Source organism: Alosa alosa, chromosome 15 (assembly GCF_017589495.1).
Source record: "Alosa alosa isolate M-15738 ecotype Scorff River chromosome 15, AALO_Geno_1.1, whole genome shotgun sequence".
NCBI lineage: Eukaryota > Metazoa > Chordata > Actinopteri > Clupeiformes > Clupeidae > Alosa > Alosa alosa.
Genome location: NC_063203.1, coordinates 24,587,178 through 24,659,266, shown reverse-complemented (window position 1 = coordinate 24,659,266; position 72,089 = coordinate 24,587,178). Strand labels below are relative to the sequence as shown.

Below are 72,089 nucleotides of genomic sequence, written 5' to 3'. Positions count from 1 at the left end.
GTTAAAATGTCCCAGATTTCAGGAAATTGCATCTAGTCCAAAAAAATGTCCCACCCACTTTCAGAATGCCTCCGACGCCCATATAGGCTAGATCCATTTGATACCAATGTTAATTTAAATCTGGGACCCTGGTCCCAGGGATGGATTACTGCATGGGCCTTCCGGGCCTACTGCAGGGGCCCAAGGGGTCAGGGGGCCCTGAAGCCCAAGCCTTTGCATGAAATCATTGCCTCAATATCAACACATCAGGATGTAGGCTATGAATCTGATTAAATTTAGTATTGGCCATCCCTAAAATGCACAAGAATACAGGAAATCACATCAAACAAATTAAAACATTTCTGAGGGAGGACCCCCAAACCCCCCTTCCACATATGCGACAATTAGTGGGGGGCCCTTAATACATCTGGGCCCGAAAGTTCATAATCCGCCCATGCTCTCACATACGCAGAAGCTTCAGTGGGGAAGCCACTTCAGATCAGGGAAAGACACGGTTCAAGTGTGCAGATGTGGGGCTTTCTACTTTCGACCTAAAAGGCCACGCACTAAAGTACCTCAGGGATTTTTCGTTTCCTTTCTTGGCCACTCACCAATAGCTTTTCATCTGCCTTTTTACTCCCTGCAATACCAAAAGCTATTCGATTTTTCTTTGTGTGTGTGTGTTTGTTTTGTTTGCTGTTCAGAAAGTTCCCCACATGTGCACGATAGAAAGCTTCCAGTTCCTGTTCTATCCACCACGATCACTTGTGACTAGTATCATGTATCTATGACTAATATAATGTGCTACACTCTAGATGCAGTTAATCTGTGCATATGAACCCCCTGACCCCCGTAGATCTGAAGACTTTATTATTTTGTCAATTTCCCATAGTCTGGAGGGAGACTATCGTAGATTTAATGCGAGAGTGATAGACCTAATGTCTGTACTTAATCCAATGCATTATAATGTGTATGCTGTGTGTGTGTGTGTGTGTGTGTATGAAAGAAGAAAGTGAATATATACACACAATAGACACACAAAATGCTGTCAATGTTCTAATTGTCATGCTGTTTTAATTTTGCTTTGGCAACACTGTACCTACAGTCATGCTAATAAAGCAACCTTGAATTGAGAGAGAGAAAGTGACTAGACAGTGGGTGCAGATCATTCTCTGTTTGTCCATCCTCTCTTCTCCCCTTCCCTCTTTCCTCCTGTCCTACACTGCATGAAAAGTGTGATTTTTGTCAGTATGAGGCACTGTAGATTGTCATGGAAGTTCAGGTTAATGGCTCTTTATGGCAATTTGCAGGCAACGCCAAAAAACTGCCATGAATTGTCAGAAATTGACGTGGGCCCCCTATTACCCCCCTCCTCCTAATTCTAGTGGAGGCTTTATCCCAATCAGTGAATTAGTGAAACACACTCAGCACACAGTGAACACACAGTGAGGTGATCCCGGCGCAGTGAGCTGCCTGCTACAGTCAGCGGCGCTCGGGACACTGTGAGGGGTTAGATGCCTTGCTCAAGGGCACTTCAGCCGTTCCTACTAGTCGGGGTTCGAACCAGCCACCCTCCGGTTACAAGTCCAAAGTGCTAACCAGTAGGTCACGGCTGGATGGAGGTGGAAGGCCCGATACGCGAGGAAACACAAGAGTGTCCTACGTGAAAGCGTTTTCAGTCAGAATTGTGCGATCATTGGTCCAAGCTGCCAAGGTAAAAAGTTCCCTCCCACGTCTGGCAACTTTTGGTTTTAAACAAGTTCGTAGGGATTTATACGCGACAATAAACTAGTTAGTAGATAGACCAAGAAAAGACCTTTATATGCTGGATTATCATAAACTACCATGCAAACTTTTTTGTTTTTAAAGTTCATGCCTGTTTTGTTCACGCATTGTAAAATAAGTATTCATTCATGTCTCAAACTATCAAACATTACCTCATTATCAGGGTCAGTACTGTAAGTGGGAAGAGTTTTGGTGTAAGTTCATATTCTCTGCAATTTGTGTGTCTGTTTATTCTAGCCTAAGAGGCGCCACATCCTCATTAATTGACATCTCTTGAAAATGATGTGTGAGTGAGCAGGACGTCTCATTTCTCGTTTCTGTCTCCCAGGAATAGAGGAAGGGAGGGAGGAAGGGAGGGAGGAAGGGAGGATAGAGAAAAAGACAAATGATATGAACCCCATGAATGCACCACCGTCATTCTCCCATGTTAATAAATTAAATTCATGTAAATGTTGGCTTTTCCCATTATTTTCCTCTCAAAGTACAGCAGAATGCTTTGTTTATGTGTTAAAATATTTTAATCATAATCATCTTGGTTGGTAGCCTGGCTAGCGCCACCACTTCTCAATGAGACGTGGTCTGGGAACCAAAACGTTCATTTTCTCGTATTTGAAAAAAATGCCCAGATCCGTTTATTGGGTGCCACGGATGTCTATCAAATGCGTCTGTGTATAGCTCATCATCGTCTTGCTTTCCCACCTGTTCTGTGATTGGTTCCCTATCTCAGGCGAAAATTTGCTCCATGGTCTCCAGGCTGCCTTAGCAGCGTGAATCAAATCGCACGCAAGGCAGCATGGGAACACCCAGGCTACTTGGTTGGTGTGTGTGTGGGGGGGGCAGTCCCCCCAGACCCCCCTAATATGTTCTGAGTTTGCAGGTATGTGAGCTGTTCAAGGCGGGGGAGGGGGTCCCCCCAGACCCCCCTAATATGTTCTGAGTTTGCAGGTATGTGAGCTGTTCAAGGCGGGGGAGGGGGGAGCTTTGACACAGGTGGTAACCGCCAAACCACATACAGGCCCCAGTGCCCATGGGAACCAGGGGGTCAAGAGCGTACAGATTAGCTTCGGCATGTTAGCATACGCCATTTTCAATATGGCGCTGCATGGAGCATTTGGAACCAGCTCCATGCACAAAAATCCGTGTTGGGCACGGGCTCTCATGCGCGTTCATGTTGGTGGGCGGGTACCTATCCGGCTACAGCAAACGTTATTCAGTGCGTAATTGAGGAGCTTATGAGAAGACATATATTATGTTTATGCATGACAAATAAAGGGAATTGTATTGATCTTGTTTCATTGTTGTTTGTCCCGAACAAAAATAGCCTAAATATGATTAAAGACAATAAATTACACAATAGCGGCATAAAGCCCTTAATTGTCTCGTTATAGCCTACACCATGGGTCTCCAACAAGTTTACCCATCATAGCAGCCCCCTTTTGAGCTAGCCAGAGGCTGAAGCAGTAGGCCTATGCTACTCATTTAAACACAATTGTTGCCGTGAGGCATTCCAGCCTACGAATTTAATAACAAGTAGGCCTACATCATGCATAATTAAAAAATAACTCAACTTAGGCTACACAATAAGGTTTACATTACAGCACAGCGCACATTCAATGAATGGGTGAAAGCGGATTCCTTGTCTCGCAATAAACAGCTGGAAATTCCGACACTTTTTCAACTACATGAAACCTCACAGTGAGCCATCAAATACCCCCTATATTTAAGTGCCTATCAGTCTCAACATTTAGATATATAATAAAACAGTCCTAAAGTAAATTAAATCCAAAGCCAAACTGAAAATCGTCTGCTTTTGATAGCCTGGTATGCCACTCCAAACGAAACACACATCTCACAATAAAACGCACAATGTAAAAAATACCAGCCTAAGCCTAAGTAAATAGCAGACCCCGGACATAATTTGAGGATTTACAGAAAGTGTGCAATCATACATGGACGCCTGGCGATGCTCTGGCCGTCCCTCTTGACTCTGCTGCCTCATTTGGATGGTAACTCGACAGGTGAGCGCGAAGTGGATGCGTAAACTGTTTTTTGCAGAGTCCGCTTTAAGGGTTACTTTATCTTCTGCGGTGTACAACCCACAGTATTTCCAGACACCACATTTTAAATGAATTGGGTTACGTAATTGTCCGCTCAGGCTGGCCGCTCTGTGCGTTATCTTCCATTTTCGAAACAGGGTGAGTTACCTGACTCTCGCCAGATGAATTTCGTTTTCTGGCTCCAGTCATTATGGCTAGGCTACTGGCTATAATTGGCTTGATTTGGTCATGGGCCAACGCTAGAATACGTTTAGAGCACCCGCTATGAGATGGCAAATAATAAAATAAAAAACAAACTAATCATAGACTGTAAAAATGTGCTACACATGGCACTAAAAACCGAATAGTTTATTTATAGTTCGACTACAGGTATTTCACATCATGTTCGAATGCATTTGCAGCAGCAGGCAGACTGCTCTTCGTTAAAGCCGCTGTTATCCAATGAAATTAAGTTGCGCTCCAGTGCGACTCGACACACGTTCCCGAGCAACTTTTTCTTCTTCTTGTTACGTGGCAAGCAATGTACAGTATGTGCATTATCGCCACTCTGGAGGACGACTCTCTTTTTACAGAATATCCAATAAAAATCGACGTTGGTCCATGCGTCATTTCCAGCTTTGGAACTTGGCGCATGGTCAGAGCCGACTGGCGCTGGATCCGAGCCCCAGTGTTCAATATGGTGTTGAATTGGCCGGATTTACTAGCCTAGCCTCCACCATTCATTTGTATGGAGGGCGGGACTCCAGTTATATATAATACCTCCATGATGGGAACCCTGGTTATAGCAGCTGCCAGTCATTTGCCCATTCCACCCTATCTCTCTCTCTCTCACTCTCTCTTCCTCTCTCACACTTTTTCTCTCTCACTCTCTCTTTCTGTCTTTCTCTCACCCATTTCTCTCTCTCTCTCTCTATTGATTAATTGATTTATCTGGAAGTGTCCATTGCATGCCATAACTCTAAGTACTGCTGCACAGCACACATCTGTCTCCACTGTGGTTATATCAGTCACACACACACACACCATCCCACTCTTGTGTGTGAGATGGCAGCATTCACACCACAACCATCCCCTTTTGGTTCAAGGCTGACTCAGTCTTTTTTTTTTGTAAATGTGTGATCCCGTCCAGTTCCGTTTTCTTCTTCCACTGTTTGATTTCAAAGAAGGCAGCAGCGCCAAGTTCTGTGAAAGATAGCAATAAGAGGAAGAATTAAAATGCAAATATAGGCCAGACAGGGGACGCGTTGGATTTGTGAGGCTGTGGTCAGTTCCTTTTTCTCACAACAAGGTTATATGCACGTTTATATTACGAAATACTGTACATCTCATGATGAGTAGTTATTCACCATCATTTGCAAATTGGTAATGACGGTTAAAAGTGATTAGGGGAGAGGCGAGAGACACGTATGGAACATAGTGCGTCTTCAGCTGTGCTCCATGTCACGAGATATAAGCAACTCCTCTGCAGGATAAATGTTGTTTTATTCAGTCATTTGAGCAGTATTAGGATAAGGGTTGCTTTTTTCCAGCTTATGTTTTCGATGGTAACCCATTGTCAGTCAATAGTGAAAGTAACTGCATATAACTGTCTTCGTTGACTGACACCTTGGTGAAGTTAGTTTCACTTTAATGAGTTCAAATAATAGACGAAGTGCAAATCATTGAAGGCTATGCTAGGTTTTACTAAAGCATGGTTTAAGAATGACTATTCCATACTGACTCGCCAAGCAGCCTCCTTCAAATCGCTCGTTGAATGTCAAAATACCGATGCATTTATTTGACATATCGCGCTTTTCGCCGTTAAAGGAATGACAGATGTCATTCTCATTGGTTTAAAATGATGTTACCCCCCAAACACACCCATATGACTGATTAAAAAACCTAGGAACACCTTGTTTAGCCATGCATCCCACGTTTGATAACGAAACCCCTCCCAATGTGAACTGGACATCCTACTAAATTTGAATAGACTTTTGACGAGTGACGATGCACTTTAGAATGTCATGATAGGGCCCTTACATTCTATGCTTTACTGAGACTTGGCTAACTGAACCTAACATACCGGACTGGGCCATCACTCCGGTGGAGTTTTTCTCTGCTGCTCGCTCTGACAGGACTGAGGAATTTGGAAAATCGAAAGGTGGCGGTATTTGCATCATAATGAACAGCAAGTGGTGTGATCCTAGAAATGTCACCGTTCTCTCAAAGTCCTGGGGCCTGTACTACGAAGCGGGGTTACTGGCTTATCTGGGTAACTTCGAGAGTAACTTGATCACGTGTGGTGTAAATTCTCGATTAACCCGTAGCCTACTACGAAAGGTGGATAGGTATGCTGCCATGGCAATTTACGCTGCATCTCAAACCTGCTCCGAGCAGGTTATGTTCTTGGTTAACCCGAGGTTTCCGTTAACCACACCCTTTATAAGTACCAGCCCTCCACTAACAATTCGAGACTATGTCGGCGTACCTGGATGATCCATACGACATCGGAGCGCAAATCGTGAGGTGCTCTCTTCGAGGGGTTTTAGAGACCGCCATATATATACACCCAGACAGCACACATACATCTGCCTGATGTCGTTTTCAGATCAGCATGGAATCCTCCCATATAATAATGTCGCAGGGGTATCGGCCTGAAGCACCCGCTTCGAACATTATCACTCGTTGAATGGCGTTATCACTCGTAATCAGCCTCATAGTTATGGGTTAGAAGGGGCCATCTACACCTTCTAGCAGGTTCAGAAGGCTGTTATCATCTATTCGCATGGTTGATACTCCGATACGAACACATTAGGATCCCAGAATCTATCACGTGACACACGCAACCACAAGAAAGCGGAAACGCTGCATAGAGCAACGACGTCAATTTTGTAAATAGCCTAATAATTGTTTTTAGTTGTTTCGAACAAAATATAGGCCTACTTATCTGACCAACACTCCTTCATAGTGTACAAAGCCTAGAATCGCGCGATAGTGCAATTTCTCAGTACAATTCAGAGGCTTGTAAGTAAAAGTCGTGGACAAATACGTGATTAGGTAAATAAATCATTGTTGACACGTTATGGTTAAATTATCGAAATGAGTACGATTGTGATAATGACCGATCGAGTGATAACGTTCAAAGCGGGTTCCTGAAGTCGCTTCCATGTATGTTGGCTTTTGATCGTTCCTACTATCCAAAGCAGATCCCGCTATCTGTTTTTTTTACCCTAGCTTCCATGTATGTTGGCTTTTGATCGTTCCTACTACCCAACGCAGATCCTGCTCTATCTGTTCTTTTTTTGCGTGTGTAGCAGGCAGCCAGGCAAGTCAGATCAGCCTCCTGGAGCAGGATATATATATATATATATATATTGTCAGCCGAGGGAATTCGTTATCTTTGTCAGATGATCTAGGCAGAAGTCTCTAATGTCACCCGTCATAGCAATGCCCTTACGTGGACATGTTTTCCATCTAATCGGTGATGCTGAAAAAACATCTGAGCAAGAATACTGTATGTCCGAAAATAAATCGGACATAGGCCTAGCCTAGCCTACAGTATGCTGAACATCTAAGCAAGAATAGGCTAAAATAAATCGGACATAGCCTAGGCCTAATAAATTAAATCACCATTTTAACAAACTTGTTGAATTGAATGTCACATACTGTACCCTTCACATAAAGGCTACACATTTCCACAGCACCAGAATCCGACCGAATGCCCCCCTCAACCCCTTCCACAATCAGCCTTTATTTGCGATGGCCAACTCCTCTGCTACTGTAAAACACTCCTTACAGTAGATCTACTCGAGTTCAAAGACACCTTTTTCTTGTTAGCTGTAAAACAGAGGCCAAGTGAAGGCTATAAGCATACTAGGCCTACATGTTTTCATAATTAAGAAATATTAATGCAAGCTATAACTATATAAACCTACTATTCTGAATAATGTGTTTGTGTTTAATTTTCACCTGTTGCCATGTGCGTTTGGCAATGGTGTTGCATCTGAAATGTTCACAGGATTAGGCATACACTAAATCAGTCAATGGGGGCTACTTAAACATTCAATTATCCTATTACTGTAATCTATATGCCCACTTCTAAATTGTGTTGCATCTGTAGGCATTTCTATGAACTCAAAATAGGCAATTTAATTATTTCAACTCATTTCAGACATTCCGCAAGCTATTAATCCTCCGTAACACATATTTGAAGAACATGTGGAAATAAAACTTTACTTTTAGGCATTTAGGCTACCCGATCTGCAATACGTTGCCAACAGTATTGCCTTGCTTTGTTCACTGCCGACGTATTTGATTGGTTTTAATTCCTCATAACTTGGCATAATAATTGTGCATTCCTCATTCATAAAATAAGGTGATCGCGTCATCATTGAAAGTGGTGACTTGCGCTGCAACCCGCCCCTTTTATGTGAACGCGCACAAACTCCAATTAGGTTAACCCCGGCTCAAGAAATCAACTGCATAATCAGCGTCATAGTACCGATTAACACCACTTAAGATAACCAGGTTTTGTAACCCCGGTTTAACAAAGTAACCCTGGGTTACATCTGGGTAGGTTAAGCTCCCTTCGTAGTACAGGCCCCTGCTCGCCTCATCTAGAACATCTAGCGATCGTCTGTCAACCCTTCTACCTGCCCCGTGAGTTTACTTCGGTAATATTCAACGCTGTCTACATTTCTCCACAAGCCAACACAGATGCTGCGGTTTCAGAATTGCAGAATTGTGTTAAATAGACAACAACATACGCACCCTGAAGCTGCGCTTATTGTGGCCAGTGATTTCAATAAAGTACATCTGAACCGGTCCATGCCTGAATTTATTCAACACATTCACTTCCCTACACGTGGTGACTAGTGATGTAGTACTCGAGTCCGGTCTCGAGACCAATTTCTGCTTTCTCGGTCTCGTCTCGGACTCGTTCCTTCAAAGACTCGGTCTTGACTCGGTCTCGGACCACAGTGGGAGGAGAAGGACTCGTAATTTCAGACCGAGTCCTCGAGACCAACGCATTTTTTATGTTCATATAAAAAAACAGACAACACATAACAACAATAATAATAAAATGCAATGTTGACAGGCATTATTTGAAAACGACATCCCATGGTGCAATGCAAAGATACTGCCGTCAGAGCCGTTTATTTATCTCTATGGCTCTGCTGCCAGTGAGTGTCTGTAGGTCAGCATAGTCCATATTAAGACGTTAAGACTGCTCCTCTAAACAATTCCCAATCTAGCTTAGTCTGTAGGCCTAACTGTTGATTATTAACTGGGGTGATATTAAATTATGAATATTAAAACTGACATTTTTTTATGGTCTTGGTCTCGACTCGGTCTCGACTCGGACTTGCTTCCTCAAAGACTCGGTCTTGACTCGGACTCGACTGTATTTGAAAACCAACAGACTCGGTCTCGACCCTTCAAAGACTCGGTCTTGACTCGGACTCGGCATAGGCGGTCTCGTCCCCATCACTAGTGGTGACAACACACTGGATCACTGCTACACACAGTTCAAGAACAGTTACAAAGCTAAGTCTCTACCAGCTTTCGGAAAATCAGGTCAGACGGACCCCCCAGTGACGAAGGAGGTCAAGCGCTGGACTGACCAATCGGAAGCCAGGCTACAGGACGCCCTTAGCAGCGTTGACTGGGAGATGTTCAAGACGAACTCTGCTGACATAAATGAGTTTACGGAAGTATCATTGAGTTACATCAATATCCTAACTGATTCCATCATCCCAACTGTAAAGATCCGAAGCTTCCCTAACCAGAAGCCATGGGTGGATAGAGAAGTGAGAATGGCATTAAAGACACGCACCATGACTTATAATTATTTCAGGGGATATGACGGATTACAAAACAGCATCTTATAGTTTACGTAGAGCTATTAAAGATGCTAAGCGGCGCTATAGACACAAAGTTGAAGCTGATTTCTTGGAGGGTGATCCAGCATGAGTGTGGAAAGGACTCCGAACCATCACTGGCTTTGAAAGAAAGTCCCCTCCTATGATGAATGTGAGTAAAGCCCTCCCTGATGAACTTAATGCTTTTTATGCTCGCTTTGACATGAAAAACACAGACTATCTTGCACTAGCTGCAGCATGTGAAGCAAATGAGGATGCACCTTTCTGTGTCTCTGAGGTCGATGTGAGCAATGCCTTTAGGAGGGTTAATTGTAGAAAAGCTGCTGGACCGGATGGAATTTCTAACAGGGTTTTGAAATCCTGCGCTGCTCAGTTAGCTCCTGTGTTCACTTATATCTTTAACACATCATTGGCTCAAGAGACAGTTCCTACTTGCCTCAAGCAGTCTGTTATTGTTCCAGTACCGAAAATCAAAAGTCCATCATGTCTGAATGACTACCGCCCAGTAGGCCTGACGTCTACAGTGATTGTTTTGAAGTGTTGAAGTGTTTTGAGAAGCTTGTGAAAAACATTATCTGCTCATCCCTCCCTGCCTCCTTCGACCCCCTCCAATTTGCTTACAGAGCCAACAGGTCTACAGAGGATGCCATCTCAAACCTCATGCACACCACCTTAACTCACCTGGAGGAGGGGAATGGGAATTATGTGAGGATGCTGTTCATTGACTTTAGTTCAGCATTCAACACGATAGTACCTCTCACCTTGGTCACAAAGATGAAGGCCTTAGGACTGAACACCACCCTGTGTCACTGGATATTTGACTTCCTCACCAACCGTTCACAAGTGGTTAGAGTGGGGGGTCTGACCTCTGACTCATTAACCATCAGCACTGGTGCTCCCCTAAGGCAGTGTTTTGAGTCCACTGCTGTACAACATCTACACACATGACTGCAAAGCCAACAGTAGTCATACCTCCATCATCAAGTTTGCAGATGACACAGTGATCTTGGGCCTGATTAGTAACAACAATGAACAGCTCTACTTGGATCAGGTTGATGAGGTGGCACAGTGGTGTCAATCTAACAGCTTGACACTGAATATCAATAAAACCAAGGAAATGGTAGTGGATTACAGAAGGAAGCAGCAGAACTACAGTTACACCCCCACTAATGATCAGCGGGCAACCTGTAGAGAGAGTCACAAGTTTTAAATACCTTGGTGTCCACATTACTGAAGACCTAACATGGACTGTTAACACTCAATATGTTCTGAAGAAGTCCAGACAACGACTCTACTTCCTTCGTCAGCTAAGGAAATTCAAAGTTTCTACATCCATCATGAAGGCCTTCTACACTTCAGCGGTTGAGAGTGTTCTAACTGGTTGCATCATCACCTGGTATGGGAACTCCACAGTTAGACATTGTAGTACTCTGTAGAGAGTAGTGCACTCAGCTGAATGTACTATAAGAACTCAACTCCCTGCTCTACAAGATATCTATTCCAGAAGAGTACTCCTAAGAGCCCAGAAGATTCTGAAGGACTCTTCTCATCCTAACAATGGATTATTCCTACCGCTGAAATCAAGAAGACGCCTATGTAGTCACAAAGCCAGAACTGAGACTCAGGAGAAGTTTTATCCCCAGGCCATCCCTAACTCTGAACTCACACTATACTGACTTTGCACACATTCACTCCTCAGCACTCTCAAACATTTCCCAACTCTGAATTCACACTATACTGAATTTGCACTCATTCACTCCTCAGCACTCATGACCCCCACACACACACACACACACACACCTACATGACTTTTAGCACTTTTACATCCCTCTCCCTATGCTACAGACCTTTTATGTATTTTCTTATTTCATCACACGTCAAAACACACACACACACATATCTGACTTTCTCCAACTTTTGCACATCTCCATAGAACTTTTTATTTATTATTTTTGACCACCCCCATCCCCAACACACACACACAGAACACACACACTTACATCATCACTGTCATCACCTCACATACATACCAGGGTTTCCCCCGCAGGAAATGTGTTAGTCAAGATGGTAGGTCGTAGGTCCCGGGGGGGTGGGGGTCTGGTATCGGTTGTCATCTGAGCGGGGGGGTTCTTGTATCGGTTGCCGTCGGTTGGGGGGGGGGGGGGGGGGGGGGGGTTTGGGTGTTGGCGTCTTGTTTGTGCGACACACTACAGACTCTTAACAATTATTTATTAAACACTACATTATAAATAAATAACCAGCTTCTCAAAATAACAGTTAACAAAGAACAAAGTAACCACACCAAACAAACTATACAACAGTATACAAATATTTCTAAATATTTGTGCAATTTTAACAAAGACTATTACAAACTATAGAACAAATGCAAAACAACAAAATGTGCAAATGTGATCAGTCACTACTTATGGCAGAGCTGACAACTACCATTGTTACAAGCCATCCTCCTTGGCTTTAAAAAGATCATTTCAAGGGCCCTTTGGTAATTGCATTGTTTTATTATTGGACCATTAATGCTTATCTTCATGCAGGCTGTCAGACTGTTGACCTGCAGCCTGTTCCGCAAGTCTGTCCTGATCCATACACCGAGAGTGAATGAAGTTTAGATCATTTTATAGTTTTGTGTAATATGGATGGAATTTGAGCGCGGAGCGCTTTTTAATTTAGAGGCCGGAGTGGCCGCTCTGTTCCGCTCCCATACCGCTCACACCACGAGTCTGAGGCATGCCCACTAATAAAACCAACTTAGCCCGGGGTCAGTGGCGCAAAAAGTGGGTATGCGCTATATGCGGCGCATGGGGCGCAGCTCCATGGGGGCGCCAAAGCGATGGTAAAAAAAATACCAAAAAAAAGAGGGTATTTTCTATATGTAGCTACTGCTGTCCGTTTCTAAATCCTTTCAACATTTTCTCAATGTTCTATAACATTTTAGAGCACTAACAGGCTAGAGTAGGCGCCCTATCTCATAAGATTCCATCATATAATTTTGACATAGAAGAGGGAGTGGGGGCGCCGTGAGCACTGGGTGAGCAGTAGGCCTACGAGTAGTGAGTTGCCGTCTATGGAAAAAGATGGATACAGCAAAAAAAGCTGTTGACGACTAAAAATAGAAAAAGAAAGAGGGAAAAGGAGATGGCATGTCAAGGGATGCAACAGCAGTTAAATAAGTGGACGGTGAAAGGCAACAGGTAGGATTTAAAGTGATTACGTCTGTACTTGGAGGCTTGCAAATATGAATGTTAACAGACTAACTAGCGTTTGTTAAGCATAATGCCGATTGAAACATAGCCTATTCCATTCAGATAGCTAGGTGGCTACCATGCTCATATTGCACTTTTAATGGCCAACTGCAAACAGAAATGTCATGCTAGCAGCAACTCATTACATGTTTCCATATCCTAACAATGAAGGCTCCTTGTAATAACTTAATATTGTGTTGCCAATGTGGTGCAATTCATTTAAAACATATTCAATAGACACTAATGCACTATTAACAGTAATAGTGTAAATTATTGGCCTTTTGTTTTGCTTTAGTTGTTTTTTTTTTTTGGGAGTAGCTGGCTTGATGGGCCGCTTCACTTTTGGGCCGGTCGAGGAAAAAAAAATTGACATTTGTCACGTTAATCTATCTTCTCTTAATGTAGGCTATACACGTTCCGCATTCTGTGCCTGACACCGTTTCCCTCTGTATGGGTTGTAGCCTTCCATGTGAGGGAGTTCTCCCCTCCCAAGAAGAGTTGGTTGGGTCCATATCGCCCGTCTTTTCCAAAATGTTTTCTCAAATAGCCTACGGATAGCCGGGCCGGCCCTACAGTAGCCATAAGCGTCAGGAAGGATGGATGTAGAAAGAGGCCAGGATGGATGAAACGGCCAGGTAGAATGCTGCTAAATGTGCCAAGCTTCCAGATTACAGACAAAAGTGGCAACTGGTAAAGAGAGATAGCCTATAGGCAATGATTAGCCTATTGACAATGTAATTATTGGACTAATATTGTGATTTTGTAGCGTTGTCAAGCTATTCGCAAGCAACATATTAAATGACTTAAAATATGTGCCTTTTGTATCCGATTCATAGACTTTGCAGTATGCAAATATTGATAACAACACTGAAGCATGATCTGTGTAGGCCTAGGCTATGCCATAAAAATTGTAGCCTCTGAGCAGCAGATCAACCAGTCGACCACTGAAAATGATGAGCCCGAAATTAGTGATGAGGAGGCCATGACTACAGGGACAAGTAGAGAGGATAATTTATAGTTATTTAATGTAAGAAAGAGCAATTATGCTACATGATAAACATATATGCCTTGTTTGCTCAGAAGAGGGTGTAGTAAAGGAGTAGGCTAAATCACCAAACAACATTATAGCCTACCCGTGCAAAAACATAGCCTAAACATTAGTTCAATATGCCTCTTTGTGGAAGCGTGGGATAGGCTACATTTCAAAGGCTTTCTTTCTTTCTTTCTTTCTTTCTTCTGTTTTTGTTAACTTGTGGAATATTTTTGTTAACTTCTCAGTTGAAGTGAATTATAACCTTAACACATTTGTTGAACCATGGTACTAATAAAAACTACAGGATAGAAGAAGCTGAAATGTTGCTTCATTTATCCAATTTCCACCACTATGGAAAACATGTGGCCGGTCTTGGGCCTGAGACTCCCGGGCTGAAAAGTGGCCCCACTCCGGCCCTGACCAAGACCGTTAAATTTCAAAGATATTGGCCATATAGCCTTAGTTCGTTGATGGGGATGGAGTTAGCTAAATAATTTAGAAAGCATAATGCGCGTAGGCACGGATGGGCCTGGGCGGGCCTAGGCCTGTCTATTGTCAGTCTTGGCGTCCGATTAGGCGGCGCAAGTCAACACTGTGCTGAGAGCAGGTGGCTGTTTACTTTCGGCGCTTCTCCGGTCAAATTAAGCGTCAGGTCAATTTAGCTCCCCGGTCCCAAAGAACTAAGAGCAACGGCAATATATTTCACTCAGAACATTTATTTTAAAAGACTGCAACACTGATAGTGCAACAACAAACAAGCTTGGCAACGTTAACTAAAGGGATCAGTCGGGATTAATTGCCAAAAGAACGAAAATTACGCAGTCGACTAGCCTAAATATTTTAAACTTGCGCCAAACGGATGAACCCTAGCCTAGAAATCTAGACGCGCCCCTAGCGATTACATTTGCTGCCAGGGCTAGTCTAGCAACTCTCCGTTGGCTTGTGAGCTCCAGAAATCGAAACTTAATCAGGCCTTTGAAATCATGTATACAGTCGTTTGGTGGGCTTAACATAATGATTGATGGCAGAGTTGCAACGGTTTGGCTTGAATTCCCTGCTACTTGAAAACAAATATCCTATTGCATCGGTGCAATCGGTTCAATTAAAACACAAATTGAAGCAACAACTTGATCATTGGACAACCCTACCACTAAACATATCCATAGGCCTGTAACGTTTATGACATAAAAAGTGGAATATGAACGCATTTCATCACACCTGACAATTAAACGGAGCTGTGGCTGTTCGCGATTTGAATGATTCTTGAGAACGAGGAGCGAGATATTTGCACCGCTCAGCTCCGCTCACTAGCTCTGATTCGGAGGCATATCACATATGTAAAGATTATAAAATCTAATTATTTTTTGATTCATGACACGTTGACATGACATGACACGGAATGAAAGGGAGAAAACAGGACAAAGTAACACGTTTTTTTTGACGACATAGTTAAGGCGGCAGGCTTGTTTTGCCAAGGCGGCCGCCTTGACTGCAAAGTGCTGCGGGAAACCCTGCATACAGCACACTGCTTGCTACAGTATGCCTCCTCTACATACTTGCTGCACACTGCCCCCCCCCTCCCTACATACACAGCACATTGTCTTCAGGATCTTCTCCAACACACATCCTCTACATACTTACAGCACACTGCCCCCACCTACCCACACACACACACACACAGTCACTGCTCCACTCCTCTCCCGCCCACACACACACATCTTCACTGTCATCACTCACATATATCATACATACAGTACTCTGCTTGCAATAGTAAGTCCCTTCACCATACTTGCAGTACACTGCCCCCCCCCCCCCTACCTACACAGCACATTATTTCATCAGGAAGCTTCTCCAACACACATCCCCAACATACTTACAGCACACTGCCCCCCCCCCCCCAATACACAGCACATTGTCTCATGAGGAAGCTTCTCCAACACACATATTGCACACTGCCCTCTCCCCACATACACAGCACACTATCCCATCTCCTGTCATCCCCCAACACACACACCAAGACCCCTGGCAGTTGGGTTAGCCCCCTGAGCCGTGGATCTGCCCAAGGTTTCTTCCTTGGTAAGGGAGTTTTTCCTTGCCCTGTTGCTCATGGGTGCTCCTTGTTGGTGCCCCCCAATCCCAATCCTCCCCCCACCTTTCTTATGCAGCCCTTGCCACTTAATCTACTAAACCCCTCTTCTACTGCACTTTTTTACCCCCCCATCCTTGTAAACATACATGGACGTATATATCCAGGCCGACACTCAGACACACACACACACACAGACACTCAAACACATACTCACACACACACATTCACAAACACACACACACAATCACACATACACACACAAACACACACACATTCACACACACAGTCACACAGACACAGACAATCTGTTGCTATGCACCCTCATCCAGTAGTTGTTTAGAGCTGCTCTGGCTGTAGAGGTATCAGCATACTGTTACCTGGTCTCCTCGGCTCTACGTATCCCTCTGCTGGCTGCTCTGAGAACACAAATCCAGGAGGGCAGAGAACCTGAGGCCTTTCCAACTCATATACAGACATACTGGTATGCACAGATACAGTACATATGTGCAATGCCCTTCATATAATATATCCAAGGATTTTGTGTCTTCCCCATCTTATGTCTCCACAAATTGATTAGTACATTTAGATGTGGTGTCTCAGACTTCAACCCTTATATTTGCAACAAGGTTGACTGGCCAGACCTAATAAATAAATCATATGTAAATCATTTTCCCTGTAACCACTTGATTTTCATGGGTTGTGATGCATAGCATTCTAATGATGCAAGTTAATGTCATGTTTGTTTGTTTTTTCAACAATCATCATGTCTTATCATGTTTTAATCCCTTTCTTACATATGTTGTCCCATAAGTTTTCCAACAAAGTAATAGAGACACATTTCCTTTCTACACATTAACACAGTTGCTTGGGGGAGATTTTAGCTGGAAGAACAGTTGGTTCCCATATATTAAGTCGGCCTAAACGCTTCGATAACTTAACTGCCTGGGTAGAATGTGTCTTATTAACCTTAGAATGTGTCTTATTAACCTCATTACCAATCAAACAAGCAGAACAAGTATTACCAATTGATCAGACATTGTCCCTGACTGCCTCCAAAACTATCCTCAGTTTTTTTTATTTTATTATTATTATTTTCTGTTGTCGGCTACGAACGTGGTTATTCAGAATCCATTTTGCCAGATGTGACCCACATCAGGGCCATGCTGGGACTGCAGCAGTGACCTGTGTCTGTGCTCCTGCTTCCTCTTGCGCTGGGGTCATTTGGGTGTCTAGATAGAGCTGCACCGTGAGACCCTTTGTGATTGTGATGTAAATGATTCACTTTCTGTCTGACTCAGTGGAAGTGAGACATCTTCAGCTTGTTTGTGCTCAGAGAAAAGGGAAGAAGTGTTCTTTTTTTAGGGGAATTCAGGCCTACGCAGTCCCTTGATGCACTGAAACACAGGTAAGTATAAAGTGAATCAAGGTGAACTATTAGTTAATTCTTGTTGATGTTATTTTATCTGTGGGTGAACAAACCTTCCCCAACACACACAGACACACACACAGAGAGAGAGAGAGAGAGATGCTAATTATCTTCAGCTTGCTTTGGTAAGGTAGGAACAAGTGGAAGTATGCATACAATGAAGAATGAATCAGTATACAGGAACACGACTACGGCCAAAGGCATTTGGAATTTATCATCAAACTCTGAAGGTATTGGGATTTATGACTCATGCATGGTTTCACTGCACATGTTTGTTGTGTCCTCGGCCGTTGCACATGGCTCAACATACAAATTTTCCATCATGATTCAGTACAATCTACTATCAGAGTGAGGATAAGAAAAGCAATACAATTAAATCAAATTTAAACTGGTGAAATGGCCCCAAAGTTGCAGTGACTCAAGTAAAATCCAATGACACCCAAAGTAGTTATTACTAATAAAACTGGATCAATAAATCAATAAATCCTGGTTTGCTGACTTAAAGGAGAACTCAAACTCATTGTAGCACATTTTTTCAGACCGATCTCTGTTTCTGTTTTTGAGTACTGTCAATACAGAAAAAAAAGAAAAGGATAAAATTGGTGCTACCTACTACCTAGCTCGAAAGAAACCAGCCTGAGTCCCTTTGTCTGATCAGAACACAGGCCAAGCTAGTGCCTCAGACGTGAACATATTCAGAATTCACTGACTGCTGCTATTGCCAAACTGGTTCAACTGGTTTGGAACAGAAACACCAGCTGCCAATCCTCTGCCGAGAATAAGAAGGAGGGAGAGGAAGACACAGGACTGAAAGAAAGAAGTAAAAAGAAAGAGAGTGAGAGAGAAGAAAAGGTGCTAGGGTTCTAAAGTGTTAGGGTCGAGGATAGACGCCGAGCGGAGCACATCAGTGGTGTTGAATAGAGAGGGGTCAGTTTACTGAGTCGCTCCAGGGCAGAAGAAGGAGTGAGGTGAAGGACCCTCCCACACATCTCACCCAGCTCTCAGCTCATCTCTACCTCTCCCCTGCCCCCTCGACACTCTCCCCCTGGACTCCGATGGCAAAGCATGATCCGGTAAGCATGGCTGCCTACACCTCACTGGTTCAAATAGGCCACAGCTGAAATCTAGCCATAAGTTTGATTGCCGAGCACCTGTTTGTCCTTTATGGCAGGACAGAGCTTTGGGAGACGATTGCTTTAGGACATAGCTTTAGGAGACAATTGCTGACATCTAAACATGACATATACTGTGTATTTGCTAAATGTTTGTGTGTGTGTGCCGCTAAACAGGCCGGACCATGGTGAGGGACATGGGGCTCTCAGATACTAAAACTTTGCCTTGAGTAAGATGTGTTCACATGTGGAAGACACCAACATGTTCCCTTCACCTAGGTGGTGTGTAGGAGCATATACGAGACCTTTTTGGATGCTCGTCCACAGAAATAGGCCAACATCAGCCAGCCAGAGACATCTTTTGTAAGCCAAACTTTTAGTGTTTGGAAATCAGATTTGGTGATTGCTTAGGCAAACGTTAGTGTTTGGAAATCGGTGACCCATTCTATCCTGCCGGGGGTTGCAAGACAGGTGTGACCTGTTGAATGGGTTGAAACTGGGGTTTTAACATCTCTAAGGAGTCCCAGTGATCTGCATCAGTTTTGATGAGAAGTCGAAACTCCCTCAGAGACCTGACCCAGTTGATTGATAAGACGCACACTATAGAAACAACGGTACCTACAACCTAAATACTAATGTACTTGTTAAGCTGCATATGTCTGTAAATGATATATGAAACATGTTCTAAGGTGATGTTCTGTATATAATTTACAGTTCCATTTGCATGTATTAATTCAGCTTACACTTTTATCGAGCAAATGGACTGATGTTTAATCTCCAGGAGTAACACTAAACACAATATAAAGTAAATACTACATTTCCATTCAATTCAAGATAACCAGAGGGTGACGGTGGAAAAGTTTAAGATACAGTCAGGGAAGTATTTGCAAAGACACCGATCTAGGACACCTGATCTATTTAAATGCTGATGTATTGTATGTGAATAATGTTGAAGGGACCAGTTTGGGTGTTACAAGATGCATGGGAATTTAAGCAAACCTGTTTGTCTGCTTGTGCAGGATGAAGGTGAGGGGTCTGTTTACTCAGGAGTCTATAGTGTGAGCGAAACCTGACTACTGTAGGCATTGAACACATCTCATGAAACATTGTCTTCTTGGTTGTCTCCTATAACAGTATAGGATGAGACAAACTTCGTTGAATTGGATGGTTGTCATTTTATACTAAAATATAAACACTCATACAGACACACACGTGCGCACACACACACACGCTCGTTTCTATATTTTATCTTCTGTAAATTGCTTTTATTTGATTACATTTTAGGCGCACTGCTTATTATAACGAGAAAATAAAACTTCTCTTTTAAGTGATAACAGATTAATAAAGTAGTAAACGTAATTAGGGAAAACCCACACAAGGAAATGACTGTGGCTATGAATGCATTTTCATATTGCAGTCTCAACCATTGCTGAGGTCTTTAATTGATCCATCATATCACAATAACCTCCGACTGGGAGAGTGGTGATGGCAAAGCATGGTAGCTTCGGCTGAGTTTGAGCGAGTTTTCCATGATCCTCCAAAAATCCGCCTGCTGACCATTGTCAGGATTGGACGCTGGATTTTTCGGACACCTGAGGGAGATGGGGCCAATGAGATTAAGCCAGTAAGCAGCCTTTAATCCCCTTGGCAGGTGTCTTCTGTCTGGAGACAAGGCTGGGCTAGGCAGGGCTGGGTCCTTTGTGATAAACCTCCAAACAATGATGGATGGGAATCTGTTGAACAGGTCAGACCATGCTGGTGTCGTCTCCTTCACACACACACACACACACACACACACATACTTCACACCAGAGCGTAGCACAGATAGCATAGCACCTATATGAGCTCAGGTTTGAGCACAGACCCAGAAGATATTCACTGTTAAAAACTGCAGTGTCTGTGTGTGTATAGGTGTTTATGTGTATGTGCATGTGCATCCATCCAAGGTTGTGTGTGTATGTGTGTAATTGCATTGGTTGTGGAGATTTAAATTCTGATTATTCATTCATCTCACACAATGAGAATAGATGCTTGGCTGAGCCTCGTTTCACATGGGGAGTTGCCAGTAGCATTCCAATAGCTTACAACTTGAAAATGGATATTCTAAGGAGGATTTGCACTTGGAATAAAAGACTGCTGGCCATCCCACAGTGTGGGTCATGACACCTGAGCAGGGGTTGAAATTAAAATTTGAAAAAGTCTATATTTACCAGCCACTCACAGATTTTTGTTAAAATTTATTTAATAGCCACTCAATTGAAAATCATAACTTTGTGTCTGAAATATACCTGCCACATTCATATTTTACCAGCCATTGTCTTGTGGCTGGTGATAATATCGACCCCTGCACCTGAGGAATGTAATCCTTTTAAAAGTATGTTTAAGTAGCTGGCAGATTTGATGGGGGAATTGGGAAAAGGATGGAAGATTCCCTAACACTCACCAGCTGTGAGGACTTGGCACGAAAACAAACTGCCTCTCAGCTATGCACACTGTTTCCATTCTGCAATTATACAGTATGTGGCACAACACTGAGAATATATGTGAAATCTTGATTATTTCAGGACAAAACTATACATGTTTGCATTACTTTAGATCAGTGTTTCTCAAAGCTATCCCAAGTGGTCCGCGAGCAGACGTAGGTAAAAAAGGTAACGAGGTAAAAAATAATATAGATGAGTTGTTTGCAATATTGAACCAACTTGTATGTAAATCCAAACAATTCTGCAACACTGCAAGATATGCCAACTTAAATCATATGAATCCTCTGACACAATAAGCAAGGTGCAAAGACAATTAGCAAGCTGGTTAAGTGGTCCTTGGTCTGAAAAAAGTTTGAGAAACACTGCTTTAGATGCTTATAACACTTTAAGTTACTACATTATTTCATGAGAATGGGTTGTCTGTGCAACCAGGAAGAAAGCTGCACATTCCAGTAACACTGTGTAAAAGTTGTTTGTTTTTCTATTCTGGGTCATGAAAATATTATCAGTAAGCCTTTGAAAGGTTACTCTTAAAAAAGAAACCATTGTCATGCTGGCCAGACAAAACAGGTATTAACCTAATAAGGAAACCTACAGTGCAGGTTTGAAACACTTCCTGATGTGTCATGACAATGGTATTGCACTTGACATTAATTAAGATGCTAAGATAAGTTAAACAAATGCATTGCAAATGAACCACTAGAGCAGTGTGACAGTTAATGGTAATCAGTCTCTAATGGAGGTTAGTATCTGGTTAGTATTGCAGCAATAGAGTCGAAGATGCATCAGCCCCAGGTTGGGCGCAGAATCCGCAGATCAGACTCCGTGATCATCTAAGATTTGACTGGTTTTACAGACACGCACAGGCAGTCAGATTTGTTGGCCAGACCTGCCACAGTGTCCGTTTCGCTCTGGACTACATCTCACTGACAACCACTCCATAGGGAAATATGTGCTTTATCTGTTTTCACAAAGTATATCTGGAAAGCTAATCCAAGGACAACCTGTGCCAAATGTGTCCTACAAATGTATCTTAATTATTATGCTTATTTTAAAATATTTTTTATTGACTATCTTTTCGTAATTTTTTTACTTTTTGGTTTAGTTTTTGCCTGATTACCTCTATGTTAAGCATTATATACTCTTGTTTTCTTCTGTTTGTTTGTTCTGATTGTCTCTGTATATTAAGCACAATAAAGGCTCTGTTCGAAACAAAAGACAGCTGCCTGCTGCCTCCTTGCCTAAATAGAGAGCTGTCTCACTAGACATGACTTTGGATTGAATGCATCTTTTAAGAATGAACGTAGCCAGTGTTTCCCATATAATTTAATTCTATTTGTGGTGGTAGGTGACATGGTTATGATGCTAACAGATTTAGTCATGATTTAGCCAGTCGTCTTCTATGCCAACAACAATCCTTGCAGGATTTTTAATGTTTTCTTTAAACATGCATGCAGGTTTGTTGAGGGACAGAGACTCAAGGAGAGGCTGTACAAAGGTGCACATAGATCTACAATGAAAGGATTTCATTCAATTTAATACAACATGGAAAATCATTGTGATAGTGTTGATATTGTGGTGGGCCGCCACAAAAAATCCAATGTATGGGAAACACTGGCGTAGCACTCTAGAATCTTTGGTTAACACTACGGTATGACGTTAGCCAAAACCGGACGATAAACTAAACTAGCTTATGGAAGGTAGTAGGCTAACAGTAGAAATTAGTTTTCGGGAGGCACATATATCAGACCAGACGCTATTAATGGGTACAACAATGGTATAATCAGATAGTAAAGCATTCATTTTCGCTACAAATCCACAAATCTGAGCAAAATAATGTCACACAAACATTTCAACAGATTCAGCAGCCATTATCGATGTCATCCGCCATCTTTATCTACTTTTCACAGCTGTTTAAGATGTTGCCGCAAAGGATTATGGGTAGTACAGAGCATGCAGTGAGCCGCCTGAGTGATGCTACCTTCAAAAAAGACAGTTATTCTGTAATTCTAAGATATCTTAGAGGGCAGCAAAAGGTTTTTTTTTTTTTTTTTTTCGGTTTTGACCCGCACTTGCAAGCAATTTTTACCGTTATGAACAGAGCCATAGTTCTTTTGTTTTGTTTGTTTGTTTTGTTTGGTCTTAAAGTACAGTAGGCCTACTTTCGTCAACTGCCATTATTCTTAAAAGTGTTATAGAAATAATTTGACATTGACATTGACATTGAGTCTGGTTCTGGATAGCCTATCACTTACACACTCACAGGTAATGTGGGTCAGATCTGGGATGGGTGTGACCTGCTGTTGAGTTTGTTTCTGTGTTCGACTTGGCCAGCCCTGTATGGGCGAACTCCGCTGGGTGACACTTGTGAATTGGCTAACGTGACTTAGACAAAGGGGGTGGGAACGCTAACCAAGTGGGCCTGTTGATATCACAGTGGGCCGTTGCCAGGAAACCCAGCACGCATTGTGAGTTCAGGTTCACGTTTCTGAGAGAGCCGTCTGTCTTGTTGCCATGACAAAAGCGTCGGTGTCACTGCCATACTGTTTCACTGGCGAGAGACGGGCTTCAAGGTGCTGTCACTGTTGCCCCAGTTCACCTCCACACTGAATAGCCTTTGTTGAGCATTCAAAGGAGATGGGACATCTTCCAGGGAATCCTTGTCTGTAGGTCTTAGTAAGAGGGCACCGGGAGAATATAACATTTTTATAAGGCGACACACCTGACATTTGTCACCTGTGGGGTTAAATATCTTTTTAATGATGGGGGAGTGATGTAGAGGTAGATGAGCCCAAATGACCTCATCCACTGGACAAAAGGTGTTGAAGTTGAAACTTTGCTTTTGGCAAGAAGGGACAGGCCTCCTTTATTGGATATGACCTTCGGCCCAAGTAGGGGAAGCAACGGTATTGAAATCAGGTCCGTCCGTCTATTTGTCTATCTGTGTGTCCTCTCCTCAAAAGTACTGGTCCAATGAATTCATATTTATACACAAGACAGAGGGTCAACCTGTCTCGGTCTTCCAACATGATCATGGCTCAGAATGTAGATGCTGTAATTTAGCACCAGATCATGACTAGGAAATATTTTAAACCACCATGACTTTAAATAATGAGTGCCTCCTTTGGGAAAAGATGCACTGTTTTTCAAATGTTTTATCCGGCGTTCTCTCTGAGAAACACACACTTGAATGAACTATTGAACTGCTGTGCTGACCAGAGGAGTCGCCATGGTAACATATATATGAAGAAACATCCCTGTGAGTCTCCTCAGGCTTAGTGGAATGATAATGAAGCTGTATGAAAGCAAATATTGAGGCCAGCAGCTGACAACAGTCCAGTCCAATGAAGTTAGCACTAATTAGTACAAATTATAATGGTTTTTTTTATTATTATTTACCAAGGGCTTTCTTTTGTGTCAAAAGCAAAGGTTCAACATCAAAGATCTCCTTGAGATCTTTTCGTCATTTTAACTCACTGTACCTTTTGATTCATTGTTTGTTTATTTGTTATTGTTTGCTGGCTTATTTACCATTTGACCCCCCCCCCCCCAGAACGACCTCCCCCCACCGTACTACTCTGTATCGCTCCACACTCAGCCTCCCCTCAGGCCCTATGAGGAGGTCGTCTATGGCAACGGGTTCGGAGTGCCTACATACCAACATCCACACTACGTCCCCCAGCATCCCCCTGTGATTGCCACGGCTGTGGCACAGCCCAGCCTCCGTAAGTTGTTCCTTTTTTCACTCTCAGTCTTTCTTAGCTATCAGTTTTTATTCACTTTCCATTTATTATTAGTGCTTGCTGGAGCGAAAGGGGAAGAAGAGCAAGAATCAGAAACAAGTACTGTACATAAAGACGTGGTTAGCATATTACACAAGGTTTATTATAAGAACGAAAAATGAAGACACAGTTCCCTCTTCGTCTTGATACTCTTTCTCTCCCTCAGCTCTCTCTGTTCACCCTCCTGCTGTAGTAGTTCAGAGAGACACACACACGGGGCAGCCGTGGCCTACTGGTCACACACACACACACACACACACACACACACACACACACACACACACACACACACACACACACACACACACACACACACACACGGGGTAGCCGTGGCCTACTGGTTAGCGCTTCGGACTTGTAACCGGACCAGTAGGAACGACTGAAGAGCCCTTGAGCAAGGCACCTAACCCCTCACTGCTCCCCGAGCGCCGCTGTTGTTGCAGGAAGCTCACTACGCCGGGATTAGTGAGTGCTTCACCTCACTGTGTGTTCACTGTGTGCTGAGTGTGATTCACTAATTCACGGATTGGGATAAATGCAGAGACCAAATTTCACGGGATCAAAAGAGAATATATACTTATACTTATACACACACACACACACACACACACAGCTACACGGATACACACACTCACACATACACACACGGACACACACACACACACACATGGACACAGCTACACGTACGCACAGATACATACACACACACACAAATCCTACCACTTGCTTTCTATAATTGTGTGCTGTGTTTCTTACCTCTCTAGCGCCCTCCAAGGGTAGAGAGAAGCGGTGCTGTGGCAGGAATGCCCAGTGTTTTGGAGGCTCTGGAGGGACCGTGCTCCTGCTGGTGCTGCTCGGTGTCGCCATCTGGCTGGGGGGTAAGTCTGGTCTCCACACACGCGCACACACACACACACACACACACACACACACACACACACACCATGTATGTCATGACCCTAGTGACCGCTCTGACCCCTTCTCGAGTCCCTGAGAAGGCACATGGGCTCGAGACTTCATTTAAAGGAAGATTCCGGTATTTAGCACTTTGAGTCCCTTTTCTGGTTTGTTTTAGATCATAGGTTCTCAAAGTGCTGCCCGGGGGCCAATGGCGGCCCGCGGAAACATTTCTGGAGGCCCGCTATAACATCTGATAACATCTGTAACACTGTTAAAACTGTACAACTGTACTGTGTGCTTTGAAAAGAATGAATCTCTGTTTAGTGGTGTTTCGTGGCTGTCAGGTTTTCCTGTGGTGCTTTGGTAGCTGGAATTGGCCCTGAATAAGGTCTATGCTGATAAGAAGCAAGGCACACTGAGACTCTAAATAAGTTTGTACTTAAAATGGACTGCAACCAGAACTGTTATATCCCAAATTTGTCTGTTGAGGGTAGAGAACCCCAGGGATTGTGTGTGCATTGCAATTTTTCTTACGATTTTCACAAGTTTTGCCAGGTTTAGCCTCAGTTATGAATTAAAATGTGTTTAATGCAATACATATAAACTGTAGAGATGCAACCTGGTCATTAAAATGATTACAAATGGGATTTTTTCACAGTTTTTTTTTTTTTTTTTTCAGTGGTGTTCCCAAAACAAACCAGAAAAGGGACTCAAAGTGCTAAATACCGGAATTTTCCTTTAAGTAGAAGATGCAACAGGGGGATTCTTCTCTCGTCCTATAAGGAGATGCAACACATGGGTTGATTGTGTTTTATGTAATATACTGAAACTCTGAACATTGCTTATTATTTCATGTTTGGTCATTTTGCATTTTAAACCTTCTCTCGCTTTCATCTTGATGCTTCAAAACGCCATTTCTGTGTCTGTTTCATAATATTTCTGCCTCTCTCTCTCTCCCCCTCCCTCTCTTGCTTGCCTCCTCTCCCTCCCTCTCTCTCTCTCTCTCTCCCTCCATCTCAGTGCACTACGGCACGCGACTGGCGACCGCGGCCATCATCGAGGGCCAAAGTGGCAGTAAGGGCAGCTCGGAGCCCCCCGAGAGCATGACCACACCCGACACCTGCCCCAACACAACCGTCCTGTGTGACGCACAACGCGACTGCCTGCAGGGTAGTGACGAGACCAACTGTGGTGAGAGGGCCCAGCTCAGCCAAACACACGCACACACACACACACACACACACACACACACACACACACACATACACACACACACATGAACACACATGAACACACACACACACACACACACACACACAAACACACACACACACAGTTGCACAAAATACCACAGACACACACACATATAAAATACCTGCACATAATTAAACACCTACCACACAGACAAACACACACACACACATGCACATTCACTGTGACACACACACACACACACACACACACATACACACACACACAGACACACAATCACTTACTCACACACTCATAATACTGTGACTGTAATTTTATCACATTTTTGAAAAATAACTCATCTTATTTCATCTCTCACTTCTTTTTCCCTCCCTCCATTTCTCCCTCCTCTGTCCCCCTGCTCAGTGCGGTTTGCGTCAGATGGTAGTTTGCAGGTGAGGACGGCTCAGGACGGTCGCTTCCTCTCCGTGTGTTACCAGGACTGGGATGCCAGCTTCGCTGACCAGACGTGCGCCCAGCTGGGCTTCAGGCAGTGAGGACCCCTAATAGCAATCTAATATACACATGTCTGTCTTATCTGCCTGCCTGTTTCTCTGTGCTCCACAAACATATACATTTGCTGAAAAAAGAATATGTCTTGCGCTTGCATTGCTGCTACCAAAATAAATAATAAATAATAAACAAATAAAATAATAACGCATAATTCTATAGTAACATGAGTAAAAATGCAGCAATTTAGTTCCCCCACTGCTAGCAATTCATGTTGCTAAATCACTAATTTCTGTTGCCTATTTAGACACGGGTTTTCCACATTCATTTCACTCCTATGTGTGTTACATGGTGTATCTAATTGCATTGTGGGAAATGACCCTGGTAGATAGTGGTCTGTTAGCTGCATGTCTGAAGTGTCTCTGTCCACGTCAATGGCAGGTCTTACCAGCTCAATGCACTGGGCGGACAGCAGTCCATGGGTGTGTCTCTGACGGACAAAGACTCCTCACGTCCCCTCCATGGCCAAGTCAACGTCAGGTAAAGACAGAACACCACTCTAACACTGTTTCAAATAGTGCTAAAGAAATAGAAAAGCGCTATATAAATGTAGCCTAACCTGTTGTTGCTATTATAGTGCTACAAACAGTGCTTCAAGTGGCATTATAAACAATAGGTTTTATAATGGATTTGTCTCAGGTTTAGCATGGATCTATGTCAGATCATTGCCAAATTAAAACTATTCCAGAGTAGCCTAACTACTGAAGTATTATCTTGTGTTATCTGGCTAATGGTGCTCATGCAGCTATATGAAGCTAGCATGTAAAAGCCCTGATTTATTCCTCTGTTCCTCAGCTCTACCTGCCCCAATTTGCAGACTGTTTCCCTCCAGTGTGTGCGTAAGTACTCATTATTTTTAGGTACTTTTGATATACAGCATAATTATGCCATGTTTACTTCATGTTACGCATGGCTACCTGTGACAGAGTCAAAGTCAAAAGTCAGCTTTATTGTCAATTTCTTCACATGTTCCAGACATACAAAAGAGATCGAAATTACGTTTCTCACTATCCCACGGTGAAGACAAGACATATTTTACCAATTTTAAGTCCACAGACAGACATAACATTCAAGTAAACAAAAAGTAAGTAAATAAGTAAATAAGATAGGGCACATACAATAATGAAAAAAATAAGAGCAGCAAAATTTTGTTGAAATTGTGCAGACAGTCAATAAAAAAACTAGTGCAAAGTCAGGCCAATAAGAGGCTTGGGTAGTTCTGGTTTGACCTGAGTAATAAAGAAAGTGGCATAGTGGTGCAAGTTATAACAAGAGCAGCAGAGTGTTGTGTTTTACAGGACAACAACACCAAGTTGGCAAAATTACAAGTGTGCAAGGTGTTCAAGTGTGCAAGTGGAGTAGTGCAAGGCAGCCATTGTGGGTCTAATGTCCAGGATGTTATGTAGCCTGAGGGTGGGAGGGAGAGGAGGGAGAGAGTTCAGCATCCTTACAGCTTGGTGTATGAAGCTGTTGAGGTGAGGTCTGGTAGTCTTGGGGAGCCGCAGGCTTCTGTACCTCTTCCCAGAAGGCAGTAAGATCAAACAGATTGTGGCCCGGGGTGACTTGCATCACTCACAATTTTTGGTGCATGCTCGCGAGGTGAGGTGGGTGGTGTAAATGTCCTTCAGGAGGGGAGTGAAGCACCAATGATCCTTCCAGCTGTGTTCACTATGCGCTGCAGGGCTTTCCTGTTGTATTCAGTGCAGCTTCAGCCCCACACACAGCGATACAGCTGGAGAGGATGCTCTCAATGGTGCCTCGGTAGAAATGTGGTCATGATGGCTGGTGGAGCACTTGCTTTCGCCTGAGTTTCCACAGGAAGTACAGGCGCTGAGCCTCTCACCAGTGATGCAGTGTTGGTGGTCCAGGAGAGGTCTTCACTGATGTGCACCCCAGGAATTTGGTGCTGCTCTTGATTTTGCTGACTGCTATTGATTTGCATTTCCATGCACAAATACACAAGAACTGAGCTCATACAGTACAATACAACTGAGGTCATTATACAATATGCAATACAATACAACTAAGTCATATCAGTAATTGGGAAAACAATAACTACTATATATAGAACAATGACTGTTGATTAACAATCTACTTAATCTTGGTGCAGATATTTAGTAACATTTCTCAATTCAGCAGAGAGCTTCAAGCAACAGACACATATATTTTTATCCTTATGGCTTTATTTCCAATACAGTGTTACACAAGACTTATTGCCCTCTACTCTCTTCTAGAATGTGGCCAGCAGCAGTTGACCTCCAGGATTATAGGGGGCAGTGTTGCCAAAGAGGGCCAGTGGCCATGGCAGGTCAGCCTCCACTTCAAGGGCACCCATGTGTGCGGGGGAACCCTGATCTCTCCAGACTTTGTGGTGACGGCAGCCCACTGCTTCCCCAGGTTAGTGCTGAAGACTCAGTCCAATACAACCAATAGCAGGCAGCTTAGAGGCACAGGTTCAGTCCATAGTCAGGAGCTCACCTCGGTTCTCTTTCACAGCCAGTCAGGAGCGACAATGCATTCAGGAAGTATTTAGTGTTGTATTGCTTTTTCTTACACCAAAGGGTATATAGCCTGCTCTTTGCTTTCGCTATTATTTTCTCACTCATCAATCTACTCTCATTTCCTCATAATGGCAAAGCGAAAATGGGACTTTTGGAAAAGTAAGAATGCGAAAATAGGACTTTTGGAGAAGTAAGAATGCATTTTGTCAGAATGTGAAAAAAAGGGGGGAAGAAAGGCTCTGAATGCACTCCAAATGCAGTGTGTAGCACTGTACGTAATGTATGTAAAGCAGACCCACATCTTGAGGACAATACAACATATGTCATCTTCCTGATGCTTTGTTCAGTGTAATCCTGTGAAGAGAAAATGTATCTCTCTCAACTGAAAGTGTAACACTAGCTAATATAAGCCATAGGCAGGGGCCTATTCCCTGGCCACAAACTACTAATACATCAACAGACTCCTTACAGCTACTCAGCACTTGACAGATACTTTTATCCCAACTATTGTTTATTACTAGTGTATGTATGCATGTGTATGTGCTCAGTTGGAAGACTATCACAGCCCTGACCTTGGTAGTGTGTTAATTGCTTTTTAAAAAAGCCATTTTCCTTTATCAGTCCTTGAGCTTTTTTAAAACATTGCCATAGTGATGGTTCACAAACAAGTTCAAATTTAATTGTGTTCCCTTCCTACACAACTGTTTTGCATTGATAGAGCATTGATATTCCTCCACCACAATGCACTCTCAGAAAAACAACCCAGAGATCAGCAGGGCCAACAGCAGACGGGCCCCATGTGTCTGCCCGTAATTGGCCCGTGTCTGGGCCGGAAGTGGACCAGACCCCCCCCCCCCCCCTCAGGCCCTGTTACGTGGCTCACTGTGCTCAGCAGGCCTTTGATTGGCTGAGAGCGCTGTGATAATAATCGCTGCCACAAATAAATATCCTAAGTGCTTGGAGATGGCTGCTGACGGGGTTGATGACCAGCACGGCCGCTGGCTACTGATGTCAAACTGGTCCCAGTGAGAGAGAGCCGAGAGCATGCCAGGCAGTCTTACATTTCAGCCTTTGACAAGGCCAGCTGCTTTCCCTGTTGTACTGCGCCAATCAGTGAATGGACTTTATGGCCCTGATCAACTCGTTTGACCTCGAACTGGTTCGCAGCCCACGTACTCACAAAGCTGGCAAAGAGGTTGATTTGATCCTCACTCGGAACTGCACCACAGACACCCTCATGGTGACGCCTCTCCATCTTTCCGACCACTTCTTCATCCGGTTCAACGTCAGCCTGACAGAACAGCCTCCGGCTCCTCAGCCGATGGTCACGTTCCGCTGCAACATCCACAACCTGTCTCCAACCTACTTCTCCTCTGTGCTCGTCTCCGGACTACCTCCTCTCTGGAGGGTAATGATGCCACAGACTCGCTCTGCTCCGCACTGAGCTCATGTCTGGACGAACTGTGCCCTTTTACTACAAGACCAGCTCAATCCAAACCCTCTCACCCATGGCTAAATGATACCCTCCGATCGCAGTGCGCCAAACTCAGAGCCGCGGAAAGAAAATGGCACAAATCTAAACTAACTGATGACCTCAAAAACTACCAGACACTCCTATCCTCCTTTTCAGCCAGCATTGCTGCTGCTAAGATAGCGTTCTACAATGGGGCATTTCCGCAGAAAATTGACTTTTTGTCACATCCATAACGCCAGTGAAATGACTTGGCATTTGTATGATGTGAATGATAACATTCATTTTTTGTGCATTTTTTCTCATTTACATTCTTCAGCCAAAAATAGCAAATGCTCAAATGTCATGCAATCATTCACATCATACCATACCATCACATTTTATTGGCGTTTTGGATGTTACAAAAAATTAGATTTTCCATGGAATTGCCCAATGACAAAATCAACAGTATCACAGACACAGAAACTTTTCTCAACCTTCAAATCGCTACTCAACCCTCAGCTGCCTCTTCCTCCGTCCAGCCTTAATGCCGATACCCTTGCCTCATTTTACACAATCAAAGTCTTGGCAATCAGCAGTCAATTCTCTACATGTCCACAGGATGCGACAGAATCAGATATTGCACTCCTACAACCTCTGGCGGTTGCTGGCACATCTTTTTCTGCATACGCGCCTCTCTCCGAGAGTGAGGTATCCAGACTCTTGACATGAAGCCGTCCTACAACATGCTCATTGGACCCTATACCTACGAGCCTACTTCAGTCCATCAGCCCGACCATCACACCAGGTATCACACATGCGAATAATTCTTTCGTAACCTCTGGCACGTTTCCAACAGCATTCAAAATGGCCTGGGTAACACCGTTTCTTAAGAAAACTTCTCTCAACAAGTTGAGAACTACCGTCCTGTCTCACTCCTACCTTTCATATCTAAAGGTATCGAGCAAATAGTCTCCAAACAGGTCTCTGAATTCCTTTCACAGAACAATCTTCTTGATCCAAACCAATCTGGGTGCAAGAGTTGTCAATCGAAACAGCTCTGCAGGGGTTATATGGTTTTAGTCTGTTTAATGTACTGTTTTTTAAGGAACTGTGTGGGGTAAACAGACCAAGCCTGGGTGCCATTCCGAACTTAGTCCCGCCCCACGGGAAGTTCGGTCTGGCATTGCTCCATTGTGGGGCAAGTATGCTCGCCCTAAATCAGGCGGACCAATTAAATCAGGCTTTACGATGATAGACAGGTGAGCAACAGCGCTTGGTCTATCACATCATCTGAGCACGCTTAGATTAGGCTTATATTTGAAACAAAAACACTGTGGCTAGAAGGATACATGGCTTTTAAGACCCCATATGGAAAATTCATATTATTTAATGAGTTTGTATCACTGAAAACGATTATTTCTGAAAACTTTGGCCAAAGTTGAGATGTGCGAAAACTGGTGGTTTCACTTTCATCAAGGGAAAACAGCGCTGTTGCATTGCGACGTTCGTTCCCTCGTTCGTTTGAAATCTCTGATTGACCACCTGTTCGAGGGATTTGCGACAGCCTTTCCCAGCTGTTTAACATGTTTGTAGCATATCACTGTTCAACAGAATTATTTTAAAAACGGAGGGGATATAGGAGCAGAAGGATGGTTTGTGTGTTTTCTTCCTACACCTCACGGTAAGCTATTTTGTTGCTCTGATTGGTTAGGTCTATCCAATTGAGTGCAGAGGCATTCCCCTGTATCGGGTTGAAGCTGCGCCCATAATTACGTCCCAATGGAGCAGTATCAGACTCATATTCTGACTAGAATTTGAGTATGACAACGTCAGGCTATCTGTTAATGGCTTTTTAATGGCTTCTTCCTGGAAGTTTTGCCTCGTCATTGTTGCCACAGTATTTGAATATGAGCTGGGCTCTGTTAATGGCTTCTTCCTGGAAGTTTTGCCTCGTCATTGTTGCCACAGTATTTGAGTATGAGCTGGGCTCTGTTAATGGCTTCTTCCTGGAAGTTTTGCCTCGTCATTGTTGCCACAATATGGGAGGGTACCTATGTTCTCCAGGTCCTATGTTCCCCGGGTCCTATGTTCCCCGGGTCCTATGTTCCCCGCTTTGTATGGGACCGGGGAACATAGGACCCCTTTTTTTAAAAAAAACTAACCCCTAGTGGGGAACATAGGATCCCCTCAATCAACAACCTCAATATTTGCTGTAGTAGGGCGCTCATGCTCGGGGCTCTGTAAAGCTGATGATACTGACCAATGTTCCTGATGCTGAGTATTTTTGCTTGGGCACAGTCCCATTGATATTGGGCACCATTGTTTTTTTCTGTGGAATTTTAGTCATGATGAGAAGGTCAATTGTCATGATCACCCAACCAGAACATGTGGAACCGGTTATGTGGTTGCCCAGCAACATTGTTCAAAATGTTGCCTCATGTGTCATCACCAATTTCAATTGTTATTAGCATGGTATAAATAGTATATAATATAATTGATGAATTGTGCTGTTCTCTTCTTTAGTTCCAACCCATCTTACACGGAAGCTGTGAACTGGCGTGTGTACGGAGGGGTGGTGTCCCAGACAAAACTACCTGCACCCTTCCTGGTGAAGAAGATCATTGCCCACGAAAGCTACAGCCAGCTAACTAATGACTACGACATTGCGCTGCTCAAACTGACAGCACCTGTGGATTTCAACAGTGAGTCTACTCTATGCTACACATGTACACAGCTATTAGCTAGCATACTAAACCTAGCTTACCAACCAACTCAAGTACACAGCACAAGACGTTGTGTGGCATATTGTATTAGATAAGTTCTGATCAACGACAAACCAACATGACTTTGTGACTGAGGCTACATGCATAGAGAAATCTAGTCAATAATTTACTCCAGTAATTCATAAAAACATCCATTTAGTGTCAGTAGTAGGCTATAGCATCCATACATCTCATTTATCTATACACACTGTTTGTGACAGAGGTCACCATAATGCTATAACATTGGTTTGGTGTGTCATCTTGTAAAAAAGAAATGACGCCAGCAATATGCAATATATTGAATAATCTAGTCTTTTGCTGCATAGGCTATTCCATTTCACCTATGTGTGAGCACTTCTACTCTAATACCATATTAGAGCAGTGGAAATAGGCCTACTATTGCAAACATTCAGCCCATCCAACAATGGACAAAATGGTGGGTAGCCCTATCATTTTACCAGCAGCTAAAAATGTGGTGCATAACTGAAAATCACACAAAATTGATGCTAGTTAGTGTGTCACAGAGTCCTACACACACACACACACACACACACACACACACACACACACCCATCATGTCAGCGCTTCCTCTGGAGAATATGACTGATTTGGGGAAAGAATCATGTCATCAGTGGGGATATAGGAGGTGCTGGCCAGGTCAGCTGTGCCAAACGGGAACAGAAGCAGAGACCTCTGAGAGGCTATACTATTGTCCTCCTGCTGATTTGATTTGGTCATCATCAGTGCAGATCTGCATGTGGAATGGAAGACAAAATTGTGTAATGAAATGTGTGTGTGCGTGTGTGTGTGTGTGTGTGTATGTGTATGTGTGTATGTGTGTGTGTGTGTGTGTGTGTGTGTGCGTGTGTGTGTGTGTGTGTGTGTGTGTGTATGTATGTGTGTGTGTGTGTGTGTGTGTGTGTGTGTGTGTGTGTGTGTGTGTGTATGTGTATGAGTGTGTGTGTGTGTGTGTGTGTGCGCGTGTGCGCTGCGGGTGTGTGCGTGCGTGTGCGTGCGTGTGTGTGTGTGTGTGTGTGTGTTTTGTGTTTGTGTGTGTGACTGTGCGTCTGTGTGTATGCATGTCTGTATTCCTAATGAGTTGTCCTCCTGTTTGATTAGATGTTTTCCAGCCTGCCTGTCTGCCGGCCTATGACCAGTCCTTCAGTCCCGGAGACAAATGCTGGACGTCAGGCTTTGGAACAACTGAGGAGGGGGCAGGTAAGAAATGAGATGAGATTAAATTCACATCACATTTACATGAAGGCATTTAGCAGACACATTCACTTAGGTTGAAAAAAAAAACTGGTTCAAATCCAGACTACCACCGTTGTGCCAATTTAACCCCGAGTTGCTCCAGGTAAATTGTCCCTGCTATTAAAGGTGCTCTAAGCGATGCCAAACGTTTTTTTAGGCTAAAACATTTGATGTCACTTACTGCAAACATCACCTAACCAACCGCTAGCTGTCTGTGTCCTGAATACACTGTAAAAACGCGATCTCTGTGGACAGCCCTGGCTCCAAAAACGGCAACAAAAACAACCTGGGCAAACCTAGCCTATAAACACATAACAAACCGTTCCAGCACATCACAGACGAGATGCGCGTTTAGGAGAGTTTCAATTGAGCAGAAGTGACGTTACCCAGCAATGCATCGCTTAGAGCACCTTTAATTGACCTATGTAAGTCACTTTGGATGAAGTAAATTTACACTGAGTTAAGGTTTACACTGAGTGGCTGACATTTTGTGTAGCGTCCAATTTCAAGAAAAAAAGACAATTGAAAATCCCTGATCAAATAGCCATCATTCTATGAAATGCATTCTCATGCTGCTTTATTTGATATGTTGTATCATCTGATCTGTCCCTCTCTCATCCCTCGGTCTCTCTGCCTGCAGCGAGTAGCTCCCCTGACCTCATGGAGGTGACGGTGGACATCATCGATCCGCGCGTCTGCAACAGCAGCAGGGTGTACGGCGGAAGGGTCAGCAGGAACATGATATGTGCTGGAGACCTGGAGGGAGGAAGGGACTCGTGTCAGGTGGGTACACGTTGACCACACACACACACACACACACACACACACACACACACACACACACACACACACACACACACACATGTGCATGCACACACACACACACACACACACACACACACACACACACACACACATGTGCACACATTACACACTGACCCCAATAGCTCCTTCCCAAACAATCTCTAAACATTGGACACTGTTTTGGCAGAAATAAGACTACGTGGTGGCCAAAGGGTCATTTGTTCAGGTCTTGCCCAGAAGTAGACAAACTGGGAAAGCAGTTCATTTCACCTGTAGGACAGGTGATTACAGAAAATTAGCTGCCTCCCTTCAGCCCTCTGATATCAAAGAACACTGAACCAAGCAACTGAATAACCACCATGATTTGCCCATCCATCCCGGAGAAGTTTTCCCAGAGTATTTTTAACAGCGTGGGTTCCCATTGTGGTCCCAAGAAAATGGCTGCCCCTGTGGAATAAGATGCTTGATCCAGTGTTCTTCTAGATCAGGGCCTTCAGCCACGTCTCAAGTAGCTCCTCTCTCTCCTCTTCCTCCTCCTCCTCCTCCTCTTCCTCGCAGGGCGACAGTGGCGGGCCGTTGGTGTGCCCGTCCCAGGATGGGCGCTGGTACCTGGTGGGCGTGACCAGCTGGGGGGCGGGCTGTGGCCGCAGGAACAAGCCGGGTGTCTACGGCAGCGTATCCAGCATGCTGCCCTGGATCTACAGCAAGATGCAGGTGTGTGTGTGTGTGTGTGTGTGTGTGTGTGTGTGTTGAAAAATGCCATTTTGCTCACCGTATTTCCTCACACACACTGATTCCTACCCCCTATTTACCTTGGCTTTGTTTCTTCACCCACAACATTCTAACTCATCTAGCCTTTTATAACCAGACCCTTGGTGATCTCATTGAAACAAACCTGAGCAGAGTTGGGTGGTGCCTGGCTGGTCAATGTCACCTGACTAGAATTCTAGAATTCTCTCATCCCTCAGCCTTCTCTTCCCTCAGGGTTCTGCGCTCTCTGATATCCTAAGTATGTCTCAGGTCAAGGGCACGAGCAGTTGGAGTTTCAATAACCAGCAAACAGCCCGAAGGAGTCAGCTCACGACTGCTGACCTAGATATCCAACTCTCTCTCTCTCTCTCTCTCTCTCTCTCTCTCTCTCTCTCTCTCTCTCTCTCTCTCTCTCTCTCTCTCTATCCCCCAGCTGTCACTTCATTGGAGAACCCTTTTGTAAATATAGCTGCAATGCAAGCAGCAATGCGGGGGCCTAGCAGTGCGCTATAGCAGGAATGGCGTTGCCATGGCATGAGCAAGCACTCACAGCAAGTTTGATGGCAATTGGATAAAGAACGGCTGAGAAATAAGCTCATTTACTTTGTTACAGCGCCCCTAGAGGCCAAATTACACCAATGTCCTTGTGCGTTCTCACAATCAGCTACCATGTCCCTCTACCAAGTTTGGACTTCATACATAAAAGTGTTGCTGAGATGTGAGCTCACTTTCTTTATTACAGCACCCCTAGAGGTCAAATGAGACCACATTCCTTGCATGTCCTCACAATCAGCTAATATGTCCATGTATCAAGTTTGGACTTCATACAACGAAGCGTTGCTAAGATATGAGCTCACTTCCTGTATTGCAGCGCCCCCTATAGAGGCCAAATGATTCCAATTTCCTAGTACGTCATCATAATCAGGTAACAGGTCCTTATTCCAAGTTTGGACTTTGTACACCAAAGAGTTGCTGAGATACAAGCTCACTTCCTATATTACAGCACCCCCTATAGAGGCCACATGATGCCAATTTCGTAGTGCGTCCTCACAATCAGATACCAAGTCCCTGTACCAACTTTTTAGCCAGGCGTTCTATGGGCTGCCATAGACTGCAATGTCGGATGTATAATAATAACTAGAAATGCAATTCCGAGGAATTACACGAGGGGATGCAGTCTGCTGGTTAGGGTGTTGGTGGGGCTGTCTAGCTTGCTGCTAGCTGGTTGGTAGGGTAATTGTGATACCTGCAAAGGTGCTTTTGGAGTAACCAAATTTGAATCTTGTGTGACATGGCATTCTTGAGATATCATACTCAAGGTGTTTTTGACCTTGACATTTGACCTTCAACCTCCAACTTCAACTCACTTCATCATTGAGTCCATAAAAACACTCGTACCATATTTGAAGCATGTACGTCAAGCCGTTCTGGAGATATAATGCTGAATGCATGAGATATGGCTGGGCCTTTTATTTTGACACACAGGAAACACTTTAACAGGATGTGTAGTTCAGGTAGAGCTAGATTGTATGCTTAGAGGCTGAGACAGTTGAATTCCTTACAGGTGACACCTGTGCCAGTGTTCTGATTAGCCTGGGAACTGCTCTGAGAACTACTTAACGAGCGCAGCTGGCTCTATTATGACATCACAGCCCCCATTCAAGTCTATGGGGGAAAAATACACTTTTAATTACAAATATCTCAAAAAGGATAAACTTCTCAAAAATTAAAAATGGATAGGACAGTAAAGCCTTGGAAGATCTACGGAACGGTGTTTGAACCAAATTTGTACGTTAAGCGGTTTGAGCTGAATAGCACGCACAAAAAGGTAAAAAGAAAAATAATAAGAAGAAGATTCCGGATTTCAATAGAATAGGAAAAGCTAGTAACTCAATGGGTGCCTTCGCAGCTTCGCTGCTAGGCCCCCAATTATGTCAGCACATAATGTAATCTGAAAACTGCTGCCCTGATTAAAACGTCTGGGTAACGTCACTTCTGTTGACGTTCAAACAAAACAGAGAGCTAGCTCACTACTTCCTTCCCACCTCTCCCGTGCAATTGAAACTCTCCTAAACGCGCATCTCGTCGGTGATTTGCTAGAACAGTTATGTTATTATGAGTAAGGTTTGCCCAAGTTGTTTTGTGGCCTGTTTTTGGAGCCTGGGTTGTCCACAGAGATCACGTTTTTTATACAGTGTATTCAAGACACAGGCAGCTAGCAGATGGTGAGGTGATGTTTGCTGTAAGTGACAAAAAATGTTTTAGCCTAAAAAATGTATGACATCGCTTATAAGCAGAGACTACAATGGCATGAAGATATATTGTGCACATGGTCGGAAATATATCCCTTTATGGCTTTAGTGCCATGTTGCAGCTGCAGGGCCTAAAGTAACAACTCATCCCAAAGCACTGAAGGGTCCGCTGTGGTGATATGTGACTCCTGCCCCAGACTTTTCATTAAAACAAACCATCTGAAAAACAAGAGCCTGCGGCAAGATATTTTATATACACTCCTACGTGAATTGTAAACACACACACACACACACACACACACACACACACACACACACACACACACACAGACAGTGTCATCAGCATATTCATCAGGTTGAACATCTGTCTGTCAGAGGCTGAGATTACACATCCCTGTAGGAACACCACATTGTTTCTTCACTCTATCTCTCCCTCTCTCTCCACAGCAAGAGAGACCCTAAGCCACATCACCCCCTCACCCCCTCCCTGGGTCACTCGTGGACGGCAGGGGATACGCTTCTCTCTCTCATCCACTGGACCACACAGTTACGTCAGGCTAATGGGCAGACGTTGAGACAAGTGGCCAATCACTGAGGGACCACCAATCAGAGACATTAAAGCACTTTAAGATGAGCTGCCCCTATGGCCCTGGCCTTTCCCTCTTTCATTTGCCCTTATCCAGAATTTACACTTTGACGTCACTACTTCACATTTAATGTCAATCGAATGAAGGAGGTTGGATTCTACAGTTGGGAAGAATATGTATCTCAATTGCTAGATAATGATTATTTTTACTGTCTTGGGTTATCATCAGACTCTTCAACTTATCTCTAACATTGGAAAACTTGTATTGGAAACTTCCTATTGAGGAGAGGTCAGTGTGCAGGATTGCCAGTGTTCCAATCCAAGATATGCAATGTATGATTGGGAGTGGTTGATCCAGTCCTTTATTAGTATACATTTTAGATGTTGCTTATTCATTCTCCACACCCTCAGCTCAAATGATCCCTCGAAGGATGTCCAGAATTGCTCAGGTTGTACGGGCAATTGTCAAAAAAAAAGTAAGTAAAAAATGTCTGTCAAAGGCAAGGCCCCCCAATTTCCTTGAGAAGACGGCAGTTTGGGTCATTTTTCCTTTTGTCTGTTTACTGTTCCCTGGACCTAGATAGATAGATACTTTATTGATCCCCAGGGGAAATTCAAGGACCTGATGGCATATGGGCCTCTGCAGATCCATGCCATGTCATTAATACATTTTTACATGTTATTTAAAGTGCCTTTTAACTTCGGACCTGTAACCGGAGGGTTGCCGGTACGAACCCCGACCAGTAGGCACGGCTGAAGTGCCCTTGAGCGCCACTGTTGATGCAGGCAGCTCACTGCGCCGGGATTAGTGTGTGCTTCACCTCACTATGTGTACACTGTGTGCTGTGTGTGTTTCACTAATTCACGGATTGGGATAAATGCAGAGACCAAATTTCCCTCACGGGATCAAAAGAGTATATATACTTATATACTTATACTTATTTAGCAGACACATTCACTTAGGTTGAAAAAAAATAGTGGTAGTCTGGTTCAAATCCCGACTACCACCACTGTGCCATTTAACCCCGAGTTGCTCCAGGTAAATTGTCCCTGCTATTAAAGGTGCTCTAAGCGATGCCAAATGTTTTTTAGGCTAAAACATTTGATGTCACTTACTGCAAACACCACCTAGAGAGACAGTATACAAGAGAAAATAGACATAAAAGCAAAAAAGCATAAAAGCAGGGACAGTACAAGTAGTCAGTACACTTAGTAAAACACACTATACATTCAGTATGTACATTCATGTCATTGCCAGATCTGTCTCCAGGTGAGCTGGTTTCTGTGTTTACATGGTGAGAGCTTGCCCTGAATGTCCACCATTTGTAAAGCACTGTGCACTCTATGTCTGTGCTTTGGTTTGCCCCAAAGCACTAATGTACTGACTCTGAGCGAGTGTGTTTTTATGAATGATTAAATTATATGTTAAAACTGCAATCTTCTAGTGCTCAAAGCCATATTTTTTAAGTGATCAGGGTTTTTCTCCAGGCCAGTGAAGTAATTGAATGGGAGTTTTGTTTAAAAATGTTTTCTATGTGCGGTATAAATGAAGGATCTATGCAATATGAGTTATATTTACCACTGAGATGAAAAAAAGGCAAAGGGGATCTCTTTCTCTCACTCACACATATGTGCACACACACCCCACACACTCATGCACACTTATGCCTCCCCACACACACACACACACACACACACACACACAGGGCAGCTGTCCTATTCCTCCCCATCTGTGAGGTCTAGGGTTCATCTCCTAAATGTTGTCAAAATGGTATTCTGTAACAGTTGCCCAGAAATGGGTCATGAAAGTTTACATAAAAAAATTGCCTACCAACTATAATATATATCTTTACATTATGCAAATAAAATGTTTTCCTTGAACGATTTCCTCTGTTTTTGTTTATGTATTATTCTTGAGAAGTATATGGTGGGTCTCAACATATCAGTAATTATGGCTCACAATCCCTGAGAAAGACCACCTTGACAAAATTGTCCTGTCCGTCAGTGAGATTGTGGGTGGTGGGCGCGGTAAACAGAGAGGGGACAGCCATTTCGGTTAACAGCGACTGACAAGGTGTTGTAGATAGAAAGTAGGAAGAGCAAATCAACTCGGGAGACAGTGCGTGCGCTTCGAGACGGGTAGCATCACCGGGGATTGCGTGAAGGTCGATTCTTGTTGCTCTTTCTTCACTTGCTGTGGTTGTTGTGAGTGAAAGAGGAAAACAAATCAGGTTCAAGACTTAGGCGGATGTGGAGCTCATGTGAGAAATAGAAAAAATACAAAAGAACCAAGACTTCACAGAGGGGGCCACATTGTTCCACGGCGCTGACTTACCAAGTGCCCTCGCCAACTCAACCAACGGAGGAAAAAAAGGTAATTTGACAAGTTGTATGCATTTTCACTAATTGTAGCTTCTGAGTGTATTTTTGCCCTATACAGCGACAAAGGCTTCATAAATGATGTCCTTCAAGAGGTTTTTGGAGATGGGTGGTGCGCCTCTGTGAAGAAGGATCGTTTGTCTTACCTTGGGTCGTATGAATCTCTGAACACAGACGCCTAAAACGTCGACATCTGTTCTCAAACTTACGGCACATTTAAATTTGTATTGGCTGATAAGAAGTCTTATGAAAGTTTGTGTGTGTGTGTGTAATTCTCGTTCTATTCTCAAACGAAGTTTATGTTTCTTTCGGATAAATGGTTGTTCTGCGTGCCCTCAATCAATACCATTTTACTGGGACTAATTGCACCATAACGCATAAACTCCGTTCCAACTCTACAGTGTACATGATGGCTAGTGAGCATCTTCGAATAATATGGTGAAAGTGTGAGGGGCGTAGGCTAAATAGTATTGTTTATTTGTAGAGTAACGAGCACTTGAGCTGTTGGGAGGGTGTGTCCCCATGTATTATGAAGGTACTCATTAAGCAGTGCTGGCGTGATGAGCCACGCATAACAAAAATGAAAGACGATGAAATATGTTAATATCACAAATGGCTGAGAAAAAAGAATGGTAAATGTAACTAGTAGTCAGAATATTATATATCCTGGCTTCTCGACTTTGCATAAGACTAGTGAAGCAATGACACAGAACCATAGTATCTATGGCGGGTAAAAAGGCAGATTTGTCACTTGGCATGGTCGTCGCCATGAGGACAGCCCTGCGCTCGTGCACGGCAGTAGACATGCAGAGTAAATCCACAGGTAGTCGACACGGTAGTCAGACGGCACACTGTGATTTGAGTAAAGCGTTGCGCTTGTGTGTGGCTGTATTATATAGTTACAGTTCTGTAATAATGGGAAACAGACATCGACGTAGGATAATCCTTAACGCGCAACAGGTCCTTGTTTCATGCATTTGAAAACCTGGATATTGTTTGTTTGCATGGTGTAGGTTTCGTACAATTTCAACGTCAGTATTAAATGATGTTCAGTTGATTCTGTTGCACTCATCAACGTGCCATTTCCTCTCCATAATCTTTCATTGTCCTTTTAATTGGACAGTGTTTACTCCCGCCCTATAAGATGTGCGCGCAGACCCGCCGCCGGCATTTTGGTACTTCCAATAGTAATCACCTGACGGAGACAGTTGCCATAGCGATATCTGGGCACCACGGGAGGGGACACGTCTGCCAGACCGCGCTCCGCTGAAAGCTTTGTTGTCATGGATACTTACTCTCATTGTACGGTGACAAGATGCAAGAATGGAGGCCACAGACCCCTCCACTGCCCCAATTAGGCGTTAAAACCCATATACTCCACTCGTTCATGTTTATGCTGTTCATTCATATATTTCCTAAGTGAGCATAAATCACTCCATCAATGAGGCTGGGGTTTTTGCTCCATGTATGTAATGAACAGTGTGACCAGACTCCTGAAAGCCTGATTAATGTTCCTGGCACATACTGAGCCCAATATCCTGTTCTATTCTAGCCAATTAAAAGCCCAATGTTGCAAGAAGATTGGTGCCTGGCGATGATTAAAAAAATCAGGCTGAACTCCACCCACGTACAGTGGGCAGATTTATAACGACAAGTGTCATAAGTCTGAGCGCTGTGAAGCCTCGTAGCAATATTGACACACTTGGCAGCGTTTTAGTGTGTGCAGACAGAGTGTGAGTTTGTTTCTCTCCTCACTGTGCCTACAGTCCAGTCCTCTGATGAATTATGAATGAGCGGTGAAGGTGAGAATCACAGACCAGCCTGTCTGGGAGGAGTTTTTTTTTTTATCCCCCTGTTTTGGTGTGTCTTTCTGAGTGAAGCCTCAGGATGAGGAAGTGTCCCTGGTATCTAGGAGACAGGACAGTTAATGAAAAACAGCTAATAATCCAACATGCACAACAGCTCTCTCTCTCTCTCTCTCTCTCTCTCACACACACACACACACACACACACACACACACACACACACACACACACAAAGTTGCATGCAAACACAAACACAGGCACACATATGCATATTCACACATTCATGCACTCAAACAAAGACATGTACACACAGACATACACAAATAAATACATGCACATAAATCACGTAAACAGACACATCCCATGCACACACACACAAACACATTCTAATAGCAAACATTACCATCTTCCATGGCTGGTCACTCATCTATGACAATCAGGAGGGTGAATTGCTCTCTTTATAGGGGTTTATTTGTCACACCAAAGTGACTACAACAGTGAAAGACAGAGATAGAGAGACACCCTGTCCCACTTCTACCCTTGCAGTAATGTGTGTCAATCCATACACCAAATACAATCCCATGAGCCTTTGCATGTGTGGAGCCAAGCCCAGGGAGATCACCTCATATATATTCTCATGAGAGCATACGAGCAGCTCTACGAATGAGGGCACATCCGTGTTTGTATCGCTGCAGGTACGATTACACATTTATTTGGATGTTTGTTAACCTGGCCCCACCGACCTGGCCCTCTTTCAGGGAGATCTAGTCTGGAACATTCCTAACCGTTTCCCTCAGACAAGAAAAATGTTTGGCCAATCAGTGATGAGGGGCAGACAAAAACAAAACATATTGTGATAAACAGAAGCAGCAATCGAGAGTCACAAGACTATTCACTTTGTGAATGAGTTTGGATTTTTCCAGGCTAGATGTTTGTGCTTCCCACAGACACACATACATCCATTACCTTTTGCATATTTGTCATTTGATATCACTTTTTGCAGTGTATGAAGTGAATCCAGTGTTGTAGTTAAATTCTGTCAAAGTTTGTGCTCCGAATCATAGCTCTCTCCTGTTATTATTGTTCAGATTTTAGAAATACATAGTTTGCAGATGTACTTTGAGGAGCATTTTGGGTATACTCTAAGTATACTCTTTTGATCCTGTGAGGGAAATTTGGTCTCTGCATTTATCCCAACCTGTGAATTAGTGAAACACACACAGCACACAGTGAACACACAGTGAGGTGAAGCACACACTAATCCCGGCGCAGTGAGCTGCCTGCAACAACAGCGGCTCTCGGAGAGCAGTGAGGGGTTAGGTGCCTTGCTCAAGGGCACTTCAGCCGTTCCTACTGGTCGGGGTTCGAACCGGCAACCCTCCGGTTACAAGTCGAAGCCCTAACCAGTAGGCCACAGCTGCCCCCTCACTGCTGTGTAACTCCTGTTCAGTATAAACTCACTCATGGAACATGGCACTCTCAGACCATGAGCTTGTGCTTTAATATTTATATAACATGACAGGATGTGGAGATCCCACAACCACCCCCACCACCCCCCATGCTGTCAGCTCATGGTGTTTTCAAGGAGAAACGTTCCTCCCCAAATGAGCATCATCTCGTACATATGTGCAGGGGACACTGACAGCTGTTGCTGTTATTCTGAGTTTGACTAAATGTCAGCTCCATGTTTTCATCATGCTGATTTGTGTCCTTCATGAATACCGGTAATGAGCGTGTGTGTTTTAGCGGTCACTAAAACCGCCCCTCCTTCCTTTTCTCCTCTCCAGCTTCTTCCTGGCTGTGCCGTGGCCTGGCTGGCTGGCTAGCAGCTTAATTCTTTGACCTAACAATGCTGTAAGGAGAACCTAGTGCTTATCACAAACATATTAATTGGGACTCTTATTTTCGGTAAACATTTAATGCGCTGAAATCCTTTTAGTTGTGCGACAAATGTATTAATATATTCATATACAGACTTTATACTATTGTGTACTATGTTGTTGTTCTGTGGTTGTCTTGAAATTATGCGCAATAAATGCACAGCTTTTATTGCACACAGACTACTTTCCCATTCATTTCTAAAGCTTGTTCTTCATGCAAAAAATGCATCCCACTCTCGCCTGTCTTAACAATTCATTTCACCCGGTCTCTGCAGAAAGCTTTTAGCAGTGACCAGAGATAATGACTCCCGCACAGATAAACTGCCAGGGCTTTGCCTGTAGTGAAACATGTCAATTTGGCAGAGAAACAAACAACACACTTAAAGAACACCCTAATGATGTCATCCTAAAGGTACAGGTTCAAAACGCTATCTCCAAAGTGATGTGTGTGTCTTGAAAATTGTGGTTGCAATTTCTCAAATTTAGTTGCTCTTAGGGCCCAAGTTCGGCGGCGATAGGTAGCGGGAATCTACGTCAAGGCAGGGATTCTGATGGGCGAGACCTCTCCAACGAGGTGAAATTGAATAAACCAATCACATGCAACCATAGTTCAATTCTGGTCTATCTATCTATCTTTTATTAATTAACTTTGGCCTGACTCTGCCCACTTGGTGTCTGACTTCGCTCTGGCCATTGAGCGCATCGGTTGGCAAAATATGCTGTCAAACTTGCATCCTTAGACTGTATGAGCCAATGTTGTGCTGATCACCAAAAATGTGATTAGGACTAGGGGTATAGCAGCTTTAACTTTGTGAAATTATACAGGAATTAGGGATGGAGTCTGATGTTTAATCATACAGGAACTTCAGTCCTATGAGAGACATGGAGCAGGTGTGTGGTGGCACCCAGTGGGGTTGGCCATTATGTTTGATGATAGCAAAGGAGCTACAGCTTTGTTGAAGTCCATGTGATTCAACCCTAGGAGTGTAAACTTCCTCATACACAAACAAAACAAAACACACTGTCCCGCTGGTACAGTGGGAGGATTTCTCTCACACTCTCAGTCCCTCCCTGTCTTCTCCTCCTCCACCTCCTCCTCCACCTCCTCCGTCAGGCAGGGGCGGTGTACATGCATTATCCCAGCCCGTGCCGAGCCGAGCCAGTAACAAGATGAGGAAGGAGACGGAGGGACAGCATGACAGGGACACAGATGCTGCTGCTGAAGACTATGTGGGCATGTCGCCGTGCCAACAACATTGAGCCAAGCCCACTGACAACACACACACATGCACACACACACACACACACACACACACACACACACACACACACACACACAGACATCAAACACACACACATAAAACACCTGGCACCTGGCCATCTGCTCTGATGGTGTTTGTGTTGCGCCCTCAGGGACTGACTGGTGGAGGGGAACCGGGTGGGGTGGGCAGTTCAGGTCATCCATGATGCCATTTAGCCTCTGCTCTGGCTGCCTGTCGCACTGAATGACTGACTGGCTGCTTTCCAAACTCCATTACAGCAGTGCCAAGGGGATACAACTTCCCAGAAGTGCCCCCTGGCAAGGTAATCAAGCAGAGAGCCTAAAGCCCCACACTTCCTGATTCTCTCTCTCAATCTCTTTCTTTTTCTCTCTCTCTATCATTCTCTCTATCACTCCCTCAGCTCCAGTTTCCCAAGAATGGCTACGCTGTGGACACTTATCTCAGAAATTGAGTGGAAGTTCATTTAGGGTAATTTCCCAGTGTTCTCCTTTATCCAAAGTTATTACCCTTTCTCTGAGTTGTAGGACTACAATGTGCTACATTGAACCGGTGGCTTTGTCTGGATGGGAGATTTATTTTTTCCCAGAATAAGCTCTAGATAGATAGATAATGATAGATAGCTGTAGTAGATAGAAAGTTATGGATCTATACAGACATACAATAGATAGATAGATAGATAGAAAGATAGATAGATGGATAGATAGATCAATAAATAGTTAGATAGTTAGTCAGGCAGACAGAAAATACAGACAGACACACAGACAGACAGAAATTGAACAGTTGGTTGTAGCTACAGACAGACAGAAATGGAACAGTTGGTTGTAGACAGAAATGGAACAGTTGGTTGTAGCTACAGACAGACAGAAATGGAACAGTTGGTTGTAGCTACAGACAGACAGAAATGGAACAGTTGGTTGTAGACAGAAATGGAACAGTTGGTTGTAGCTACAGACAGACAGAAATGGAACAGTTGGTTGTAGCTATAGACAGACAGAAATGGAACAGTTGGTTGTAGCTACAGACAGACACAGAAATGGAACAGTTGGTTGTAGCTACAGACAGACACAGAAATGGAACAGTTGGTTGGCTAGCTCTAGCTCTGTGGCAGTGACCCTTTGGGAGCTGGTCCTGAAGGACGGTGCTGGAGAGAGTGGGAGGGGTCTAGAGAAATGAGGACGACCCAGTTTAGAGCTGTGGCGAGGACTGGGACAGAGACACAGTGTGTGTGTGTGTGTGTGAGAGAGAGAGAGAGAGAGCAGGAATGATCATGAACACACATGCTCTCTCTTTCTCTCTCTCTCTCACACACACACACACACATTGTGTCCTTTAGCAACCTACTAACTCTTCTTTTCCCTTTCTGTCAGTGTAAGATTTCCTTGTGTGAGTATTTATTTGAACTAAGAGTGTATTTATTTCAACAAAGAGAGTATTTATTTGAACTAAGAGTGTATTTATTTCAACAAAGAGAGTATTTATTTGAACTAAGAGTGTATTTATTTCAACTAAGAGAGTATTTATTTGAACTAAGAGTGTATTTATTTCAACAAAGAGAGTATTTATTTGAACTAAGAGTGTATTTATTTCAACAAAGAGAGTATTTATTTGAACTAAGAGTGTATTTATTTCAACTAAGAGAGTATTTATTTGAACTAAGAGTGTATTTATTTCAACAAAGAGAGTATTTATTTGAACTAAGAGTGTATTTATTTCAACAAAGAGAGTATTTATTTGAACTAAGAGTGTATTTATTTCAACTAAGAGAGTATTTATTTGAAAACCTCTGAAAATCTCTCCCCAATCAGTCCTGCACTAAGCTAGTCTGGCTATCACCAGACCAAGCTCAATCTTTTAAGATTTAAGATTAGTCTGGGGAGTCTGCTCTGTATTTTTTACTGCACAAGAGGCATGATCAACGGGCAGTTCAAATGACTCTGTACACAATTTGATAGTCCTTCAACCAATCAGACCAACGACCCGGGTGTGCCAGGTGGATAAGCCAGTTTGTGATTGGTCCCCGCAAAATTGTAATGGAAGCAGGAGCGAAAGATGTACAGGTTTCCAGCCTGAGCTGCAGGGCGAAATAAAATCACCGGCAGATGGGGCTAGGTTTACCTAGCACTAAGCCAGATGTGCTAGGTTATTCCTTTGCATTCCTTTTGTCTGTCATATTTTCTTTCTTTAGTTGTTTTCTTTTGCTCTCTCTCTCTCTCTCTCTCTCTCTCTCTCTGTGTGTGTGTGTGTGATCAGCATGAACTCAAAAGATGCTCATCCACTTGATTGAATAAACCAATTATATCAGGTCTGAAAAGGCAAGAGAATCACTATGGCAGATTGAAACAAAATAAAGATACAATTGTCATATATAATCTGAAGGCACAACTACAGTACTTATAGTCATAATAGTATTTGTGTTTGTAAAGTGTAACATCTGAAGCAGCACTCCAGACATTTTAGATGCCACCACCCTGAACAAACTGTGTTAGCTCTATATGTTCTGTCCTCCTCCAGACTGAGGCATTCTCTTATCAAGCTCTCTTGGCCAGACTCAGGTGCCCTCTTGGTGGGTGTTTCCTGGTCAGTGAGCATCACTGACACTGCTTCTGTTGGTGGCTTTTCACTTGACACATGGTTTCATCGCTCTCTCTAAAGGCATCCGTCGTCAGCCCTGTGCATTGATATGGACTAGATTGGGTCATTGCATCACAGTTGCTCAAACAGACATCCATGGGTGTGGTGGGAACGCCACCTGTTACTGATTGGCTGTGTTTGTTACATGTTGTTTATCCAACCAGGGCTATGGACCCTTTCAACAAGGTAAACACAAACAATTCTTGAACATTCTATTTGGGCCCCAATCTACTTCCTCTGCATTAAGATAACATATGGAATGTTAAAAAGGAAGTCTTGTGGGGCCAACTATGATGCTGATAATAGAACTCTCTTGAAAGGGTCCATATAAAACAGAGGGGTTTTCCCCCCTTTTTTTTCATTGCCCACACAAAATTGAGCGCTAGTGGATTGTGAGGATATTTACTGAACTTGCTATTGCTGTAAGTTCTATTTGAGAATGCGCTTCCTGATCGATGACAGGTGCTGTTGGGGCTGTTGTCTTTTTGCTTGACACATGGTAGCATCACCTCCCTCCTTAACTCCCTGCCCTGAATGGGTAGGCACTGCCAAGGGTAAGCCTGTGCCACCTAACAGACTCTTTTTGGAGGCCTGCAGATTGACAAGTGTTTCTCTCCAGGCACTGACAGGATGAAGTCAAGCCTATTGATGGAGATTAAGTTACTTTTTGCACATCGCCTGTGGCTTCTTGTCAGACCAATGCTATTGTCATTTATGCTTGAACAACAAGGTGAGAGACGACGTGTGTGAGGTTGTGTGTTGGTCTGCACATTGTATTTGGAGGAACAGTGGGAGCGTTGCTACTGTAAGTGGTTTGGATTCTAGACCCGCAACCTGCCCCTTTACTTTAAATAAGTTTGTTTAGATAGAGAAGTGACTAAATGCTGTCATACACATACACAGAGAGAGAGAGACACGCACACACACACACAGAGAGACAGAGAGAGAGAGAGAGAGACAAAAAATCATGATTATTGATTTAACAAAACCTTTAAATTTACCATATAAAACAAGCAAACATGAATGTCTTAATATTTATCCATGTATTATACCAATATGTCAGTAACCTCAGAGAATGATCCTTCAGAAACAGTTGTGACTACTATACATGTACAATCTAATTAAACCAACAAAACCAACATTGTGGCATGTTCAGTGGAAATCCATTATCTCACTTGTTTGTTTTTTTTTTTATTTTGGAAGGCTGCAAATTGGTCCATGACTCAGAAAGTCATTATCAGTCCCTGAGTCATGTTCAGTGATTCTAGCCATCATTCCATTGCAAACAGGGGGTCTGCTCCATGCCTCCCCGTGTTGGAGTGAGGGTGTACTTATCCACACACTAATGGAAGCCATTGTTAAAAGATTACTGTAGCCTACTCCCCTGCTGATGGATATCAGTCTCTCTCTCTCTCTCTCTCTCTCCGTTGATCTGTTTAGACTTTTGTGATAAAATATCTGCATCTGTAGTTGTCGACAGTCAAAGGGTCATTTACTGTAACAGTCATGCATCACTTTCTTGTGGGAGGACTGTGGTTGCAATCAGAACCCTGACATACAGTCACATGCTTGGCTATAGGGAATGGTCATAAGATCACCACACACAATTATGCCTGTTCTTATTTTGTTTTGTCTGAATTATCTGATACGGCTTCATTTGGGACGTGATTATGGGGTGTGTTTCAACCGATACAGTGTGTGTGTGTGTGTGGGCGGGGGAGGGGGGTGCCTACCTAATCAATCAGAGCAACAAAACAGCCTGTGAATCCTGTAGAAAAAACATCAACCCATCCTTCTTCTGCCTTAACACTGTTTTCTGGTTGTTTTTTTTAAGTTATAGCGCTGTTAATATATCTTGTTCATACCACTCTGGTTCAGGCATAGTTGTTCCACAACTTTTGTGGACGGTGTTCAGTTCGGGCTGGTTACCAGGCTAAATTTGAGCACTTATTTTTATTTCGATTATTCATAATTCATATCTGAATCATGGCTTGATAGTTCACATACTTCAGTAATGAAAAACTTTGTCTGTGTGTATGTGTTGATTTGCAAGTTTTGTGTATGTGCGTCTATCATTATTCACACGTGTGTTGTTTGGGGGGTGATTTTATGCATTTGGTATGTGTGTGAGTGTTTTTTGTGCTCATGGATTCTGTACAGTGAAGTTAACAAAAACATTCAGTTTGTGTCAACATGGCCACTGCATACATGGAAGTCGGCCAAGCCTCTACCAGCTCCGGTATAATGTAGCATACTGTAGTGTAGTAGTAGAGTAGAAGGCTAGAGCCTTTCAAGGGCATAACCAGAATACAGGCTTCCAAGGACACTACCAGGCTACAGCCTTCCAAGGGCATAACCAGAATAGAGGCTTCCAAGGACACTACCAGGCTGTACCAGGCCTTTCCCTTGGTGGTCGTACAGCTCACTGCAGACAGAGGATTTTCAGGTCAAATAAAAGTCATCCTGTGAAGCTAGGGAAGCCCACTGATAGTATCCAAATACTGCATCATATCATATGTTGGCACAGAAAGGCATGGGTGTATGCACAGAAAGAGTTTGTGTTTGTTTGTGTTGTATGTCATATATTTTTCTGATTGAAGTGGTACGCGTGTACCCTACTGACACTGATCTCTCTCTCTCCCTCATTCTTTCTCTCTCTCTTTCTGCAGTTGCCATGGAAACTGTTCTGCTCTTCGTCTTTTCGTTCCTGGTCTCTGTAGCTGGTAAGTCACCCCCTTCCCCAACACATACACACACAAACACACCCACATTAAAACTCAAACAAACACATACTACACACAGACTCTCTCTCTCTGTCACATGCTCACACATACACACAACTCAAACTCTCACACACACAAGCTCTCTTACTCACACACACTCACACTTTAAACAAACAAACAAAACACATACCACACACAAACACATATTATCTCTCCCTCTCTCTGTCACTCACTCACTCACTCACACACACACACACATACACACACATTCAGGCCCCCCACTGTCCCTGTTGGGACCGTGTTCAGACAGGCAGTGGAGGGGAGAGGCTTGGTGGCAGCCTCCAGCTTCCAGAAGAGCCGTGGAGAGGAGAGGAGATTGCTTTTGATGTGAGACACACCAGCCCTTGTGTACTGTGTACTGTGAATATAAATCCTGTGTGCATGAGTGGTCTGGGTATGGGACTGGGCCCCAGCGAACAGAACACAGCTTTAGCCAAGTAGATATGGTTATGGTATTTAGCAGACACTTTTGTCCAAAGTGACATACAAATAACAACAATACAATAGTTACATTTAACAGTAAGCAATTTAAAAAAGTTGATAAGACTACACCAAGGAGAACAACAATGTCAATTCAATCAATAGCCTAGTAAAATAAATAAATACTATAATATACAAACCATAACTCATAAGAAATGCTTAATAAACTAAGCGCATGTTGAACAGATATGCCTTTAGACCCCTCTTGAAAGACCCAAAACTATCACAGGAATGGAGAACACTGGGCAATTCATTCCACCAACAAGGAACCACTGAAGAAAAGAGTCTTGAATTTGATCTAGCATTTATGGCTGGACGACACAACACGCTATACATCTTGATCATTAAATTAAGAGAGCAGGGAGCAGATCCAGTCAGTGTCCTATAGACCCTTTCAACAGCAAAAACAAAAACAATGCTTGAACGTTCTATTTGGGCCCCAATCTACTTCCTCTGCATTAAGATAACATATGGAATGTTAAAAAGGATGTCTTGTGGGGCCAACTATGATGCTGATAATGGAACCCTCTTGAAAGGGTCCATAGGCCAAAGTGAGAGATTTAAATGTAATTCTGGCCACTATATGGAGCCAGTGGAGAGTAACTAGGAGAGGAGTTAAGTGTGCCCTCTTTTGGCTGACTGAAGACCAGGCGTGCAGACATGAAGACACAAACAGACAGACAAAATGCAAGACAGACTTATTTGAAGTCATTCAACATATTCCATATGTGCTTGTACTTACTTCAATGTCAATTTGACAAAAGACAAGTGGAAACTGAAATAAGACTAAAAAAAAAAACACCTTGCAAGTATTTACTGACATTTAACATGTTTTATCTCTCTTTTTGTTTTCAGTTTTACACACACACTTTCTCTTTTATTGACATTCTTTGCACGTCTCACCCTCTGCGTTGGTGTTTATTCTCCCTCCTCTCTCTCTCTCTATGTCTCTCTCTCGTCTGTTACCCTGAGTGTGGGTTGTGTGCCATAACCTTTTCCTAATCTCAGCCTCATCTTCCATCTCAGTATTCCTCTCTTGTTCTCCAACACCTGTGTTTGTCCATCATCTTTCTCTCTCCTCTGAAACCCCTTGTTCTCTCACTCTCTCTCTCTCTCTCCAGTCCTTTCTTCTCTTCAACCCTCCTCCAAAAGTCCTGTTCTGTCCATCATCTTGATTTCCTCTTCTTCTCCTCTTTTCTGAAACACCTGTTTTTTTTTTGTAGCCATGTCTTTCCTTTTCTCTCGTCTTCTCTCCATCCCTCCATCCTGCTCTCCCTTCTGCATGAACGGCTGGCAGAGTCTTATCAAGTATGAGAGTAGGAGTATCTGTGGGAATTGCTGTCTCTCGGCCTCCCATCACACACACTCTCTCGGCTGGGTTTAGTACACAGACTCAGACTCGAGCAGTCTGAGGAGACTGTGTTTATAAAGAGTGAGCCTCAGTGGCTACAGTATTGATGAGCTCCTGTACTTGACAGAGTAGTGGGATTGGGATGTAAAGAGCCGTTTATGTGGACACGGGAGGTGTAATGTGGGTCAGATATTCAGATAAGTGACCATCTGTCCATATAGTCATAAAGGAGGGTAATTTGACAGGTGTCAGGTGTTGACCGAGAGCATTGAGGGTACTACAGGTGTGGGTCAGATTCAATTCGATTTTGGGTTGGTTCTTTTGTGTGTTTAACTGAAGTTCTGCTCCCCCCCTCTCTCTCAGACTAACTATATCACCTTGCCTTTCTCCTGTGTTTCCTTATTCTCTGTCTGTCTCTCTCTACTGTGCTAAGCTTTGTCAGACCCTAGTGTTCAGGGTAAGTGCCTTCTCTTTGTACCTTATCTCCTTTATGAACCGCCTCCCTCTGAATATATTTCACACACGTCCCAGATGGCAGCAGACACAGGATTTCACAGGGTCTTGTAGGATTTGATTTTTTGTCTTGGAAGTCAATGAAAAACCGCTCTATAGTCAGACAAGATCAATAGCATACCATGTAAATGAACCCACAAGAGATACTACATTGATTTATTCATTTGCTGCTTAAACTAACAGTGTTTAACATTTACTAAAGTCCATAACCTATTCACCTGCTTCCCCTATATGTATTCCGCTCAGATGGCAAGGAGAAAAAGATGGATCCATTTGATTATGGTAAGATATCTTCAAATACCATTTTTAACAGTGCTGACACAGCTTACTCTTCGCACCTGGCATTTTAAATCAGTGTAAGAAGTATTATATACATGCGTGAGCGTATGTGTGTGTATATATATATATATAATATTTGTGTGTGTGTTTTAAGTCTCTATATTGGTTATATTGCTGTTTTTTTTTCTTCATTTGTTGAACCTGTCTCCTGGAATGTTGTAACAAGTAAATGTCCCCGGTATGGGATTAAATAAAGTCTTATCTCATCCTATTTTATCTTAAAATGATGTGCATTGTGTCCGTACTCCAATATTGTGGTTGTAGACTATGAGAGCCTGAGGATTGGCGGTCTGGCGTTTGCAGTCGTGCTCTTTCTTCTGGGGGTTCTTCTTATTCTGAGTAAGATACAATTCATTTATCCACTCTGTGACACCATGACCTTAACACACTGCAGTGCATGTTGGGGGGGGCAGCGGTGGCCTACTGGTTAGGGGTTCAGATTTGTGATCGGAGGGTTGCCGGTTCGAACCCCCACCAGTAGGAACGGCTGAAGTGCCCTTGAGCAAGGCACCTAACCCCTCACTGCTCCACGAGCGCCACTGTAGCAGACATTGTGTGTTCACTTTGTGCTTAGTGTGTTTCACAGATTTACAGATTGGGATAAATGCAGAGACCAAATTTTGCTCACAGGATCAAAAGAGTATATATATATATATACTTTTGCATTACTTTTATTGCATATACAGACTATTACTATTATTACTATTATTGCATATACATATAGAATGTGTGTGTTTAACACACTACAGTGCATATACAAAATTAAGCATATAGAATGTGTGTGTAACATGCAGTGCATATACAGAATTATATAGAATGTGTGTGTAACATGCAGTGCATATACAGAATTAAGCATGTAGAATGTGTGTGTTTAACACACTGCAGTGCATATACATAATTAAGCATATAGAATGTGTGTGTAACATGCAGTGCATATACAGAATTAAGCATATAGAATGTGTGTGTTTAACACACTACAGTGCATATACAGAATTAAGCATATAAAATGTGTGTGTTTAACATAATGCAGTGCATATACAGAATTAAGCATATAGAATGTGTGTGTTTGTGGTTGACCCTAGTGCCCCTCCTCATTTCTCTCTATCTCTTCCTTTCACTTTCTTATTTACTGTGTGTGTGTGTGTGTGTGTGTGTGTGTGTCTGTCGGTCGGTCCCAGGTCGGAGGTGTGACTGCAGCATTAACCAGAAGACCAGGTACACTCAATGGATTTTAAATAGATAACATTAAAGGGCTCACAGTGAAGGGCACCCATTGTATTTTCACATACACACACATACACATATCTCACTTCTCTCTCACACACACACACACACACACATAGACACACGCCTCTTCTAATGCACACTGCTTCTCTCCTGTGGGTTTAAGGGCACCTGGAGATGAGGAGGCGCAGGCTGAGAACCTCATCACCTCCAAGGGTGAGACCCCCAACCAACACCCCCCTGCCTGAATCCTAATCTGAACCCGGTCTGCTGGAAACCTAGTCTGCCTGAATCCTAATCTACCTGAACCTCTAGTTTGTTGGAACCCCTAATCTGATTGAAGCCCTAGTTTGCCTGAACCCCTAATCTGCATGAAGCCCTAGTCTGCCTGAACCCCTAGTCTACCTGGGCCCACACAAGAACTCATCACAGGGCACCAGACTGGAATCTACCAGGGCCCACAGAACAACTCATCACAGGACAGAAGGGCCAGGCTGTTGATGACGTGTTGTTTTGCTAATTCTCCTTATGCATGAGCAGCACTTTAGAACTTCCGCACTATAACAATATAAACTAGCTCATACGTTTCCAGAGGAATGTCAGCTGTGCTGTGGCGGAATCTTCAGCTTTTTGAGGTAGCCTACCACAGGTAGATTAAGTGACAGAACAGGCTAGTTATAGTAAATAGATATAGATACAATATAGTATTTAGTTTAGAGTTAAAACTGTTATATTTGTCTCATAGCAGTAATCAAATGAAAAAACTCATTTGATTTCAGTGTCGCAAAGGGAATGAAGAGCCAGACTGGGGAGGAAGCAGGCTGTTGGTCCTATATGTGCGGGTTAAAATTGACTGAGATTTAGCACACACTGTTATCCAAAGTGACAAAGACTCGCGGCAGCGGGAATCAAACCCGGGCCGAACGTTTGTCAGTCGATGACGTTGGTGCTACTCTGCCGTTTGGTGAGCTATGACAAGGTTGTCTTTCTTTATTCACAGTCCATTTTGTCCGTAGTTGGTCGTCGTCGGAGAGAATATGAAAGCTTAAGGCCCATTCACACCAAGAACGATAACGATAACTATAACTATAGCCATAACGATAAAAGCGTTCACACTGAACAACGATAAACAAAGTATCTCATTGTGTTAATAAATGTAAGGGCTAGAATTCGATGGGTTCTGATTGGCTATTAGCATTTTATCGTTGTGAAAATCGCTCTGAAAGTGATCCCCAACGATATCGTTCTTCATGTCGTTATCGTTATAGTTTATGTGTGAACGTCGTCATTCATATTAACGAGAATGATATTTATTTATAGTTATCGTTATCGTTTTTGGTGTGAATGGGCCTTTATGGTCAAACTGAATTTAGCGAATGACTGACAAATGACGGAGGCAGCAGTGCTCCGCTCACCACGCTGAAATTTAAACGATTTCTTCATCCCCTCGTTCACTTATTTAACCCTTAAAGGTGTAGGTTTTTGAAGTTCCGCAACAATTGAAGGTTCTAAAATTCTATGTTGAATTCAATGAACCCAGATATTCTTTAGAATGTTAATTTCCCAACATTCGTGTGACGGTACTCCTTTAAGGGTTAATGACCACAACACAGCTGACGTTCCGCCGAAAATGTATAAGCTGGCTTATATCTGTTGCAGAAGTTCTTCAGAGTGCTCTGTACATAAAAGCCCAACTGAGTGTCTAGCTCGATCAGGGTCTGAACTGTTAATATTGATCTTCTCCTTGTTTGTATTCACTCACAGCCAAAGAGGCTCCAAAGGCTGAAAACTGAAGTTTTACTGGTGAGACTGAGCTCTTCATCACAGCATCTTTCTGCACCATACGAGACTCATTACTGATATCTGATTATACTGTAATATAATTACAGTATAATCAGACAATTACTGTACATGTAGAAGTTCATGCACAGATATTGTTTTGGTAAAATTACACATGTTCCCTGTTTGAAGGTTGCTTTAAACTGATATCCATTTTCACACACATTTCATGATTATACTGTAATATAATTACAGTATATGGAATTGATCTTGTGCCTTTTCAGTAATTGCCTTGACTGGGGCCAGACACACACACACACAAATGCACATAAAATACACACGCACAAATGGGTGAGCTTATTATCAGGTTACAATTGAGCTTATTATCAGCATACAGTCTGACACAGCCGCCGATCAACAGATAGGCAGAGTCATGACGATGGCAATCAGATGGCATCGAAAGCGTACTGCCAGACAGAGGGAACACACACACACACACACGTGCCACCAGACTGAGTAGGCAGACCCTTCTCTTTTGTTTAGCCATAATTCTCTGTTCATATTAAAATATGATATTAAAATCAGAATATTAGAAAATGCTACCTGCTCTTTGTGCAGTAGGAGAGGTCTGCATGCCTTTTGAGTGTGGTTACATGTGTGGATGACTATAGCACCCGCGTCTGACAACAGGCCTTCCGTTTCTGCCCAACCCCTCAGTCCCGTTGTCTGCTGGACCCGCTAGCCACAGAATCACTGAAGACGATGACAACGCCTATGAAAACATAGTCCTTCACAGAAGAGCAAGAGTGGGAGTGGCTCAGCGGGGGTTGTGTGGGAGGGGGGGGGGGGGGAGTGGGGGTGGGGGGTGGTTCTGGTCCTGGTTGGAAAGGTCAGGGATTAGGGCTCTGTAAAACATTTTGAGACAATATCTATTGTCAATGGCACTAGAAGCTACATAAAATGAATCAAATTGAATAGAGTTGTATTGAATTGAACTGGGAGCGGGTTGTTCTAGGAGGACAGCTGACTCGGAAACAGATCTTCACCAGCTGTGGAGCGGATCCGGTTCTGACATCAGCTGCTCCCTGGGGGAGGTTTTGTACATACTGTAGAACATTTAGGGTTTCTGATCACGCATCTGGTGCCTGTGGTCTTTCTTCTTCCCATACGTGCCCTGTTAGCGCAATGTCCGTCTCGGCTACGCTCTCTTAGCTAGTGCCATGTTACCAGGTTTGCCTTCCACACCTTGTCCTCTCCAACCTCCTCAATCCTGTCCTGGTCCCATACTGCCCCCTGGAGGTCAGTGGTGTCTCTCCTGCCTCTCCTGTTTAAGACTTTAGTTGTAAAGAGCCTTGTCTTCTATTAGAGCTGTTACTGTTCAAGACAAAGTAGTTGCCCTGATGATTTGTGTTCCTTGTTTTCATCTTATAGATTATATATAAAATATAACACTCGCATGTACGTAGGTATATATTACATCTCTATCTTATACAGATACACAGGTATATTATATTTAAGTTGTGTGAGTGTGGGTGCTTTAGCTATGGGTGTGTGTGTGTGTGTGTGTGTGCATGTGTGAGTGCGTGCAGGTTAAGTAGTGTATGTACCTTAAACAGGACAATCTAACAACCATAATTTCCAGACCAAGCACAAAAAAGCATATGACCACTAACAACACTGTAAAGTTATGAGGAGGCGGTCACATGCGAGGTCCCCGTCCGTTTCAGCTTGATCACTGCCCAGTGGTGCCCTCTGACTAGTCCGCCCCGTCTGACCCGGGTAACAGCTCAGTGTCCACTGCCTCCCAGCCTGAGAGAACTGGTCCAGAATCTATGAACCCTGAGAACAAGAACCACCGACATCCAATGAGAACCACTGAGCGGCCTGACCAAACAATGTTGGGATGAAAAAGGCGCTGATCGATGGGTGGAGAGAGAAAGATTGGTTAAAACGACCCGCTTTAACTGAGCCTACAGTTCGGCACCAGATCAGCGCCTGGTTCGGTCCGGAGTCCAGCGCAACCAGGGGGAAAGGGCGGGGGTCTTAGGAGCATCACGTTCACTACACCACTATCGTGCCGATAAACCTGCTCGTCTTTTTTCTTTACTCTTATTTGTCTTAGGAGCATCACGTTCACTAACACCACTATCGTGCCGATAAACCTGCTCGTCTTTTTTCTTAACTCTTATTTGCATGTAGCCAAAGCTGTCACCAAACCACAAAGACAAAAAGCAGCTGAATACCATTTCCATTAAGACATGTAGAGATACGACCACTGCTGCAATATCTATTTCGATCTTCCAGCACGGTTATATCTGTGGGTTTTCGGTAAAACAGGTCAGATTCACCTATCGATGCATTGCAGTGTGTGTATCTGTTTGTTTGTTTGTTTGTGTCTGTGTGCTTTCACACTTTGCATACTAAACACACAAGTGCTGTAGCTATATAGTCAATGAACTTGTAACGTGAGAAATATCATCATAACTGTTTATTGCCGCGTCAGTTACGACTTGTGTCACTCCGTCAAATATCCAGTCTTGTTAAGTACGTATGAGTAGTTCTTTAAAAAAAAAAAAATACAATTTTGAAAAGGCAATGTTTTCCATTTTCTCTGTGCAGATGTACTGTATAGCAGCCTTTTGTGCTTTTGAAGAACAAATAAAGAGTAAGTCTAACACAAACAAAAACAAATCTTGTGTTTACCGGTTTTATTTCAGAACAGCATGCTGCGGTTTGCTTGTCCAAGCTGTATTTATGTATTGCATCAGTTTCATTTCAGTCATCAATGAAACTGCAACAGAGGGTCGGATTGAAGCCTCTCAAGCTCAACACAACTTGATATTACATACAATACAACTTGAATTTCCCCTTGGGGATCAATAAAGTATCTATCTATCTTTAACCAGCATGTAGGCAGTCATGGCACCACAGACCACCAGGCTATTAGTTAAGCCATAAACTTCATTACCAACCACCACCACTGAGACGCTAACTAAACTTCTATCAGGGTTCCTAATTTTACAGGATTTTTCAAGGACTGTAAATAATAATTTATAGCATATAAGTGTGTGCTTGTCCACAGATTGTGCCTCTTTACAGTAATGTACAGCCGCGTTGTGTATACATCACAGGACAATGTGTAATGCAAATGAATGTATTAACCGCACCTGTGTATTAGCCATGTATTAACAGTGCCTAATGAATCAGAATCAGATTGTACTTTAATCATAAACAAGAATGAAGAAAAGAAATGAAGAGTTCAGAGGTAAAACCCTCTCGATCCTTCTGACTACTTTTCTTTTAAATTAGCATTTTTTTATCCTATGGATTTTTGCCTACAAATCGATATTTCAGACGAGGAAGAGAGTGGTAATTAGCAGGTTTGTGTGGCGAGCATTCACTCACCCTGTACACAATGAAAATGCTTTTGTTGTGGAGGTGATTGATTGACAACGAGCAAAAACTATGTCCAAAGAGCTATATCTACTGACAAGGTAATGTTTCACAATTCTCGCGAGATATCTTCGGGCCGCTATTCTTGAAGTTGCATGGCTGGTTCTCTTGTTAGCGACTAGGTACGGCTGTGCTGCATGGCTATGCTAGGTGAACGATTCCTCTATTATAAGTTTGCTTACCATGAAATTGGCTTCGTTAAGGTTATTATGGTGAAAATCTTGTATAGTTTACCTTTAAGTCACTATAAATATGCAGTACAAAACCTCAATAAAAAAAGTATGTTTCCAAAAAGATTTCATGACTTTCTCCAGGGTTGGAAAATGGTAATGTAACTTTTTTTTAATTAGATTTTTTTAGGATTTCCATGACCATGTTCCATTGACATGTTATGACAACAAAATGTCTCTTGGCATTGAAGACCTTTATTGAGCCATTGCCAATGCCCTGCTCATAAACAGCTATGCTCACTAGAAAACTGAAGGCTGGGTTCCCCTTCTCTTCCATGTACAGTTTGACGGCCTTATGCCTACTGTGTACTTAAGAGGTATACTGTATCAAGGCTTCAAGTTTGGCAGCAGGCGTTAGAATGAGGAGACCCCCATGCCCTTGCGAATCTGCTCGAAGGTCAGCCAGAAGGTCAAGGACCAGGGAGCCTGCAACAGGACCACATCAGCAGCCATATCACAGGAAGGAAACGGTGATTAGCTCAACTAGGTTAGCTCTTTGATATCTGAAATAGAAGTGTTTCACTTCTTGTGGCACTTTTATAAGTATATGAAAATGATTAGTGCAAAAACATCAGTGAAATGGAAATTCAGGATGTATGTGGGCAAGGACCGAAAAGGTTATACACTAAGCAAGAGTCCATATTTTTGAAGCCCCCAGTAAGTTAATTGGTTCATAATTGCTGCAAAATACAATTCTAAACTACACCCTCCTGGACTACACCATTTGGCAATACTCAATTATCTCTAAATAACAGACAGCTGAATGCATCCCTATGCTAGTGAGTAGGCAGGTCAACGGCACTAACAGTGTGTTTAATAGTACCTTACCATTCTCATCCAGGTCGGTAGGAAGCCCTTATATAGAGACCAGAACCCTTCTCCTCTCACAGACTGGATCAGACAGTCAATGGAGGACTTGTACAAAAGGCCCCTGAGAGAGAGAAAGAGAGAGAAAGAGAGAGACTACAAAAGTCACCCATCCATACTAAACAGTCTTAATATATGCAGGGCAGCACAGAGTTTTTCATTGCATGTATTTGCTGTAAGGGCTTCAGGGCACAGATTTTGCAGTGCCTTGAAGCAGTGCTCATTTTCCATGAGGCTAAGTGCATAGAATTTAATTTCTAAGACAACAGTAGGCCCTCATAAAGAAAGTGTTCATGCATTTGTATTTGCTCTGTGTATGTGTGTGTCTGACTGAGATACAAGCCAGACTCAATACAGACTGAGATACAAGCCACAGTCAACTACGAACCTTGTTGCTTTCAGAACTTTTCACCTAAAATTATGTCTATTTTATGAGGTAGAGAATTACTCCATAATCTCCAAATTGCCTCCAAGACCAACCACACGCCTGTCAGTGATTCTGGTGGTAAAATATGAATTTTTCTTTGTGATCTCCAGTTTCGGTTTCTCACATCAGGCCTACAGTACAGCATGTGCCTGTTCCCAGCTGGGACATACAGAAGCTTGAGTCAGACCTGACCTGCCATGTGAATCTCTCGGTTGGTTCATGATTCTTGTCTTGACCACATCAGCGGGTGTCCCCATTGTAGCCGCCATCAGACCGGAACAGATACTTTGGGGAGAAAAGGATTTTACACACAGTTAGTGTATCTAAGGCTGTCTATGGCGGTGTTGAAAACGTCCATCAAACTGAGGAACTAGAAGTTGCACACCCAAGATCTCTTCCATTGCCATTTTAAAAAAGTTAATCGAGTGTTTTTGTCAAAGTGACGAAGCAATTCCTACATTTTTAAGTATGACTTATTTTAATAGCATCCTATCCCACAGAAAACACCGTTTTTGTTGCGTCTGCACTTAGAAGAACTATGATTTTGCTTCCTTCACCTGGCCAGCCCGTGGCAGATACTGTTGTCTTCCACTGGGGTATTTCTCAGCAGAAAGTGCTTCACAGTGTCATACATAGTGAGATCTGAGAAAATATGAAAAAGGTAAAAAACAAAAACAAAGATAAAGCTTGATGTTACTGACTATCCACTGCAAATGTTTATGTTAGTAGAGTCACAGTCATATATATGAACCTCCTAGGTTGACCAACGCAGGTCTCTGTAACTAAATGTTAATGTTAGTAGAGTCATAGTCATAGATATGAACCTCCTAGGTTGACCAATGCGGCTCTCTGGACGTTGGGTACCCATCCGGCCCAGAGACCTCGGATTCCCCCCTCTGAGAAAATCTTCACGAAGGCGTGGAGAACGCCCCGCACTCTACAGCACAGGGGGGGGGGGGAACAAACTATACAAATAAATTATACACACAGCTATAACACAGAATTATACTCAAATTCTTTCACAGTGGTCTTGCAGTGTCAAGGTCTCCTGTTAACCATTATCTGAGTTTCTTGCTGGCAGTCTTCCTCTAATTGTACACAGATATGTACACAGATTTGTCAAAAAGTGGATCTGAAGAAGGCCGCATGGCCAACATGTTATCCAATAAAATATACATTTGGGCCCAGAGTGTGCAACACTTTCTTCTTATTTTTTAAAGTTTATCACCAGAGGTCAACACCTTGTTATTATTAGTGCCTTGTTATTGTAATCTCAGCTTCACTGAAAATGAGGACTACCCTCATTGGACCTCCCAGAATAAATAAAAGTTGAATGAATGGATGAATGCATGAATGAATGAATTAGTGTGCGTTATTCTTTGCCTATATGCATACTGCCAGTCCTTACCTTGGTTCCTTCCCCTCCAGGATCCGTCTGCCCTCCATCTGCATCTGGACCTTCACCAGGTCTGTAGGACTCGCCAAAAACTGGCCCATGGCACCGGCCAGCATTCCACTGATCACCGCTTTCCTGCGTGCGTGCAAACACACCCGACACACTTTTACATTTACATCTATTCATTCAGCATTATTCATTTTATCCAAAGCAAGTTACAAAAATGAGGAATAACATTGAAGCTACAGTACAGGGGAGATCTTAGGTAGCAATTAATACAAGTGGCAGACGAATGAGGAGGTGGAGCACGGAAAAGGGAAGTGCATGGTGTGAAGAGATAGCCTGGTCCTACCAGACTCTCGTACATTTCATAATGTACAGAGAGTCTGGCCACTTTCCATTGCCAAGCGTTAACTTCCTTGAAGGCGAGTACTCTGTTGAAGTTTAAAACTATTGGATCTGCCCAGAGCCACTCTGGATCTACCATAACGTTTGGTCGTGACGTATTCTGGCTCAAACTAGCGCACAACCTCAATGTCATCGTTCTCAGCCACTGCAGGAGAAAACCCGCGAATATACCGCAGACCCAGACGACGTTTAAGGGAAAATGTAGCAGAAGTACGTAGGAGGACAGAGCCAGGCTAGTGAAGAGACACAGCTCAGTTCATTTTGATAATAAACCTACAGAGGGGAAGAATGGAATATACAGAAATATTTCTGTGCTCTTCATACCAGAAGGGGAAACTTCCATCAGTGTTTCTCCCGAGAACGTGCTCTCTCAGCTGTTCATAGGCCAGCATCCGTCCTCCTGAATACACAACCTGAAAGACAAAAAAAAGTAATTGATAAATAAACCCGCTGTTACTAAACTTGGTGAACGAGCTATCTCAAGCTTTTATGCAGTTCAGCTTTGGAACCAACTTCCAGAGGACATCAAAAAAAACTGTTCTCCGCATAAAAAAAATAAAGACTTAAGAGCAAACTAGCTGATCAAGTGCACAGCGCTTACTTTTAATCAGATGCCCTCTGTGTTTTATGTCTTTGACTTTTAGTATGGCCTTTCTTGAATTTCCCCTTGGGGATCAATAAAGTATCTCTAGGCCTTTTCTGCTGTAGATCGATAAGTCACTCAAATACACAAATATATAACTTTACCAACATGTCTATAGACTGCTGGTGTGACGCCTTGCCATAGTTTCAGTGGACCCTCCTCCTGAACAATACCAATGGCAGTCCGGAGCATTCCCCTGTAGCTCGGCTGGGAGGTGGACGTCACACCGGTACGCCTGGCAGCTGCTTCGCCTTGCACCTGTAGCCTCGTTTTAGTCAGATCCAGTGGAAATGTGACTGTATACAAATATAATAGCTTGGTTATTACACGCTTTCGGGTCTGGGCTAATAAAATTAATTGACATTTGGCGCATAGTTTGACTAAGCATTCAAGGACGACGGCCACAGCCTACCAAATTCAGCAACCGAGGCTGCACACGCAGACAACATGAACTTTGTCAACCGCGGCCACTTCGGGACTTTCGTCTGCTCATTCTGAGAAGTGTCCATTAGAGTTGCAGACGGGTAAAACTAACGTTGTAGGCTAATGCTTGGCTATAATGTCGATACCATGTGTGATACACAGGACAACGGCAAGGACCTGTTCAAACCAAACGCATTGGCAATCAATTAGGTTAATGACCGGGGTAACAAACAAACGCACAGTAGATCTGCCTATAGGTGACACTGTCGCCTCGTGTAGCCTATTTCATCTGTGTGAACTCAAGTCGTCTTCATAATGTTGTAGCAGCCATATCTTTACAGTAGGCTAGGCTAGACAAAGTGAAATGCAGATATGAATTCCCCCAAAACCACTACGAACGCATGTTACGAACCACGCCAATGCATGCAGCATTGCTTCTGTTTACAAGGGCAACATACGCTAAGGTTCACGTGTGTCACGTCACGGTGATCAGGAAGTATTTCAAGAGCTCTGGATCGGCCATATTGGTAAGGTCACTATTTGCGAACAGAGAAACGAGACTAGGCTACTGGTAAACTAATCGTGCGTTCCATTTGTATAGCCTAGCCCAGTGGTTTTCAAAGTGGGGGCCAGGGCCCCCTGGGGGGCCGCGAGGGGGTGCCAGGGGGGCCTCAGCAAGTTGGAAGGAAAAATAAAAGCAACAAATACATTTGAAAATGTTTAAATATAGCCTACCTTTTAGTGAGGGTTGTTATACAATGCCATTATAATAATTTGTTGCATATCTGAACATTATATTTCCCATGATAATGACTGGGATTAATAGTAGAGCTATTAGATAGCTCTCATATAGCAGAGAGCCCCAAATGCAATTTTTACACACTGTATGCTCCATTGTGAAGTGCTTGTGGCTAAAATAATTATTACTGTAGGATTAGCTTAATGTATTTTTACATTTGCCGTAGTATTGTCGATGGGTTTAATAACACATCAAGGGGGTCCTTGGCCAAAACCTAGTGGTATTTGGGGGGCCTTGTTGTGGAAAAGTTTGGGAACCACTGGCCTAGCCTATGCTGACAACCATCAACTATGTTACGTATAGCCTACATTGTCATGGCTCAAACGTTTTATTTATTGAAATTAAATTAGCCTATAAGTAAAATGTTCACATTAAAACATGATGTGGTGCCATGTATAGCCCCCTGTGCCTACTTCAGAGGGCACTGTTCCCACCTGGCTTAGCCTACTATTACACACACACACACACAAATCTGACTTTCTCCAACTTTTGCACACTTTTTATTTATTATTTTTGATTTCTCCTCCATCTACCCATGTCCTTGATTGCCTAGCCTTTCTCCCCCCCCCCCCCATCCCCAACACACACACTTACATCATCACTGTCATCACTTCACATACATACAGCACACTGCTTGCTACAGTAAGCCTCCTCTACATACTTGCTGCACACTGCCCCCCACACATACACACAGCACATTGTCTTCAGGATCTTCTCCAACACACATCCTCTACATACTTACAGCACACTGCCCCCACCTACCCACACACACACTACACACACACACACAGTCACTGCTCCACTCCCTCCCTTCCCACAGACACATCTTCACTGTCATCACTCACATACATTACATACAGTACTCTGCTTGCAATAGTAAGTCCCTGCCCCTACATACACAGCACATTATTTCATCAGGAAGCTTCTCCAACACACATATTGCACACTGCCCTCTCCCCACATACACAGCACACTATCCCATCTCCCCCCAACACACACACCAAGACCCCTGGCAGTTGGGTTAGCCCCTTGAGCCGTGGATCTGCCCAAGGTTTCTTCCTTGGTAAGGGAGTTTTTCCTTGCCCCTGTTGCTCTTGGGTGCTCCTTGTTGGTGCTCTTGGGTGCTCCTTGTTGGTGCCCCCCACCCAATCCCAATCCTCCCCACCTTTTTATGCAGCCCTTGCCACTTAATCTACTAAACCCCCTCTTCTACTGCACTTTTACCCCAATTAATGCACAAATAGGCTGACACCAGACATAATTTCACTGCATTTCTTACTTAAAGTAACTATATGCATGTGACAATAAACTTCCTTGTATCCTTGTATCCTTGTATTAACGTCTTCAGAAAGTTGAGACCATGTAGTTTCTTAGGAAACTATCACAGGCACAGAGTTACAGAGGCTAGATCAGGGGTGTCAAACATAAGGCCCGGGGGCCAGATCAGGCCCGCCAGCAGGTTTCATACGGCCCCCAAGATGTTTTGGGTAGGAAGGGAAAATTAGAAAGAAGATATATTCACATGCAGCTGTCTTCAACATTTTTTAATAAGCAATATGTGTGATAAATTGATTAAACATAGCACTACAAACCATCCTCAAGAAGGAAGAGGCCAAAAACTGACATGGAAGTAGGGAGTTTCAAGACAGAAAGAGCAGGATATGACGGGTAAATTATTTGTACTTGTTTGCTCATAAGTGGGTTTATCATCAAACAACACTCTGATACCAATGCAGAGAAATTATAATGACCATGACAATGACGGCCCCAATGAGGTCTCATTCCAGTAAATCCGGCCCACTGCCTAATTTGAGTTTGACACCCCTGGGCTAGAATATAGTTTATTTTTTTATATTTTTTTGCGGGGTTACAAACATCTAGGAACTGACCACATTTCAGCCCTCTAGCCTATGTCTTTTCCACTGACAGAAAACCAGCTCCGTTCCCATTCCTGAATCAACATTTCAACCGGTCGGAGCATTTCAACCAAACAAAACACAGTTAGGAACGTGACACTTTGGTTCGGAGCTTGAACCAGAAAATAGTTAGTCTAGAAATCTAGTGGCAGCAAATGTAACCTAATTTGCAGCCAGGGTCGTCTAGCAACTCTCCCTTGGCTTGTGAGCTGGAAAACCCAAACTTCGGTCAGGCCAATTACATTGTGTATAGAGTCAGTGGGTGGGCTTAACATAACGATGACAGAGTTGTGACGGTTTCGCGTGAATTCCCTGCTACTTGAAAACAAAGAAGATGCTGCTGGTGAACAGCAGTCTTTCGAATCGGCTTTGCCCGCGACTCTTAATGACTTTCCTAAAAAATAAAAATGAATTTGTTTTGCTGACTGATACGACGCACGTTTGATCTAGCAACTAGCTCCACTGGTGGGAAAACGCATGGGACTCAGGGGTAGCGCTATTCTATTGCGTGCAGAGGGAATTTGAAAGACATTTCAAAGACAGAAGATTGAGCCCTGTCAACAACATCTTGAAAACCGGAGTGGGCATGTCACTTTACCGTTCAGAAAGGAGAAGGGTAAACGCATGAGTGTTTCGTCCATATCAACTGTTTTTATTGGACAACTGTTCATATCATTCTCCCGTTTATGTATCTCATTAACTTCTGATTTGCATGCAACACCCATTGTTGATGACACACCCTTGGTTCGGTTCAGAACTGGTGGAAATGCGTAGCCTGGATACCAGACTCTGAATTCGCAGAGTCTGGCCTAGATTCATAGGCAAACGTTTATTTCCGGGTGGGAGGGCACAGTTTGAGGTGTAAAATCATTGGAGTTTCTTTGAACCGCTTTGAACCAATCACTAACAACCGGCGTTTCGTCATACAGAGAAGTTTCTCTGCAACACGCCCTTAAAAAACAAGCTTGCAACTTATCAGCAAACAGTCACAAGTTTCATCTGCGTAACTCTTGCCAAAATGCATCCTATGGTGTTTTTATTTTAATTTTCCCAAGTCAAACGTTTAAAAGCATTAGTAGCCTACGTCCGAAGCGCCACTTTTAAGCTTGTGCACTGTCGTTTTCGGGTGAAATGGCCTTTTGAACGGGACACTACTATTTTGATGCATGATCGCTTCAAAATCGCTATTTTTAAATACTAAGAAGGCTCGACACAATAGGAAACTTTAATCGAAGTATCATCAGTGTCTCTACACATGAACTCTAGCCTTTTTGTAACTCAACGGTTATGAAGAAATATGTAGGCCATATGTTACTGACTCATCCCAAAATTAGGCTACATTACTAACATAATTCACTTCAAACACCCAGCAGTGAAGGACACATAACATTAACTGTGGAACTTCCTGTATAACCAAAGATCCTTGATTGCTCTGCTTTAACCCACTCTGGTATAAAATAGCCAAGTAGGCCTATGTCATCTTAGTGGTAGGGAATACGTTCGTATTTCAAGTGACAAAATTAAGTTTACCTGACGTTATAACATGTAGGCTACTCGACTGTGACTTCGTTCATGACACTCCTGTTAATTAAGCTAAAAATAGAAATGGAAGGGTCGCTTAAATCCAACGTACACACAGATAGCTCACGCCAACCTTATTTTGTGCCTTTTATTCACGTTTGCTCAAAGATTTCATAAGTATATAAGCCCTTTTCGCTCCCTACATGGATGTATTCCAAGAGATCTGCTTTGGGGGCGGGGCATAATAATTGAAACACCATGCCTGTGCAACGTAATCGCTCTCAGGGACGTCCTCTGTTCGCTGGTTGTTTCAGCGGCTAGAAGCCGAAGTAAACAAGGGCGAATCAAGCTATTCCAGACGGAGTACTGTAGGGAAAAGAAATCGAGCGGAAGTACGTAGGCAGGCGGAGGCCAGGCTAGGAAATGTGGGCTTGTTCACTAGATAGCTAACCTGACTCGCCAGATGAATTTCGTTTCTGCCTAGCTCCACTCATCCATCTGAGATTGATCCATTGGAGTGGTGCTTCAGAAGGCTGGGCCTTATCAAAAATCCTTGCATATAATAATAAGCCACTTGTCCGTCATCTATTGACGCGTTACTTCAACCACTCACATCGAAGCCAACCCGTGACGCTGAGAACAGTCTCACAGTCGCTTCTACGCTACGTCACATCTATGAAACTTCTGCCCTGCGTCCTGATTGGCTCTACCATACAATCTGGTGCCGAAATCACTCTCAACAGAAGCGATCCCAGATGGATGTGAGTGGAGCTAGGCGAAACTAAATTCATCTGGCGAGAGTCAGGTTACTTGATAGCACCAAGGTTCAAAGAATTCTGAGATTCAAGAATGTGTTCGCTGTCAATAGAAAAATGCCTTCATATGTCTTTTCCACTCGACAGTTTCCTTCACGTTCACAAACCAACATTTGAACTGGTCGGAGCATTTCGACCAAACAAAACACAGTTCGGAACATGGCACTTTGGTTCGGAGCTTGAATCTGAAAATATTTTTTTTTTCCTGCAAATCTGATTGGGCGTGTCCAGAGGTGGACGAAGTACACAATTCCTTAAATGATAATTCCGGTATCGAAATTTTGACGATGGGTCCTGTCTCGACTTTCTGACTCGTTTCGAATGGCCTTTAACTGTTTCAGAGTGGTTGGATATGGGCATGCACAAACATGTCCTTAAAAAAACCCTTAACGTTTTTAAAACTGTGCAACTCACCAAGTGATTATTAATTGTTTAATGATGTACGCTAGATCTAGCTATGTGGTGAATGTCCGGTGATTGTCTAATTGCATTCCAATTTCACAATGATCCTGGTTAACACCAGACCACTTCTTAAGTATCAATTGCAAACAGGTTTGTGTAGTTCTCCCAGGCTACATGGAGAATATTCTGATGAAGAATCTATTGCAAACAGGTTTGTGAAGTTCTCCCAGGCTACACAGAGGATGTTCCGATGAAGAATCTATTGCAAACAGGTTTGTGTAGTTCTCCCAGGCTACACAGAGGATGTTCCGATGAAGAATCTATTGCAAACAGGTTTGTGTAGTTCTCTTGTGTGAACTGTGGCCACACTTATACATTTTCTTAAATAGTTAAATATATAGATATATAGACTTTACTTTATTTCTGCATTGTTGCACTGTTGACTTACTCATTT

At 43.2% G+C, this 72,089-nt stretch overlaps 3 protein-coding genes across 4 annotated transcripts; 2 read left to right on the top strand and 1 right to left on the bottom strand.

The window, feature by feature from the left end:
* Positions 1-18,311: 18,311 nt before the first annotated feature.
* tmprss13a (transmembrane serine protease 13a) lies at positions 18,312-40,662 on the top strand. Its single transcript, XM_048263851.1, has 13 exons — positions 18,312-18,560; positions 24,636-24,807; positions 25,629-25,742; positions 26,785-26,955; positions 27,382-27,508; positions 27,907-28,005; positions 28,321-28,364; positions 29,760-29,922; positions 34,003-34,181; positions 35,361-35,459; positions 36,136-36,278; positions 36,858-37,013; positions 39,749-40,662. The coding sequence occupies exons 1-13, from the start codon at positions 18,543-18,545 to the stop codon at positions 39,761-39,763; spliced, it is 1,500 nt and encodes a 499-aa protein (XP_048119808.1). The 5' UTR covers positions 18,312-18,542; the 3' UTR covers positions 39,764-40,662.
* A 1,234-nt stretch (positions 40,663-41,896) lies between these two features.
* On the top strand, positions 41,897-59,166 carry fxyd6 (FXYD domain containing ion transport regulator 6). Of its 2 annotated transcripts, none has more exons than XM_048263864.1 (9): positions 41,897-42,261; positions 52,536-52,589; positions 54,914-54,937; positions 55,240-55,275; positions 55,597-55,671; positions 56,511-56,547; positions 56,723-56,772; positions 58,321-58,359; positions 59,026-59,166. In XM_048263864.1, exons 2-8 carry the CDS (start codon positions 52,541-52,543, stop codon positions 58,347-58,349), a joined length of 300 nt encoding a protein of 99 aa, XP_048119821.1. In that variant the 5' UTR covers positions 41,897-42,261; positions 52,536-52,540; the 3' UTR covers positions 58,350-58,359; positions 59,026-59,166. The 2 variants fall into 2 exon arrangements, with proteins under 2 accessions (XP_048119821.1, XP_048119820.1); XM_048263863.1 differs by having other exon boundaries at positions 41,900-42,261; positions 59,053-59,166.
* Positions 59,167-61,011: 1,845 nt separating this feature from the next.
* Positions 61,012-66,599, bottom strand: slc25a27 (solute carrier family 25 member 27). Its single transcript, XM_048265632.1, has 9 exons — positions 66,172-66,599; positions 65,868-66,055; positions 65,441-65,529; positions 64,721-64,843; positions 64,137-64,249; positions 63,870-63,954; positions 63,505-63,597; positions 62,847-62,949; positions 61,012-62,444 (listed from the first exon to the last, which is right to left on the bottom strand). The coding sequence occupies exons 1-9, from the start codon at positions 66,266-66,268 to the stop codon at positions 62,373-62,375; spliced, it is 963 nt and encodes a 320-aa protein (XP_048121589.1). The 5' UTR covers positions 66,269-66,599; the 3' UTR covers positions 61,012-62,372.
* Positions 66,600-72,089: the final 5,490 nt, after the last annotated feature.

Bases quoted from the DNA above. Each gene is read 5' to 3' on its own strand.
- slc25a27 (XM_048265632.1), bottom strand. From the start codon at position 66,268: ATGGACACTTCTCAGAATGAGCAGACGAAAGTCCCGAAGTGGCCGCGG. The intron at 64,844-65,440 runs GTATGAAGAGCA...GCACGCACGCAG, and splicing joins GATGGAAGTTTCCCCTTCTG to GAAAGCGGTGATCAGTGGAA. The intron at 62,950-63,504 runs GTCAGGTCTGAC...TCTCTCTCTCAG, and splicing joins CCGAGAGATTCACATGGCAG to GGGCCTTTTGTACAAGTCCT.
- tmprss13a (XM_048263851.1), top strand. The intron at 28,006-28,320 runs GTAAAGACAGAA...TCTGTTCCTCAG, and splicing joins CATGGCCAAGTCAACGTCAG to CTCTACCTGCCCCAATTTGC. The intron at 28,365-29,759 runs GTAAGTACTCAT...ACTCTCTTCTAG, and splicing joins TGTTTCCCTCCAGTGTGTGC to AATGTGGCCAGCAGCAGTTG.
- fxyd6 (XM_048263864.1), top strand. From the start codon at position 52,541: ATGGAAACTGTTCTGCTCTTCGTCTTTTCGTTCCTGGTCTCTGTAGCT. The intron at 55,276-55,596 runs GTAAGATATCTT...TTGTGGTTGTAG, and splicing joins GATGGATCCATTTGATTATG to ACTATGAGAGCCTGAGGATT. The intron at 56,548-56,722 runs GTACACTCAATG...TGTGGGTTTAAG, and splicing joins AGCATTAACCAGAAGACCAG to GGCACCTGGAGATGAGGAGG.